Raw genomic sequence first — 72,089 nt, 5'->3', positions numbered from 1 at the left:
TTGTTTATGTTTCATTAGATTTCTTTTTTAAATGTTTATTCATATATAGGACAAGAGTACTGTATTATTTATTTGTGTTTTAAACTCTCATTATTTCATTATCAACACAGTCATACTTCTTTCAGAATTTTAATTTAATCTCTTATTGTTAACAAAGTTTCTGATATACTGAGGTATAACTAAATGTTTATTAATTAGTCAAGGAACATAAGTTTACAAAGTCTAAAGATATAGAGAGGTAAGTTAGCATTTAAAAACATATTTTAAATTGAAAATATACAATAAACCTAATTTGTACAATATTAAAAAATTTAAAGTTTCTATTTTTTAAGTTTTTTAGAATTTTAAAGGCATAGGGGGGGGGGGCTAAACACCCCTTTTTGGTTTTTGATTTTATTTTATATAGTTTTTACTAAACTACAAGATGCTTTTTAAAGATTTAAAAAAATCAAAATAATTTTTTAAGATATAGCTGGTCAAAGTCAACAATAGGTTTAAAATTTTTATTTTTTAATTTTTTTAAATTCTGTTCTGACAAAATTTTCTAAATACTGCAAGGAACATTTCCTGAAAATTTGAGGTAGTTATCTCAAAAAACGTAGGAGGAGATAGATTTTTAGTAAAATAGTCTATTTTTGCTGTTTTAGTTTGCACCTCCCATAAGGAACCTATTGTTGGCTCCGACTTTGACCTGCTATATCTCAAAAATTATTTTGAATTTTTCAAATCTGTAAAAAGCATCTTGTAGCTTAATAAAAACTATATAAAATAAGATCAAAAACCAAAAAAGGGTGTTAACCACCCTATGCCCTGAAAATGCGTAACGTCACAAGTTTGTAAAGATGCGAGAGGTTACCGTAATATTTTTTCCTTTTAATATAAGGAACATTTCCTGAAAAGTTGAAGATGATTTCCATAGGGAACTTGAAAAATGAAGGAGGAGATAGATTTTTAGTGAAATTTAAAATTTCCAAGAAAATTAACCCTAAAAAATTTGTGGTCTATACGATTGTATCGGAAACTTTTTACAAAAAGTAAAATATCTCAAAAGTTAAATGATATTGTTGAATTCTATAAAAACAGGCTTGTAGTTTGTATTTAAAGCTTTCATATAAAAGCCAAAATTAATTTTTGTAACAGAAAATTTCGCACTTCCCCTATGGCCTTAATTATAAATATAGCATACTGATCAAATAAGAAATTATTTTCAATTAAAGAAGGATGATATACAGGTCAAGGTTTTAAATGCATCTAAATTTTCATCCATTTCAGAACATTTGGTTAATAACTCAACATGTGCAAACAGTTTTAATCTAAGTAGATTTAAAATTATTAAAACCTGTAGTAATGTTTTCGATTTGATTAAACTAGAAGCAATTTGTATTTTATTAAGGAAACCTGTTTGATGTAAGCAAGAACTTTGTTTATACTTTTTTTGTTTTGTAATATTTTATAATTGTTATCTTCATTGTATTGGTGTATAGTTCTACTTTATAATAGTTATAATGTAAGTAAACTTAAATGGTTCTAATTATTACTAATTGCTTTTGTCTTTTATTAATCTCTCAATTACTTTACGATTACTTGTTACTATGTAAGTTTGTAAGACTTTATTTATTGTTTGCTTTGCACTCTACTGATGAGAATTGCTTGACATATATTTAGATTTATTGAAAGTGTGTGCTTTGTATATCATATTGTAAAAATTTAATTAATATAATACATATTAATTTTATAGAAATTTCTACCCAATCCCTGGTGAGATGCTTTCTTCACATGGCCAAGGACAAAAAATTCAGTAAATCACAGAAAAACTCAACAAATACCCTGTTAGTTTTATTATTAATTATTTTTAGTTGGTTTTATTGTTAGTTATAAGGTGTATTTTACCTAACCTAAACAAACTTAAGGTTAGTTTTATTATTACAGTAATCTCTCGCTTATTTACGCACATTGTGTCTACAGAAAAAGTGCGTAAAGATATGAGAGATCGTAAAGATACGAGAGGTACCAAATATACTTACTATAATGACTGTTTTTTGATATTGCTTCTAGTTAAAAGCAGACTGGGCACTTTCCCACTTTTAACAATTTGTTTACTTAATTTAAATATATATGAAAACAAAAGATAGAATTATACATACAGTAAAAATAAAAGAATTTAAGTTTATACAAAAAAATATTACTTGTAGAAAAATTTTACTAATTTTAATAATAAGAAGGTTTTACTTTTATTTATATGTGACTTATTTGGTACATAACATTTATATTCTATTCTACTTAGCAAATTCAATTTACAATTAAGCATTTGTTTACAATTAATAAATGGTTTAGTGTCTATATTAAAATTTGTTTCTATAGCCTTTTAAAAAAATATGCATTTGGTGCTGTAATTGATTTCTTCTTTAGAACAAAAATATTTAAAGTATAACAAAAATGTTTATACTGAGGTATAACTAAATGTTTATCAATTAGTCAAGAAACATAAGTTTACAAATTTTGAAGATATAGAGAGGTGATTTAGTATTTAAAAACATATTTTAAATTGAAAATATACAATAGACTTAATTTTTGTAATACTAAAAAAAATAAAATTTTTATTTTTTTGAAATTTTTAGAATTCTAAAATGTGTAACTAAACGAGAGTGCGTAAAGATGCGAGAGGTTACTGTAATTATTTTTAGTTGGTTTTATTGTTAGTTATAAGGTATACTTTATCTAAGTTCAACAAACTTAAGGTTAATCCTATAAGTTTTTTTATTGATTATTAGTATTCATTTTGTTGTTAAATTGAAAGATATATATAAAATTAACAAATACTGAATTAGTTTTATTACTAACTATTATAATAAATTAAAGAAAGGGTTGCCACACACTCAGGATATTTTTTCAAAACTTAGGTTGACTCAAGATAGTTTTGTTTATATAAAACACACAGTATAGTTTTTTGGTTAAAGAAAATCTTGAGACAAATTTTAGTCTCGATTTAGAATAAGATGTGTTCTAATATTTTGTTCTTTTATGACCAGTTTTGTTGAAGAACTTAAGTTTTATTGTTTTTAAATATTAAACAAAACTTTATTAATAAGTATTTAAAAACTCTGTAGGACCAGTTTTTTCACTAAAAGAGTGGCAACACTTTCTGTAAAATATTAGTAATAAAGACAAACTATTTTATTGAATTTTGCGTCAATTTTTTTTTGCTTTCAGTTCCCTTAAACTTTTTTATGTAATTTTTCTAGATAAATACTATAAATAAATGGTAAAGCAAGCATCATTTACAATAATTGTTACATTATAACCTATATAACTCTATAAATGTAAACTTGCATCTGATCAACTTGCTATCTGGTTGACTGGTTTTATATTATTTATGTTCAAATAAGCATTAAAACTGATATTCCATTACAACAAAATTTATCCGGACAACTTTTAAAAGTTTCAGTTTGTATTTGAATACAACACATGTCAATTTATAAAAGGATAAAAAACAAATGTTTATTAATATTACAGAAAGTTTTGTCAAAATATTAATGAATGATGAAATTGAATATATTTCAAAGGTAATACACTAAAAACTTGGCATTATATTTTATTGAGTTATTTTACTTTACTTAATAAATCTCTGCCAAAAAATTACTGAAATGATGAAATATTTAATATTCAGTAGCTATCACACTAGAAATTAAAACATACATACTATTATAGTCTTACTTTTTTTTAAATTGATTAAAAATTTCAGCAAAAAAAAAACTTACACACAACAGGGCTGCCACAAAGTTTGGAAATACTAAACAAATGTCAGGAAAAAATGGGTGTTTTTGAAAAAAAGTCAGGAAATTTGACAAAATTTGAAAAATATCAGGTTTTTTCAGTTCAAACTTACAAAATTCCTTATTTTCAAAGCCTCCGAATAGTAAAAGATTAATTGAAAACCCTTTAAAACAGGCTAAAATTTTCTAAAAATTTACAAAATTACTTAATTTCCAATGCATTCATTCATCTGGTTGAAATTAATAAATTATCATTTATAAAACTGCAAAATTTTTCTTTTAACATATTGTACAACTACCCTTTACTTGAACAAGCAAATTTTGTATCCCTTTTTAATATTGATGATTTTAGTATTTGTGTTAGGAAAAGCTAAAATGTTGTTTCTTTTTTCTGACAAGTTGTGTTTATGAATTAGAAAATACAAGTGTTTTGCTGATAGAGCTGTTTATTGCAAATACATGAATCATACACAGATGGTTCATGTGATGTAATGAAAGTTAGATGATTGAATTCAGCAAAAAAACTGTTGTTTTAAGCTTTATAAGAATAAGATTCAAATCTTTATATAGTTCGAAGTTTTTGATTATGTATTTTAGAATAAGTTTAAATTAAGAGTTTGATTTAGAAAAATTAGGAAAATTTTAGTAAAAATTTAAGAAATTTTTCTCAGCTTGACTTGTGGCAACCCTGATTTAGGCAACATAAACAATTTTTATTATACAATATATTAATGCTTTCAGGAAAAGTGGGGAAATCACTATTTAACTACACAATTTTATTTTGTGGAGTTTTAACTAAACTAGAACTTGCTTTGCACACATTTTAGATATTCAAACTATTTCTTAAGATAAAGCTAAAGAATGCAAAAAGTTCCTTATGGAAGGAAAAACTGCAATATTGAATAAAAAAGAACACAATTATTTGATTATGGAAGGAAAAACAACAATATTGAATAAAAAGAGATCACTAAAAATCTATTTCATATGATAAAATCCTGAATTTTTCAAAAATATTTCTTTCAATGTTTTAAAATTATAAGAAGTTAATAAATTTTTGACTAATTTAAACTTCTAAAGTAAATTATTTGTAAAATAATATTAATATAGATCAGGGTTTCCCAAAGGGGGCCACGAGCAGCAAAGGGGGGGGGGGCATGAGGTCATAATTTGAAACTTACACTAGATATTTGAGTTGCAGATGAAATGCAAAAAAGCAAAAAAAAAGGTCTTAGGTGTTTTTTATGGTAGTTTATTTGTAATCTTGTTGAAGGGGGCCATGGCTATTTTAATTTTTTTAAAGGAGCCATTTGCAAAAAAGTTTAGGAAACCCTGTTATAAATTATTATAAGTATTGCAAGAGACCTTTCCTTATATTTTGAAGAATTTATTTCAAAAAACGTAGGAGGAGATAAATTTTATGATTTCTGTTCATTCACAGTTTAGTCTTATGCTTTCATAAGGAATTTACTCTCACATTTTAACTTGCTTTACTTGAAAAATTAGTTTGAATATAATAAATCTGAAATAAGCAACTTGTAGCTTTTTAAATAAATCTGTACAAAGTTTAGTAGAATTTGAAAAAAAAAATCATTTACTCCTGTCTTGATTACATAAACAAATATTCTTAGTTTGAAATTTAGCATACTGATTATATATATACCATATTAATCATACAAACAAATATTTTTAATTATAAATATAACATACTAATTATAAAAACAATTATGACATACTGAAAATTTTTATAGAAATTTGTGCTTAAATCCTGATGAAATTTTCTTCTCAAGTTGCATTGACAAAATAGTTCCAGTTTCCACAGGAAATCACAGATAAACTAAATAGTTAGTTTGGTTAGTTATTTAATTTGATTTCATTGTTAGTTATAAAGCTTTTTTTTAAATTTAGACGAACTTAAGATATACCGTGTTAAATTTATTATTAATTTAAAAAAAATTTTGTTGTTAAATTTCTAAAAAATAAATGAATGAATTTTAACAAAAGCCCAGCTAGTTTTACCATTAGTTATAAAAAGTTAAAGTAGGTAAAAGTTAATTAAAAATATAAAAGTTAATTAAAAATGTAATAGTTAATTAAAAATGAGTTTTACAATCATTTAAATATAAATAGTTGTCAAACATTTAGACAAACTTAACATATACCTTATTTGTTCAAATTTTATGAAATGTATAACTTTCTGATCAAGTTGCTAAAAATTTAAATTAACAAATACCTTTTTAGTTGAAATTTTGTTCAATAGATTGTAATTTAAGTTTTATTATTATTCAATTATTATTGTATTTTGTTTATTAGAAGAATAACTTTGACTAATATTCCATTAGTTTTATTAATTATTTAATTATTATGATAAACTGCAAAGATAATATGTATAAAAATCAGGTTTAGTATTAACAAAGATAGAAATATTTGCTAAGCATTTAGAAAAACTTAACAATTACCATAATAGTTAATTAATTATTATTTTCTATCATTTTAATTAATTCTATAACTAATTGCAAGAAAATTTTTATTTTATAGTTAAGTTCACTAAGAAATTTCTGTTAAGCATTTACAAAAATTAAAAAAAAACCTCTGTTAAGTAGTATATTATCAACACTGTTAATTTTAGATTAATTTTTATAACATTATTTCAATAATATATAATATTATTCATAAAGATTTTTGTAAATCTAAGATTAAGAGTATTATTAATTTTATTACTGTTTAATAAGTTTATAAATACTAACTTAACAAGTATTCCTTTGTTTAAAATGCAATTGTATTTTTATATAGATTTAATAATTTAAATATTAAAGAAAACTTATTTACGTAAACTTAAATCTTATAGGTTATCATTATTTAATTTATATTAAAATTTTTTATTTATTTAATTATCTTCTAGACGTTTACTTAATATTATCTTAAATAACAAGTATCTCAACGAATACTGTGTTCAATCAAATAGTAAACTAGGTTATTTGCAGTTGAAATTTTTATAGAAACAAATGAATTGTTAAATTAAAACCTATTCTTACTAGTTATAAGGCTATTCAAGTAAGAAAAATGGAAGTATTTATGTTTTACTACAGCCAGAGTTTTGCATTTATATATGTTCAAGTTTAAAAAGTTTGTTTACAAAGTATTTAACTTTCTTATTTATTACATTCATTTAATATTAGTTAAGTTCAGTATTTACTCCATTCAGCTTATTTATAATTCTGTTTAATATTCATTCATATTTAAATGTTTAGATAAGATAAATAAAATATGAACTTAATCTTACAAACTAAAGTCTTGAAACACTTAAATAAACCGGTTATAAATATATATTTAGATAATTGTTCGAAAGTTTAGCTGTTGTTTACTTTCTATTGTTATTTTGTGAATTTCCATGTTTTATTCAAGCCTTTGAAAACTGTTGAGTAGATTTTCACATTACTTTCTACCACCTGTTTAAATATCATAAGTAGTAATTATAGTAGTAAGGTGTTATCGGCCAGCTATCTTTAATTAGAAACTGTTTTCAAACATCAAAAATCGAAACTTACAAGTTTTTGTTACTTTTATCAAATTCAAAATGGTATTTATTTATTAACAAAGTAGTCTTTGGAACTGCACATTTGTTAGAACTTAATTTTGAGATAAAAAAAATATAAATTTATATTTTATGTAGATAATTTTTAATTTAATCTGCTTTGCGGTGAACAGGGTTGTCACTCGGTCAGGAAAAGTCAGGAAATCAGGAAAAATTTAAAAAACTGACAAAAGTCAGGAAAAATCAGGAAAAAATAAAGGGTTTTGAAAAAAGTCAGGAAAAGTCAAGAAATTTGATAAAATTAAAAAAAAAAGTCAGATTTTGACAATTTAAATTTACAAAATTCCTTGTTTTTCAAAGCCTTCAAATGGTAAAAATTAATCAAAAGTCCTTTAAAGTCAGAAAAAAATTCCAAAATTTTCCTATAAATTTACAAAAATATTTAATTTTATTTCCAATGCCTTCATCTGGTATAGATTAGTAAAATATTCTTTATAAAACTGCAAAAATTTTCTATTAACATATTGAACAACTACCCTACTTGAACAAGCAGATTTTGTATGCTTTTTAGTATTGATGATCTGTAGAAAGGACACTTCCATAGTGAAACTGTGGTATATACACAAAAGTTTATCTAGCATAATTTTAGAATCTAAGTGTTTTATCAAAGTACATACATTTAAAAAAAAACAGTATTTGATTAAGTTCTTTATTGTTTTAAGGTTATAATTGTAAAAGTCCATTATTGTTTTAAGGTTTTAGTTGTGAAAGTTCCTTATTGATTAAAGGTTTTAAATGTAAAAGTTCCATATATGTCGTTTTTTATTTCGATAAATTTATGCTAGGATTCTAAAAAATTGTGTTCTTTATTGTTTTAAAGTTTCAAATGTAAAAATTTGTTATTGTTTTAAGAGTTTAGTTGTAAAATTTCGTTATTTATTCAAGGTTTAATTGTAAAAGTTCCTTACATGTCGTTTGTTTATTTAGATACATTTATGCTAGGAAATGATAAAAAATTGTGAATTTTTTCAGACAAGCTCTGTTTATAAGGTAATTATACAAGTATGTTGCTGATATGTTTATTACAAAGATCAATCATACACAGATGGTTTAAGTGATGTACTGGAAGTTTGATGATAGAATTCAGCAAAAAACTGTTGTTTTAACATGTATTAAAATTAAATTGAAAGTTTTATATAGTTTGAAGTTTTTGATTATGTATTTTAGAATAAGTTTAATTTAAGAGTTTAGAAAAGTCAGGAAAATTTTGGTAAAAAGTCAGGAAATTTTTCTCAGCTTGATCAGTGGCAACCATGTCTTCAGTTGAATATAAAATTTAATTGAATAAGATCTCGTTTAAGTGAAGCATTGCTTTGTAATAAAATTTAATGATTTGAAGTTAAAAAATTAATTTGGCAAAGTAGGTTTTCGAAGTTTTATAATGAGTAGGGTGGCCTCTAATCCTGAAAACCTAAAATTTGACAATTTAGGATTAAAAAAATATTGAGTTCTGAACAAAAATCACTGAAAAACCTTGATATAACTGGAATTTTAAACAATTTCTACAACTTTAAGTAGTAAATTTTTGATTTGACACTAAAAATCTAACATGTAAATTAAAAATTTTGGTCATCATCAAATTATTTCTTTATTTAAACACAACTAAAGTAGCTTTACATTAATCATTTAATATTGATATAATATTTAACTCAGTTTTAACCTCGAGTTTAATTTCCAACTAAAAGTAGACCCAAAAACGCATATTTTCTAAAACCTGGAAGCAAATTTGCCAAAAACAAGTGGCCACCCTAAATATGGCTAAACAAGTAAAAATATTTGATTGTATACTTAGTATTAATTTGACTGGAGTTTGGTAATTTTGGCTATTTAAAAAATATATACTACACATTTTTTTAAGAGTTTTAAGAAATATTTCCTAAAAATTAGATAATTAACTCTAAAACTTAGGAAGAGATGGATTTTAAGTAATTTAGTTTATTTATATTTTTACTCCCATTAGCAGCCTATTGTACTTTCTGACTTTAACCTGCTATATTTTGATAAGTTTGTTGAATATTTAAATTGTGCAAATATTAAGCTTAATTAAAACTCGAAAAAATAAGACCAACTTGTATAAAAAGTAGTTTTACCCCTTATATGTCCTTAATAAAAACTAAATGGTTTCAGAAAACAATAATCAATTATCTTTTTTCTTTAAAATCAGTATGATTTCAATAAAGAGATGGATTTTTATTTTAACATTTAAATTTACTTAGAATTGTAAAACTTCAATACATATCAAAATTTATCTTTATGAAACTGACCTAAAAAATAAACTTTCTTTTATTTCTGTTTGATACATGTCAAAATATGTTTCCACATTCTTTTTCGGCTTGATGTACAACAATTATAATTTAAAATTTTTTACTTAAGAAGTTTTCAGAAGAACTTATTATAATAACAACATGAATAAAAAGTTCTAAGATCTTAAATAGTTATTTTGCTGTAATTTAAAAATTATTTCTTTTTTAACAACTAACACTGAAAAAAATTGTCATGTTTCCATAATTTTTATAATCTACACATTTGATTTAAACCTAAACACAAGTTACTTATTAATTGTTTACAAAATTAAAAAATTAAAAGTTTGTTTAAATTAAGTTAAAATAAGTTAAGATTTTTTATGTTTTTTACATTATACTTTATTAACTAATTTATGAAAAGTTACAATTATAAAATAATTCCAATCAAAAATTCATGTTCACAAATTATTTAAGTATAACATTAACAAAATGTCTCAAAAAATATTTAGTTGAAATTAAATACAGTTTTTAAGACACAATCAAATAACTAATTTTTTGTAAAGATTTTGTTAATTTTTTACTTGAATGTTCAATTACAGAAAAACTTGGACATCTGAGCTCACTGATGACTCAGTTATGACGTAATCATTTCGTTGGACGTCATAAAAAGGTTTATTTACTTTGCAATTACTAGGTTATTTATTTCACCTCAAAAATTAGATTATTTGTATAATTAATAGATACCCACTTAGTATTACTAATAAATATTATAATAAATTAAAATCAGGGTTGCCACATTTTCAGAATAACTCAGGAATTTTTTTTAACTCAAATTGACTCAGGATAGTTTTGTTTTTTATTAAACACTCAGTATAGTTTTTTTTTTTTGATTAAAGAAAATCTCCTGTCAGGTTTTTGTGATTTTTGGGGTTTAAGTCAGTTTTTTGAGAAGCAACTTTTTTTTTTTGGAAAACTAATTTTTTTTAAAGATTTTTTTTAACTAAGCAAAAACACATCCGAATCATATGTATTTAATGTATTTATTTGAATTTTACAATATGACCAAAAAATTGAGCTGTACTCCCTGCCACTACATTTTACATACAAATTTTGCACATTTAGGGTTATTATGTCGTCATAATACATCATAAGCAGTTAATATGTCATTGAATATATGCCAATAAGTATAAGCTTTCATTTAAGACATAAATTATAAATCTAGAACATGTATAAGTGATTTTATTACTGTTTAGGTCAAAAAATCTAAAAGTATGTGATTTTTGGGGGTGAAATTATTTTTTTGGGCGGAAAACTTTTTATTTTTAAGGTTTATTTTTCAGATTCATCTTAATGAAGCAAAAACACATCCAAATCATGTGTACTCATAAGTCCAGCAAACATCACCCAAGTACTCCTTACCCCTACTGTAAATTATACTTTTATTAAACAATTTACATACAAATTATTTTAAGTATTGCAAGGAACATTTCCTTAAAGTAGGGTTGCCACTTTACCTGGAAAAACCTGGAATTTGACAACTTAGGTAAAAAATACCTGGAAAATCGTGGATTTTGGGAAATTTTGAAAAAAAAACCTGGAATTTCGAACAAAAATCACTAAAAAAAAATTGGAAAACCTGGAAATTTCACATGTTCAGTAGTAAAATTTTGATTTGACTCAAAAAATCTATCAAATAAAAAAAGAAAATTGTTGTTATCAAAAAGTATTTTATTAAAAAACACATTCAAATTATTTTAACAGTATCTTTTTATACTACTTAACACAGTTGCTCACCTTAAACTAAACTTTAAACTAAAAACATGCCCAAAAGTCTGTACTTTTAAAAACCTAGAAAAGTTTTTGAAAAAACGAGTGGCAACCCTGTTAAAGTTTGAGGTTTTCATCTCAAAAAACGTAGAAGGAGATAGATTTTTAGTGGTTATACAATTTTTAGTCAAAAATTTAATAACTTAATTATATAGGCAAACAGATCTTAAAATTATAAACATAACATACTGATCAAATAAACAAATATTTTTAATTGAAATATTGTATGCTAATTATTTCAATAGATTTTAATTCCCTGGTGAGATGCTTTCATCACATGGCCAACGACAAAAATTCAGGAAATCACAGAAAAGCTCAACAAATAAACTGTTAGTTTTATTAATAATTATTTTTAGTTGGTTTTATTGTTATTTATAAAGTATATTTTATTTAAATTGAGACAAACTTAAGATATACCTTGTTAGTTTTATCATTAACAGGGTTGCCACACACTCAGGTAATTCAGGTAAACTCAGGGAGTTTTCAAGATATAGAAAATCTCAGGGAAACTCAGGGCATTTTGGTTCTTTTTTTTAAACTCAAGGCAGTTTTGGTTTTTTCTAAAAACTTCAAAGAAATTTTAAGATTTTTAAAAAAACTCAAGGAAAATTTTTTCTAGATCTAGAATAAGATTAATAGAATTAACCCAGTTTCAATATTTTGTTCAAAAAAAAATTGTTTTTTTGAAATGCTTATTTAAAAAATGTTTAGCCTTGCGGCTAGTTCTTTAATACATAACTAACATTGTATTTTTTTAATAAATAATAAAAAAATTAAGAATTTGAAAAAAACTCAGGGAAGTTTCTGGTCACTCAGAGAAGATTTTTTGACTCAAAGAGTGACAACCCTGTATTATTAAAAAAAAATTTTTGTTCAATTCAAAAAATATATATCTAATTAATGATACCTAATTAGTATTACTACTAAATATTATAATGAATTATAAACAGGGTTGCCACACTTTCAGGATAACTCAGGATATTTTTTTTAAGTCAGGTTGACTCAAGATAGTTTTGTAGTTTTATAAATCACTAAGTTAAAGTTTTGTTTAATTAAAGTAAATCTCAGGACAGATTTTGTCTACATTTTGAATGTAATTTATTCTCATTATTTTGTTCTTGTATGACAAATTTATTTGGTAAACTTAAATTTTGTTATTTTTTAAGTTAAAAAACTTTTTTTAAGGTTTTAAAAAACTCTAGCTTACTCAAGACAGTTTTTTTCACTAAAAGAGTGGCAACACATTCTGTTATTATTCGAAAATAAAATTATGTTACCAATTAAGGCAAACTCTTTTAATTAAATTTTGCATTATTTTTTCTTTTAGTTCCCTTGAACTTTTTAATGTAGTTTTTCTAAATAAATATTATAAATAAATGGCAACACACTAAAACAAGCATCATGTACAATAATTGTTACATTATAACCTATATAACTCTATAAATGTAAACTTGCATCAGATCAACTTGCGATGTGGTTGACTGGTTTTATATTATTTATGTTCAAATAAATGGAACAGCATTGAAACTGATATTCCATTACAACATAATTTATCTGGACAACTTTTAAAAGTTTCAGTTTGTATTTGAATACAACACATGTCAATTTATAAAAGAATAAAAAACAAATGTTTATAAATATTACAGAAAGTTTTGTCAAATATTAATGAATGATGAAATTAAATATATTTCAAAGATAATACACTAAAAACTTGGCATTATATTTTATTGAGTAATTTTACTTTACTTAACTCTGCCAAAAATTTACTGAAATGACGAAATATTTAATATTCAGTAGCTATCACACTAGAAATTAAAATCACACTAGAAATTAAAATAAACATACTATTATATGTCTTACTTTTTTTAAATTGATTAAAAATTTCAGCAAAAAAAAAACTTACACATAACAGGGCTGCCACAAAGTCAGGAAACACTAAACAAAAGACAAAAGTCAGGAAAAAATGGGTGTTTTTGAAAAAAAGTCAGGAAATTTGACAAAATTTGAAAAGTATCAGATTTTTTCAGTTCAAACTTACAAAATTCCTTATTTTCCTAAGCCTCCGAATAGTAAAAGATTAATTAAAAACCCTTTAAAACAGGCTAAAATTGTAAAGTTTACTAAAAATTTACAAAATTACTTAATTTCCAATGCATTCATGTAATAAATATTAATAAAATATCATTTATAAAACTGCAAAATTTTTCTTTTAACATATTGTACAACTATTCTTTACTTGAACAACCAATTTTTGTATCCCTTTTTAATATTGATGATTTTAGCATTTGTGTTAGGAAATGCTAAAATGTTGTTTCTTTTTTCAGACAAGTTGTGTTTATGAATTAGAAAATACAAGTGTTTTGCTGATAGAGCTGTTTATTGCAAATACATGAATTATACACAGATGGTTAATGTGATGTAATGAAAGTTAGATGATTGAATTCAGCAAAAAAACTGTTGTTTTAAGCTTTATAAAAATAAGATTCAGAGCTTTATATAGTTTGAAGTTTTTGATTATGTATTGTAGAGTAAGTTTAAATTAAGGTTTTAACTATTTAACTACATGATTTTATTTTGTGCAGTTTTAACTAAACTAGAACTTGCTTTGCACAGATTTTAGATATTCAAACTATTTTTTAAGATAAAGCTAAAGAATACAAAAAGTTCCTTATGGAAGGAAAAACTGCAATATTAAATAAAAAAGAACACACTTATTTGTTTATGGAAGTAAAAACAACAATATTGAATAAAAAGAAATCACTAAAATATATTTCATATGATAAAATCCTGAATTTTCCAAAAATATTCTTTCAATGTTTTAAAAAACCTCTCATAAGAAGTTAATAAATTTTTGACTAATTTAAACTTCGAAAGTAAATTATTTGTAAAATAATATTAATATAGATCAGTATTTCCCAAAGGGGGCCACGAGCAGCAAAGGGGTTAGAGGGGGGGGCATGAGGTCATAGTTTGAAACTTACACTAGATATTTGAGTTGCAGATGAAATGGAAAAAAGAAAAAAAAAGGTCTTAACTGTTTTTCATGGTAGTTTATTTGTAATCTTCTTGAAAGGGGCCATGTCTTTTTTAATTTCTTTAAAGGGGCCATTTGTAAAAAAGTTTGGGAAACCCTGTTATAAATTATCATTAGTATTGCAAGAAAAATTTCCTTATAGTTTGAAGTATTTATTTCAAAAAATGTAGGAGATAAATTTTATGATTTCTATTCATTCACAGTTTAACTTCCTTTACTTGAAAAATTATTTTGAATATAATAAATTTGAAATAAGCAACTTGTAGCTTTTTAAATAAATCTGTACAAAGTTTAGTAGAATTTGAAAAAAAAATTGAAGTTGGAAGTATTTATTCTTAGTTGGAAGTTCAGCATACTGATTATATATATAACATACTAATCATACAAACAAATATTTTTAATTATAAATATAACATACTTATTATAAAAACAATTATGATCTACTTATATTTTTTATAGAAATTTGTGCTTAAATCCTGATGAAATTTTCTTCTCAAGTTGCATTGACAAAATAGTTCCAATTTCCACAGGAAATAACAGATAAACTAAATAGTTAGTTTTGTTAATAATTTAATTTGATTTCATTGTTAGTTATAAGGTTTTTTATTTAAATTTAGACAAAATTAAGATATACCGTGTTAGTTTTATTATTGATTTAAAAATATTTTTTTGTTGTCAAATTGCTAAAAAATAAATAAATGAAATTTAACAAAAGCCCAGCTAGTTTTACCATAAGTTATAAAAAGATAAAGTAAATTAAAGTTAATTAAAAATATAAATGTTAATTAAACTAGATGAAAGTTAATTAAAAAAGTGATAGTTATTAAAAATGAATTTTACAATCAATTAAATATAAATAGTTGTCAAACATTTAAACAAAGTTAACATATACCTTATTTGTTCAAATTTTATGAAATGTATAACTTTCTGATGAAGTTTCTAAAAATTTAAATTAACAAATACCTTGTTAGTTGGAATTTTGTTTAAAAGATAGTAGTTTATGTATTATTATTAAATTTTTATTGTTTTTTTTATTATAACAATAATTTTGCGGCTAAATTGCTAATAAAATTTGACAAATATTCAATTAGTTTTATTAATTATTTGATTAATATTATAAACTGCAAAGATAATATATATAGCAGTTAGGTTTGATATTAATTAAATTGTAAATATTTGCTAAGCATTTAGAAAAACTTAACAATTGCCAAGCTAATTTGATTGCTACTTCCTATTCATTTTAATTAATTTTATAATCAATTTTTTTATTAAACTTATATTATTTTTTTTATTAATTATTAAAACTATTAAAATTATGTAAAAGTTGACAAATATTCCATTGGTTTTATTAATCAATTAATTATTATGATAAACTGCAAAGACAATTTATATAAAAGTTAGGTTTAATATTAATAAACTTGTAAATATTTCCTAAGCACTTGGAGAAACTTAACAATTGCCAAGCTAATTTGATTGCTACTTCCTATTCATTTTAATTAATTTTATAATTAACTTTTTTATTAGTTTTTTTTTTATTCACTATTACAACTATTAAAATTATGTAAAAATTGACAAAAATTCCATTGGTTTTATTAATTATTTAATTATTATCATATTTATAAATTGTTGCAATAAAATTTTATTTTAAAGTCAAGTTCAGTACGAAAGTATTTGTTAAGCATTTACAAAAAATTTAAAAAAAACTTCTGTTAAGTAGTATATTATCAACACTGTTGATTTTAGATTATTTTTATAATATTATTTCTTAAATTTGTAAGTTTAAAATTTAGAATTCTGAAGATAGTGAAGCATTGCTTTGTAATAAAATTTGATGATTTGAAGTTAAACGATTAATTTGGCAAAGTAGGTTTTCGAAGTTTTATAATGAGTAGGGTGGCCTCTAATCCTGAAAACCTAAAATTTGACAATTTAGGATTTAAAAAAAATCTTGAGTTCTGAACAAAAATTATTGAAAAACCTGGATATACCTGGAATTTTAAACAATCTCTACAACTTTAAGTAGTAAATTTTTGATTTGACACTAAAAATCTATCATATAAATAAAAAATTTTGGTCATCATCAAATTATTTCTTTATTAAAACACAACTAAAGTAGCTTTACATTAATCATTTAATATTGATATAATATTTAACACAGTTTTAACCTCAACTTTGATTTTAAACTAAATATAGACCCAAAAACGCGTACTTTCTAAAACCTGGAGAAAATTTGCCAAAAACAAGTGGCCACCCTAAATAAGGCTAAACAAGTAAAAATATTTGATTGTATACTTTGTTATTTTAATAATTAATAATAGAAACAATTAATTTAGGTGGAGTTCAGTAATTTTGTCTATTTGAAAAAAATATACTACAAATTTTTTTAAAGAGTTTTAAGAAACATTTCTTAAAAATTAAATAATTAGCTCTAAAACTTAGGAAGATATGGGTTTTAAGTAATTTAATTTATTTATATTTTTACTTCTACTCCCATTAGCAACCTATTGTACTCTCTAACTTTAACCTGCTATATTTTGATAAGTTTGTTGAATATTGAAAATGTGTAAATGGTAAGCTTGGTTAAAACTCGAAAAAATAAGACCAACTTGTATAAAAAATAGTTTTACCCCTTATATGCCCTTAATAAAAACTAAATGGTTTCAGAAAACAATAATCAATTATCTTTTTTCTTTAAAATTCAGTATGATTTCAATAAAGAGATGGATTTTTTATTTTAACATTTAAATTTACTTAGAATTGTAAAACTTCAATACATATCAAAATTCATCTTTATAGAACTGACCAAAAAAATAAACTTTCTTTTATTTCTGTTTGATACATGTCAAAGTATATTTCCACATTCTTTTTCGGCTTGATGTACAACAATTATAATTTAAAATTTTTTACTTAAGAAGTTTTTAGAAGAACTTATTGTAATAATATCCAGAAAAAAAAGTTCTAACATCTTAAATAGTTATTTTTGTGTAATTTAAAAATTATCTCTTTTCTAACAACTAACACTGAAAAAAATTGTCATGTTTCCATAATTTTTATAATCTATGCATTTAATTTAAACCTAAAAACAAGTTACTTATTAATTGTTTACAAAATTAAAAAATTTAAAGTTTGTTTAAATTAAGTTAAAAGAAGTTAAGATTTTTTATGTTTTTTACATTATACTTTATTAACTAAATTATGAAAAGTTACTTGAACAATTATAAAAATAATTCCAATCAAAAATTCATGTTCACAAATTATTTAAGTATAAAATTTACAAAATATATTAAAAAATATTAATAGTTAAAATAAAATACAGTTTTAAAGTAACAATCAAATAACTAATTTTATTTAGAACTTTGTTAATTTTTTTACTTGAATATTCAATTATAGAAAAACTTCGACATCTGAGCTCACTGATGACGCAGTTATGACGTAATCAATCTGTTGGACGTCATAAAAAGGTTTATTTAGTTTGTAATTGCTAGGTTGTTTATTTCACCTCTAAAACACTTTTATGTTGAAAATAAAATTTTTTTTTTACACTGGATTCAAATTTTGTTTAATTTTTCAGCACAGCTGCTTTTTTATTTAATAAAATAAAAATTAATTTTTGTACTTAAAAATAAATTAATATCAAATATAAAAAATTCACATTTTTACGGGCAAAGTATTTTAGTTTATAATCTGCCGAATATGTTATGGTGAACTTCTATTTTTTTAATTTTGTCTCGTTATTTCGTCTCAATTGTTTGTCATTATTTTTATTTTTTTTATTGAATGCGGTCAAATTTTTTCTGACTTTTTTCTGCTTAGAACAGGGTTGCCACACACTCAGGGAACTCAGGGAATCTCAGGGAATTTTCAAACTGTAGAAAATCTCAGGGAAACTCAGGGAATTTTGGCATTTTTCTTTTAACTCAGGGAAACTCAGGGAAGTTTTGATTTTTTCTCTAAATTTCAGGGAAGTTTTTGAAAATCTCAGGGAAATTTTTTTCTAGATCTAGAATGAGATTTAGTTAATCCAGTTTCAATATTTTGTTCAAAAGTAGTAATTTTTATTACTTAAGTGGTTATTTAGAATTTTTTTAGCCTTGCGGCTAGTTCTTCAATATTCTTAGTATTAACATTGTAGTTTTTTTAAGTTTTAAGTTTATATTTACTTAAGTAAAATCAAACAGTTTAGACACCTTTTATTTTGACACACTCAATATCCCAAGCAAGTATAAAAATTTAACAAGAGTCCTTGAGGCTGTTTTTGTGCTTCACAAGGGCCAGGCAAGTGTTGAACGGGGCTTTAGCTTAAATAAGGAAGTAATATCAACTAATATGGGAGAGATGACAATAAGGTCCCGAAGAATGATCAAAAATCATCTATATGCAAACAGTCTAGAACCAAGCACAGTTGAACTAAGTTCTGAACTGTTAACATTTGTAAAATCTTCTAGGGCCCAATATTTGGCATATCTTGAGCAACAGTGCTTTGCTAAAAATGTTCCAAATAAAGGTGATGCTTTGAGCAAGTTAGGAGAACAAAAAAGTAAACTTACAAAGCAACTCAAATGTTTGAATGAAGACTATGACAAATATACTGCAGATGCCAACAAACAGTCTGATTTAGAAGCAATGAAAGAATTATTAGCAAGAGGAATAGCTGCTAAGGACAACGCAAATAAACTTGAAAACAAAATTAAAGCTATTGATTTAGAAATTGCATACTTAAAAAAACAATATTATGATTTTTTTATTAGGTAATGTGAAATTGTTTTAAAATCAAAATTATGTTTTCAGTTATTTAAAATCGATTGTGTATGAACATCTAAAAGACATAAAAAAATTTTAATTTTAGATTATTTTGTATCAGTTGTTAGGTATTAAGTTGTACTTTGATATGAGATATTTCTTTAGCTATTTCTTTAAACTTTCTTTTTGCAGGTTTTTTTACAATAATGTTAAGCTTTAAAGTTTTATTTACTGCATTCAGAACAGTTGCTAGGAAAGACATACAAGTCATAATGAAGTTATTATGTATGCATTTAAGTGAGTTCTTCATGTGAAATTATTATTATATCATAATTAAATTTTGTCAATTAAAATGTCAAACAAATTAAACTTTATTCTTTTATGTAGAAAGTTAACTAACAAGTTTACACAAAGTTGTGCAAAAATTTAGTTTTTAATTTTTAATTGGTTTAAACCTTTTAAGATTGAGTTTTTGAAAACAGTTTTTTTCATAAATTTTATGCAGAAGCATACACATACAACCTTCCTTTTATTATTAAAGAAGAAAAATGAGAATGAGGTATTAATAATTTGTGTTAGAAGAGAAAATTTTTTTTTTTAAGGTTTGAAAAATACTAAGGGAAACTCAGGGAAATTTAAGGTTACTCAGGGAAATTTTTGGTCACTCAGGGAAGATTTTTTGGCTCAAAGAGTGGCAACCCTGTTAGAATAAAAATCCTGACTCTTTTAAAAGTTACATAAGTCTTTGATACCTGATTAAAAAAAATATTGAATTTTAAATCTAAAACAAATTAATATAAATTTATTTACAACCATTAATAATAATTTGATAGTCTCAGTGATTTTTTTTTTTAAATTTGTTACTTTATTTATAAATTTGATGTCACAAGTATACCATGTTGTCGTATAAAAATAAAAATTATTTCGTTAAACGTTCTTTTGTTAGATTATTAATTAGATAGCATACAATTTGATATTATAGTGTTTATTCAGCTTTCAAAAAGTGAGAATACTTTGATTTGTTGTAATACAAAAAGAAATCACTTTGAGTAGTAAATAAAAAACAAATAAAATTGACATCTTTATTATAAGAGGCAAATAACTTGGATTTAAAAAATATTTTTGTTTGTTGTAATAAAAGCAGATAAAAAACTAGATAAAATTTAAACTAACAAAATATTGCTTGTTTAATTTTAAAGAAATATAAAATATTTTGAACTATTATGTAACACAATAGGATAATAAAATTAACATCTTAAATTATAAGAGGCAAACAACTTTGATAAGAAAATATTACTGTTTGTTTTTGTAAGAAAAGAAAACTTGAAGCATTTGAAAATAGAATTTATTAATAAAATTTTTTTGATTAATTTATTTTAACGTAGTCTTCAATGTTTTGTAAAATTTTTAATTCATGTTTAATAAATGCTTGTTTGTGTTTGAAAAATGAAAAGTTCGGATCAAACAAAGTTAGTATTCACAAATAAAGTAACGTGAGTAATCAAGACCATTCCAAATGGTATTTTTGTTTGAGTCATTGATGAAGTCCCAGTACAAAAAATCATTACCATAGTTGCTATAAGGGTACCCATTAGAATGCCATCCCTCTAAACTAACCTGGACTCCGTCGCTGCTCCTCCTCCAAATGTTGGTGTTCACATCTCTCCTGATTCCCGTGTGGTAGTGATAATCAAGCGGCATATCTAGTTCTATGGCAATTTCACTAAAAATTTTAATTAATTAATTGAAATAAACTAATATAATTACACTTATTATTTTGTGTTATAATATAACTAAGTTGGCTGAAATTGTTTACTCATACTCTGTTTGGTTTACTAGCCGTACTAAAAAAGTTTATGCGAGATTTTTTTTATTAGACTGGATGTAAAAGTTAATAACTAATTTTAAAAAATAATAAAACTACTTAACTATTTTATGTTATGAAAGTTTTCAAATTATATTGACTATTTTTACAAACCTAAGCGTCTATCAAGACTTTAAATGTGAACATAATTGAATTAATTATAAATTTAAAGCAACTAACTTTCTTCCACTTCGAGTCAACAATCTTGGGTCGTGTTGTATGAGGACTCCAGATCTGTTCTGACAATAATTTCTCGCTGCCTCCCAATTCATTTCTTGTCTGACAACTTCGAATTTTTCTGTTGGTTATTTTTTATTTATTTAATTTTTCATACATGTATTTACTCCGTAGATTATTTATTTTTTAAATGGATTTTTTTTTTAGTATTAATTAAAACTTATTTACTGACAGACAACGAGTTTTAAAATTCTCTCAACTGAACACTTAACTTATAGTTTTAATAAGTCTGCTCAATTTGAAAGCCAAAACCTCATTTTTTGTTTAAACAGTTTGTTTGTAACGATTGTTATTTAAAGAAAAAACTGCATCAATGAAACTTTAAAATAATTTGAACCTTAGTTAGGTACTTAAATTTAAACATTAAGTTTTAGATATGTTTTAGTATGTATTTTAAAGACTTTTAATTACATTACACAGTAATGAGTAGTGATGTACCGGACCCACAATTTCTGGTCCGGCCGGACCCGGATCCGGACTTTTATTCAAATTAGAATCCGGCCGGAACCGGATCCGGACTTTTTTTACAAATTAGAATCCGGCCGGAACCGGGCCCGGACTTTTTTTTCAAATTAGAATTCGGCCGGAACCGGATCCGGACTTTTTTTTCAAACTAGAATCCGGCCGGATTCGGATAACAGACAAAAATGGCAATATCCGGCCGGACCCGGATAGTGAGTCCGGTACATCACTAGTATAAACTAGCCTGAGTCAGAATGAGGTTTTTAAAAACTGAAAAAAAGCACTTTAATCTAATAATAAGTAGAACAGCTAGCTACAAGGTTTACAAATTTAGGTGTTATTTACAATTAAAAATCTGAAATCAAGTTCTTGAACAAAATACACTAGAAAATAACAAAATATTGAAAACTGGATCAGCTCAAAATCATTCAAAATCTAAAAGAAAACTAGCCTGAGTTTTTATAAAAAACTAAACTAGCCTGAGTCATTCCAAAATTTTCTAAAAATCCCAAAAATTTTCAAACTAGCAGGGTTGCCACTGTTTAAGTCAATAAAACTAGCTAGAGTGATTTTGAATTTGGTAGTAAAGTTGTGGACTGATTGTGGTACACTTAACTTATTAGTACTACCCATCGAAGCGTAGCATGGGGAGGGACACTGGCGCATGCGTGCCACCCAAAAAAAGAAAAAATGTAAAAAAAAGAATGTGTTATCTTTATCCTTAATAGTTTATTTTTTCTGCTTAATTTGCCTTTTTTCAACTATGTTTATCTAGCATTCAAAAAGTTAAACGAAATTTTGAATACCAATTAGTGACAAGTTAGGAAAGTACATGTTATTACTCAATATACTGATTCGGTGCGTAATTGCAAATGCGCACCGATGCTGATGAAAAACTCGATAAGAAAAAAATTTATAAGTTCATTAACTTCATAAGAATTTAGACTCAAAAAGCACGCAATTAATATAGCGCACCGCTGTAGTATAATCTTATGGCAGATTATTTTTCTACAAAAAGTTAAAGAAAAATTTAACAATTTTATAAAAATTTTTTTATGTTACATTGTTAAGACTACTGCTAGTTTTCTGAACTTTATTTTTGTAAACATACAAGATAAGCGTGTCGGCCTATGAGAAATAAACTTTGTTTGTGATTTTTATTTTAAACAAATACAATCAAATGAATTAAGTTTAAAAAGTATACTTTTAACTATTTTACAAAGTTGTAATAAACTGTAATAACAGTTATAAAGTTGGTCTATTTTAACTTCTGTGTAACTTTATTAAAATTATGTGCAAAGAGGTGTTGTTATCACTGTTGTATTGTATATTAAAGAGATTGATATTTTTTTCGTAAATAAAACAGATACTTTCATTTTATTGAATATATTAATTTTTAAAGATATAAAGTTTACTATAAGCTATAAAAACAATTTTTATTTAGTAAGTTTACATTTTTGCAAGTATAAGTAATTCTAATGAAATTTATACTTTTATTTAATTGTTTAATTTTGTATTATATAAATATTTTTTAAAACAGTAAACGAACTTATATTACTTAAGAAATTTATTTCAATTATATTACTTATAAAATTTTTTTTTATAGTTAATTACAAAAGTTTTAATTTAGAGGATTTTTTGAGAAAAAAATTTGCGCACCCCCTGACCAAAATACCACGCTACGCCACTGCTACCCATCATAATTAAATCCTACCTTATTTAATTAATATCTAACAAATACCAAATTCTAACTGAGACTACTTTCTATAATCAGACACGACAGTTTTGAGTGATGAATCTTATATATAAAACACAACAAGAAATACTAGCACATACAAAATAATTAATTACTTTGGTAACACTTTAAAAACTGGAAGCTATTTAAATCTATATCAAAAGACTTAAAACAATAAACTAAAAATTAAATAAAACTTTTAGTAAACAAGAAACTGGGATATTTTTAATAAACTATTAAACTATAAACCTGGCTTAAATATTTAAACAATTAAACACCTGTTGAAATATTCACTTTTAAAACAAAACACTACTAACAACAAGCATTCATAAAAAAGTTCAAGATATTTTGTTGCTTCAAGCTGCACACCAAACTAACTAACTGCTTACATATAAACTGCCTGTCATGTTCTGATGTTTTGTTGCATCAGTATTTAGTTTGAAACATTTCGTCATATGATTCTCATTAGCTCGTACATTCAACCGTATTAACTCTAAATATTCTCTGAGCTCAACTTTAAACAATAAATAATGCAAGTATTCATTATAAAGTTTTCAACTTTACAACATATGTAAAGAGTTGCATTTCATGAAATATTTATTTCATAGTTTAAATGTAAAAAATTTTAAATTAGTCACGTGTACAAAATGAGCCAATCACGGTAGGTGTTTAATTTTAACTGACGAAAATGACTCTTATCAATTTACACAGGGTTTGTTTTTGAAATAATACTTTTCAGTATGCTCTTTTTTACTAACTAGATCCGGGTCCGGCCGGATTTCTGTTAGGATTCGGCCGGACCCGGATCCGGACTTTTTTTTTCAAATTAGAATCCGGCCGGAACCGGACCCGGACTTTTTTTTCAAATTAGAATCCGGCCGGAACCGGATCCGGACTTTTTTTTCAAATTAGAATCCGGCCGGATCCGGATATCAGACAAAAATGGCAATATCCGGCCGGACCCGGACAGTGAGTCCGGTACATCACTAGTAATGAGCTACTTTATTAAAGTTAAAGTAGTATATCTGATTAAAAGTATTTTTACTAGTTTTAATAAATTTCACTGGTAATCATTTCTTACAAAAGATTTAAAAAAGGTGAGCAATAATTTTCTCTATTTCATTAAAACACCGTCTGCTTCAAGTTAGTAGTTTTTCTTAACAATTTATTTTTTTAGTTGTAAATATTCACTTGTAATGACCGTTTTACGTAAATGTCTTTTATTTAAAAACCTCTACTCAGATATCAAGTTCTCAAAAACTTTCTTTTATGTTTTTAGATTAAAACTAGTGATGTACCGGACTCACTATCCGGGTCCGGCCGAATATTTCCATTTTTGTCTGATATCCGGATCCGGCCGGATTCTAATTTGAAAAAAAAGTCCGGATCGGGTTTCGGCCGGTTTCTAATTTAAAACAAAAGTCCGGTTCCGACCGGATTCTAATTTGAAAAAAAAGTCCGGACCCGTATCTAGTTAGTAAAAAAGAGCATACCGAAAAGTAGTTTTTCAAAATCAAACCCTGTGTAAATTAATAAGAGTCATTTTCGTCAGTTAAAACTAAACACCTACCGTGATTGGCTCATTTTGTACACGTGACTAATTTACATTTGTTTACATTTAAACTATAACATAAACATTTCAGAAATGCAACTTTTTACATATGTTGAACTTTGGAATGAATACTTGCATTATTTATTGTTTAAAGTTGAGCTTAGATAATATTTAGAGTTAATACGGTTGAGTGTACGAGCCAATGAGAATCATATGACGAAATGTTTCAAACTAAATACTGATGCAACAAAACATCAGAACATGACAGGCAGTTTATATGTAAGCAGTTAGTTAGTTTGGTGTGCAGCTTGATGCAACAAAATATCTTGAACTTTTTTGTGAATGCTTGTTGTAAGTAGTGTTTTGTTATAAAAGTGAATATTTCAACTGGTGTTTAATTGTTTAAATATTTATGCCAGGTTTATAGTTTTTTTTAAATTTTACAGTTTCCTGTTTACATGAAGTTTTATTTAATTTTTAGTTTATTGTTTTAAGTCTTTTGATATAGATTTAAATAGCTTCCAGTTTTTAAAGTGTTACCAAAGTAATTAATAATTTTGTATATGCTAGTATTTCTTGTTGTGTTTTATATAAAAGATTCATCACTCAAAACTGTCGTGTCTGATTATAGAAAGTAGACTCAGTTAGAATTTAGTATTTGTTAGATATTAATTAAGTAAGGTAGGATTTAAAGATGATGTGTAGTACTAATAAGTTAAGTGTACCACAATCAGTCCACAACTTTACTACCAAATTGTCAACCTTTGCTAGCTGTTCTACTGATTATTAGATCAAAGTAATTTTTTCAGTTTTTAAAAACCTCATTCTGACTCAGGCTTGTTTATACTCACTCTAGATAGTTTAAATGACGTAAACAGTGGCAACCCTGCTAGTTTGAAAATTTTTGGGAATTTTAGAAAATCTTGGACTGCCTCAGGCTAGTTTAGTTTTTTATAAAAACTCAGGCTAGTTTTCTTTTAGATTTTGAATGGGTTTGAGCTGATCCAGTTTTAAATATTTTGTTATTTTCTAGTGTATTTTGTTCAAGAACTTGATTTCAGATTTTAATTGTAAATAACACCTAAATTTGTAAACCTTGTGGCTAGCTGTTCTACTTATTATTAGATTAAAGTTCTTTTTTTTCAGTTTTTAAAAACCTCATTCTGACTCAGGCTAGTTTATACTAGTGATGTACCGGACTCACTATCCGGGTCCGGCCGGATATTGCCATTTTTGTCTTATATACGGATCCAGCCGGATTCTAATTTGAAAAAAAAGTCCGGATCCGGTTCCGGCCGGACTCTAATTTGAAAAAAAAGTCCGGATCCGGTTCCGGCCGGATTCTAATTTGAAAAAAAGTCCGGGTCCGGTACATCACTAATTAAAACCAAGATTTTAAGTTAATTTTATTTTATTTGTGTATTGGCTGACTGTAAGTACTATTTAACTATGTACAAACTTTGAAACATTTAAAAAGCTTACTAACTCGAAGTCTCTTCAGTCGTTGCTATTGTAGAAATCTCAGATGTTTCCATAGTAGTTGCTGATGTTTCTGCAGTAGTACTGTTAATTGAACGTACTGTTGTAGCTGCTTCTGTGTTGAGACGTGTCGAACGTTGAACATCACATCGAGTCTTTAATTCTGAAAAAATAAATTCTCAATGCATTGGAGTACAGTAAAGTGATTAAAAAAAGCGACCAATGAGCTTTCAACCGGAAAAAAATTACTGTTGGCAAATATCACAAAAACACTATGTGTAAAATTTAAGATTACTTAAAGAAATTTTATTAGTGCCAGAATCCATTTTCTGAAGCAACTTAATGAAAAAATGAAATTACACCCAAAAACTTAAAATAGATATAACAAAAATGTATAACTTTTCTCTTTTTATAGGCAGTTCTATATTTAAGTACATTTTGGAAAATTTGAAAGTCAAAAAAAATTGTATTTACATTTACTATATTTTGTCACATTTTTAAATAATTCTACTAAACAGTATTTTTTTAGTAACACAACATATATTAAAGTTTTTACTCTGTAGTTCTTCTTTGCGTTAAGATGTATTTAAGTTTGAGTTTAATACAATTAACCGCTTTATTTTTTTTTCTTATGCTCCGAATATATATGTACTAACCCCATAAAAGGTTATTTTAAAGCTATATTAAATATAAAAATCATTGAGGTAGTTTAAATTCAGTTGTTTAATGTGAACGCCTTAGCTTTAAAAGTTGTATAGTGTTTTGGGTTTAACTTTACTCTAGGTAGTTTCCGCTGTTATGACTTCATGATTGTACAAAAAGTTCTTGGGGTCTAAGCTTTACAAAATGCCCTTAACATAGATCTGCATACAAAAAGACAAAACTTTTTAATTTATTTTTTTTATACATTAAACTGAAATTTACAGTATAAACTTTTCTATAATTTTAAGTTGTTTTTAGGTTTTAAAAAGATTTATGCACAATAAAAAATTCTTTAAATCATTTTTTTGCGCACGGTATTTTTGTGATATTTGCTAACTGTAAAATTTTTCAAGTCAAAGGTCATTTTATTTTATTTTTTATAAACGCCCTAATGCACAAGCACGTTGTTAAAATAAAAAGTTTTTGTTTAGTTTTAATTTTTTTGTATAATAAAAAAACAATGAAAACCCCTAATTTTATTTTTAGTAAAATAAAAAGTTTGTATATACTTTCAATTTTTTTTCTATAAAACGTTTGTATTTACCTCTAATTTTCTTTAATCAAATTTTTTTATTTACCTTCAATTGTTTTCTCCTGCTCGTTAATTTTCTCCTGCATGACCTATCATAAAAAATATAATTAAATTTCGTCAAATAATGATATTAATTAAAAAAAAAACCCTTTTTGTTTCCTCGGTGATTGAAAAAGTACCTAAACCGATTGAAATGGCCAAAGTCAGAATCATCATTAATAGTATTAGATTTAAAACCAAACTAGTTTTTAATTTTTTATCCATTATCTAAAAAAAATATTTATAAAAAAAATAGAAAATCTAACCCTTACTTAAAGCTTTTGTAATAATTTAACTTGAAAATAAACAAGTTTTTGTTAGTACTGCATCAACTAAGTTAATCTAAAACGAAGTACCAGTAACAAAACTTGTGTTGGTTTAATCTGCTACTAAACAAATAAAAATTAAATTAAACTAATTGTGTATTAGAGCTTGTATAAACTGTAAATGGGTGATTCATAGCTAACACCTACACGGAAATTAAACGCGTTTAAAACAAGTAATATAAACATATAATATAATAACTTTAATTATCTTTTTTCTTTAAAATTCAGTATGATTTCAATAAAGAGATGGATTTTTATTTTAACATTTAAGTTTACTTAGAATTGGAAAACTTGAATACATATCAAAATTCATCTTTATGAAACTGACCGAAAAAATAAACTTTCTTTTATTTCTGTTTGATACATGTCAAAGTATATTTCCACATTCTTTTTCGGCTTGATGTACAACAATTATAATTTAAAGTTTTTTACTTTAGAAGTTTTTAGAAGAACTTATTATAATAACATCCATAAAAAAAAGTTCTAACATTTTAAATAGTTATTTTTGTGTAATTTAAAAATTATCTCTTTTCTAACAACAACACTGAAAAAATTGTCATGTTTCCATAATTTTTATAATCTTCACATTTAATTTAAACCTAAACACAAGTTACTTATTAATTGTTTAAAAAATTAAAAGTTTGTTTAAATTAAGTTAAAAGAAGTTATGATTTTTGGTGTTTTTTACATTATACTTTATTAACTAAAATATGAAAAGTTACTTGAACAATTATAAAAATAATTCCAATCAAAAATTCATAATTATTTAAGTATAACCATTTACAAAATATATCAAAAAATATTAATAATTAAAATTAAATACAGTTTTTAAGTAACAATCAAATAACTAATTTTTTGTAAAGATTTTGTTAATTTTTTTACTTTAATATTCAATTACAGAAAAACTTCGACATCTGAGCTCACTGATGACGCAGTTATGACGTAATTATTTCGTTGGACGTCATAAAAAAGTTTATTTAGTTTGTAATTGCTAGGTTGTTTATTTCACCTCTAAAAACACTTTTATGTTGAAATTAAATTTTTTTTTACACTGAATTCAAAATTTGTTCCACTTTTCAGCACAGCTGCTTTTTTATTTAATGAAATAATTATTATTTTCGGTACTTAAAAATAGAATAATATCATATATAAATAATTCACATTTTTACGGGCAAAATATTTTAGTTCATAATCTGCCAAATATGTTATGGTGAACTTTTTTTTTTGTTTCGTTATTTCGTCTCAATTATATGTCAATTTATTTTTTATTTTATATTTTTTCAATGCGCTCAAATCTTTTCTTACTTTTTTCTGCTTAGAATAAAAAACTGACTCTTTTAAAAGTTACACAAGTCTTTGATACCTGATTAAAAAAAATATTGAATTTTAAATCTAAAACAAATTAGTATAAATTTATTTACAACCCTTAATAATAATTTGATAGTCTCTGTGATTGTTTTTTTTTTTTTTTGCTTTTTTGTGACTTTATTTATAAATTTGATGTCACGAATATACCATGTTGTCTTAAAAAATAAAAATTATTTCGTTAAACGTTTTTTTTTTGTTAGATTATTAATAAGATAGCATACAATTTGATAATATAGTGTTTATTCAGCTTTCAAAAAGATAGAATACTTTGATTTGTTGTAATACAAAAAGAAATCACTTTGAGTAGTAAATAAAAAACAAATAAAATTGACATCTTATATTATAAGAGGCAAATAACTTGGATTTAAAAAATATTTTTGTTTGTTGAAATAAAAGCAGATAAAAAAATAGATAACACTAAAACTAACAAAATATTGCTTGTTTAACTTTAAAGAAATATAAAATATTTTGAATTACTATGCAACACAATAGAATAATAAAATTAACATCTTAAATTATAAGAGGCAAACAACTTTGATAAGAAAATATTACTGTTTGTTTTTGTAAGAAAATAAAACTTGAAACGTTTGAAAATAGAATTTATTAATAAAAATTTTTTTGATTAATTTCATTTAACGTAGTCTTTAATGTTTTGTAAAATTTTTAATTTATATTTAGTAAATGCTTTTTGTTTGAAAAATGAAAAGTTCGGATCAAACAAAGTTAGTATTCACAAATAAAGTAATCTGAGTAATCAGGGTTGTTTAAAATGGTATTTTTGTTTGAGCTATTGTAGAAGTACCAGAACAAAAAATCAAAACCATCGTTGCTATAAGGAAACCCACCAGATTTCCATCCCTCTAAACTAACCTGAACTCCGTCGCTGCTCCTCCTGAAGATGTTGGTGTTCTTCTCATCTCTTCTGATTCCCGTGTGGTAGTCATAATTAGGCGGCATATCTAGTTCTTCGGAAAGTTCACTAAAAATTTTAATTAATTAAAATAAGTTAATATAATTACACTTATTATTTTGTGTTATAATATAACTAAGTTGGTTGAAATTGTTTACTCATACTCTGTTTGGTTTTCTAACCGTACTAAAAAAGTTAATGCGAGATTTTTTTTTATTAGACTGGATGAAAAAGTTAATGACTAATTTTAAAAAATAAGAAAACTACTTAACTATTTTATGTTATGAAAGTTTTAGAATTATATTGACTATTTTTACAAACCAAAGCCTCTATCAAGACGTTAAATGTGAACATAATTGAATTAATTATAAATTTAAAGCAACTAACTTTCTTCCACTTCGAGTCAACAATCTTGGGTCGTGTTGTACTAAGTATCCAGATCTGTTCTGACAATAATTTCTCGCTTGATTCCAATACATATTTTGCTTGACTACTTCGAACTTTTCTGTTGGTTATTTTTTATTTAATTAATTTTTTATACATGTATTTACTCTGTAGATTATTTATTTTTTAAATGGATTTTTTTTTAGTATTAATTAAAACTTATTTACTGACAGACAACGAGTTTTAAAATTCTCTCAACTGAACACTTAACTTATAATTTTAATAAGTCTGCTCAATTTGAAAGCCAAAACCTCATTTTTTGTTTAAACAGTTTTTTGTAACGATTGTTATTTAAAGAAAAAACTGCATCAATGAAACTTTAAAATAATTTGAACCTTAGTTAGGTACTTAAATTTAAACATTAAGTTTTAGATATGTTTTAGTATGCATTTTAAAGACTTTTAATTACATTACACAGTAATGAGCTACTTTATTAAAGTTAAAGTAGTATATCTAATTAAAAGTATTTTTACTAGTTTTAATAAATTTCACTGGTAATCATCTCTTACAAAAGATTTAAAAAAGGTGAGCTATAATTTTCTCTATTTCATTAAAACACCGTCTGCTTCAAGTTAGTAGTTTTTCTTAACAATTTATTTTTTTTAGTTGTAAATATTCACTTGTAATGACCGTTTTACGTAAATGTCTTTTATTTAAAACCCTCTACTCAAATATCAAGTTCTCAAAAACTTTCTTTTAAGTTTTTAGATTAAAACTAGTGATGTACCGGACTCACTATCCGGGTCCGGCCGAATATTGCCATTTTTGTGTGATATCCGGATCCGGCCGGATTCTAATTTAAAACAAAAGTCCGGTTCCGACCGGATTCTAATTTGAAAAAAAAAGTCCGGACCCGGATCTAGTTAGTAAAAAAGAGCATACCGAAAAGTAGTTTTTCAAAATCAAACCCTGTGTAAATTATTAAGAGTCATTTTCGTCAGTTAAAACTAAACACCTACCGTGATTGGCTCATTTTGTACACGTGACTAATTTACATTTGTTTACATTTAAACTATAAAATAAACATTTCAGAAATGCAACTTTTTACATATGTTGAACTTTAGAATGAATACTTGCATTATTTATTGTTTAAAATTTAGCTTAGATAATATTTAATACGGTTGAGTGTACGAGCCAATGAGAATCATATGACGAAATGTTTCAAACTAAATACTGATGCAACAAAACATCAGAACATGACAGGCAGTTTATATGTAAGCAGTTAGTTAGTTTGGTGTGCAGCTTGATACAACAAAATATCTTGAACTTTTTTGTGAATGCTTGTTGTAAGTAGTGTTTTGTTTTAAAAGTGAATATTTCAAGTGGTGTTTAATTGTTTAAATATTTATGCCAGGTTTATAGTTTTTTTTTTAATTTTACAGTTTCCTGTTTACTAAAAGTTTTATTTAATTTTTAGTTTATTGTTTTAAGTCTTTTGATATAGATTTAAAGAGCTTCCAGTTTTTAAAGTGTTACCAAAGTAATTAATAATTTTGTATATGCTAGTATTTCTTGTTGTGTTTTATATAAAAGATTCATCACTCAAAACTGTCGTGTCTGATTATAGAAAGTAGACTCAGTTAGAATTTAGTATTTGTTAGATATTAATTAAATAAGGTAGGATTTAAATATGATGGGTAGTACTAATAAGTTAAGTGTACCACAATCAGTCCACAACTTTACTACCAAATTGTCAACCTTTGCTAGCTGTTCTACTGATTATTAGATTAAAGTAATTTTTTCAGTTTTTAAAAACCTCATTCTGACTCAGGCTTGTTTATACTCACTCTAGATAGTTTAAATGACGTAAACAGTGGCAACCGTGCTAGTATGAAAATTTTTGGGAATTTTAGAAAATCTTGGACTGCCTCAGGCTAGTTTAGTTTTTTATAAAAACTCAGGCTAGTTTTCTTTTAGATTTTGAATGGGTTTGAGCTGATCCAGTTTTCAATATTTTGTTATTTTCTAGTGTATTTTGTTCAAGAACTTGATTTCAGATTTTAATTGTAAATAACACCTAAATTTGTAAACCTTGTGGCTAGCTGTTCTACTTATATTAGATTAAAGTTCTTTTTTTTTCAGTTTTTAAAAACCTCATTTTGACTCAGGCTAGTTTATACTAGTGATGTACCGGACTCACTATCCGGGTCCGGCCGGATATTGCCATTTTTGTCTAATATCCGGATCCGGCCGGATTCTAATTTGAAAAAAAAAGTCCGGTTCCGGCCGGACTCTAATTTGAAAAAAAAGTCCGGATCCGGTTCCGGCCGGATTCTAATTTGAAAAAAAAGTCCGGGTCCGGTACATCACTTATTAAAACCAAGATTTTAAGTTAATTCCATTTTATTGGTGTATTGGCTGCTTAGAAGTACTACTTAACTTTGTACAAATTTTGAAACATTTAAAAACGTTAACTAACTTAAAGTCTCTTCAGTTGTTGCTGTTGTAGCACATCGAGCCTTTAATTCTGAAAAAATAAATTATCAATGCATTCGAGTACAGTAAAGTGCTTAAAAAAAGCGACCAATGAGCTTTCAACCGGAAAAAAATTACTGTTGGCAAATATCACAAAAACACTATGTGTAAAATTTAAGATTACTTAAAGAAATTTTATTAGTGCCAGAATCCATTTTCTGAAGCGACTTAATGAAAAAATGAAATTACACCCAAAAACTTAAAATAGATATAACAAAATATATAACTATTCTCTTTTTATAAGCAGGTCTATATTTAAGTACATTTTGGAAATTTTAAAAGTCAAAAAAAATTGTATATACATTTACTATATTTTGTCACATTTTTAAATAATTCTACTAAACAGTATTTTTTTTAGTAACACAACATATATTAAAGTTTTTACTCTGTAGTTCTTCTTTGCGTTAAGATGTACTTAAGTTTGAGTTTATACAATTAACCGCTTTAATTTTTTTTTTCTTATGCTCCGAATATATATGTACTAACCCCATAAAAGGTTATTTTAAAGCAATATTAAATTTAAAAATCATTGAGGTAGTTTAAATTCTGTTGTTTAATGTGAACGCCTTAGCTTTAAAAGTTGTATAGTGTTTTAGGTTTAACTTTACTTTAGGTAATTTTCGCTCTTATGACGTCATAATTGTACAAAAAGTTCTTTGGTCTAAGCTTTACAAAATACCCTTAAACATAGATCTGCCTACAAAAAGATAAAACTACAAATGCTTTTTTGTTATATATTAAACTAAAATTTACAGTATTAATTTTTCTATAATTTTAAGTTGTTTTTAGGTTTCAAAAAGATTTATGCACAATAAAAAGTTCTTGAAATCATATAATTTTTTTTGCACACGTTTTTTTTGTGATATTTGTTAAATGTAATATTTTTCAAATCAAAAAACCAAAGGTCGCTTTTTAATAACTTATTTAATTTTTTTAAAAACATCCTAATGCAAAAGCACGATGTTAAAATAAAATAAAAAGATTTTGTTTAATCTTAATTTTTTTTATAATAAAAAAACAATGTCAACCCGTAATTTTATTTTTAGTAAAATAAAAAGTTTGTATATACTTTCAATTTTTTTTCTATAAAAAGTTTGTATTTACCTCTAATTTTCTTTAATCAAATTTTTTTATTTACCTTCAATTGTTTTCTCCTGCTCGTTAATTTTCTCCTGCATGACCTATCATAAAAAATATAATTAAATTTCGTCAAATAATGATATTAATTAAAAAAAAAACCTTTTTTGTTTCCTCGGTGACAGAAAAAGTACCAACTTGAAATAGGGCACCCGTTGTGAAGATAATCACAATTGATATAAAATTTGAAATTAAAATAGCTTTAAAATATTTATCCATTTTCTAACAAAAAAATGTTGTTGAAATTTTTTTTTAACTTTTAATTTTTAGTATAATTTTGCTCAATATTTGCAACTATTTTTTAAATTGTTTCATAAGTTTTAACAAAAAACGTAGTATTTTATACAATTTTCGCTTTTTATTAGTTTTCAACTTTTTTCTTTTAATACAAAATTTACACAAAACAAAAAGTTATTTGATTAATTTAATACAAAAAGTTCAATGATGATTCATTTAACATGTTCGTCATATAACATTATATTAAGCGTATCTTAAATCTCATGATTTTTTATGTAAAACTTTTATACAGGTATTTGCCGTAACTAAAAAAGAATGTCAATTTACTGGGATGTAAAGAGCTTACTTAAATAGAGTAGTTAGTTTCTAAATAGAGCAGTTTAATGTTTTATTTTTGCTTGAAAAGGTCGCAATCTCTTGCCACCGAAACCGGTCGCGAGTAAAATATTCAATTTGCATAACTCTATTTATGTAAACCTTTTAAAAATAGTTTTTTATAATAACTTTTCATAATGTTCAAACTAGTTTCTTAGTAGTTTAGTGATTCAATTTATTAAAGTTAAGCCTAACTATTTGTAACATACTCTTGTAACTATAGCTTCAAATTAAACTATTTTGTTTTTATAAACCAAAAATTTGAGCTTTTTTGGTTTGGTAAAAAGGCTATAACTAGAAGTTTTTGTACAAAAATTTTAATGACCTAAACTCTTACTTTAAGCTATTGTTTAAAAAACAATGAAAGTTTAACAATTTAACTTGAAAATAAAAAAGTTTTTGTAAGTACTGCATCAACTAAGTTAATCTAAAACGAAGTACCAGTAACAAAATTTATGTTGGTTTAATCTGCTAATGAACAAATAAAAGTTAAATTAAACTGATTGTGTTTTAGAGCTTGTATAAACTGTAGATGGGTGATTCATAGCTAACACGTACACGGAAATTAAACGCGTTTAAAACAAGTAAAACTTAAACATTTATATAATAACTTTAATTTAAAAAATATTAATTTGGTCAGTAAATACATAAGATTTCGTAAACTTATAAGTTGTAAGGTTATAAAGAAAAGAATACAAATGTTCGATTGAAAGTTAATAAGCTTTAAATTTTATGTTCTAAAGTTTAAATTAAACATATGTTTAAAAGATATTAAGCAAAGTAACCAATTTAAATGAATGTTATTATATTGAAAAATATTTATTACGAATTCAGACAGTTACTAAGTCTCACCGCTAAACTGAATATCAAACTGCAATTCTGTTATAAATTACTATCAGAATATATTGCACAAATTAAAAAAAACTTTTGTTAATTACATGAAGTATAGACTAATAATAGTCAAATGCATGAAGTATGGACTGGACACAATTACTTTTTATATATAATTCAACATCGTAGTTTTACTATAAACTTTTAGTCAATAGTGCTCGATACTAATTGAAGCTAAATATTAAAGTGGTTAAATAATAAAAAGCGGTTTGTACATATGTTTTGTCTTTCAAATTTTTTATTTAATCCTCACAATACAAACAAAAAAGATGTTTGTATATTGTATATTAAACATAAGTAAAAACTGTGCTTTTATTTAACTACATAAATAAAAATACATACATGATGACAAAAGTTTAGTATAAATTTTGAATACAATAAAATGGTTAATAAGACTATTTCACCAAACTAAAAATAAGACAGATAAAGTTTGAGTTTTTTTGAAGTCGTATAAATAATGTAAAATTTATTATACAGCGTTTACGAATTGAATCAAATTTTTTTGTACAATATAATACTGAAGAGAAAAGCATTAAACATATTTGTAAAAAGCTGATTTATAAAAAATCTTTTAATTAATGCGGGCATCGAGTGATGAGTTCTTTTTATTTTTATTATTTGATAATGTAGTATGAAGCTTTTCCAGGCTGCATAAGACACACATACTAATATAGTTGGTTTTATTTTTCACAGACTCAATGTTTCTTCATTCAATTGTTACTTATTTTATTATCCTTTAAGTTCCTTTAATACTTCTTTAACAGTTTTCTAGTTTATTTATACCAAAATTAAAAAAAGAAACTTTGTGCTCATAAATCTTGATTTGAACTTTCGTTCGGTTGATCCTATATATGGTTTACAGCCGGTTTCAAACGTATAAACTTTTCCTTTGTAGATTACGTTGGATAAACAACACTTGTTGTTGACAGGAACAAGATCTTAAAAGGTACCCGTGGTATGCGGCTTGATAACCGAAAGGTGCTTCGTGGACCAGCTCCTAGGACCAAATATTTCGAGTATTTATGTTTTGTCGTTCAATAAGCTAATATTATTAATGACCTAGTTTCTTGCTATCACAATTTTTTTTGTCATTATTTTTTCGTGAGTTTTTTGTTGTGTCTACTAATGAGCGACACAGTATACAGGGTTGCCACTCGTTTTTTAAAAATTTTTCCAGGTTTTTAAAGGTACACATTTTTGGGTCTATGTTTAGTTTAAAGTTAAATTTAAGGTAAGAAACTGTGTTAAATAGTTTAAAACATTGAAAAGATACTTAAAATGTGTTTTTCAAAAAAACAATTTTTGGTGATGACAAAGTTTTTTTATTTATATGATAAATTTTTTGAGTCAAACCAAATTTTTACTACTAAACATTTTTAAATTCTTAAAAATTCCCGGTTTTTTGTTCAAACTTCCAGTTTTTTTTTTCAAAATTTCTTAAATTCCAGGTTTTTCCAAGTAAAGTGGCACCCTGAGTGTATGGTATGCAACAGCATGAATTATTTACACCAATTTTTAATAACTCTTTGGTTTATGTTTTCTTTTTTAAATGTTCGTCTAATAATTCCATAAAGGGTTCCCAACTTTAGTTTGAAGCGATTTGCAAAATGTGAGACTACAGTATGTAGAAAAAAATACTGTTCTGGTATGATATAAGTATAATTACATTTCAAGTTGCCTTTTGTTCGTTGCACGTATAAACTCCTTATGTTTTTAAATCCATCCTCATTTTTTGATAGTATTTTTCAAATCGAAAACATTATTACGTATGTTTTCAGACTCTGGATCTACTGATGATGAAGTTTTAGAATTGGGATTTCGGTATGAGCTGATTAACGTTAAGTCTGGTGAGACATCCAAGAAAGTGCTTTGGTCAATAATTAAAAAATTTTTAAAAGAGTTTTCAAGGTCCGTAAGATTGCTTCACCATACCAAGGCCATCGTCTCTGTATGGACCTTTATTAGGTGGACCTACGACATTTCATTAAGGGTATATTGACCAACTAAACACTTCCGCGTCAAAATTGTAATTGTTTTAGTAACAACATGTATTTTTGTCATGCGTTGGCATTTATCACTTTTTACTTCCGTTTGTTGCATTTGATATGACCTCTGTATTAATGACAATTTGAATTTTCACCAAGGAAATTTTTTACATTCTGCATCCAAATACTTATTTAAAAAACAATAATTACCTACTCTGATTAAAATGGGACCTTAAGAAATGCTTCAAATGCTAGCCACTGGTTTTTGGCAAATTTTTTTTAGTTTTAAAAATGCAAATTTTTTGGTCTATTTTTAGTTTGAAATTAACTTCAAGGTAATGTGTCAAATAGTATGAAAACATTGAAAAGATACTCAAAATGTGTTTTTTAATAAAAAATGTTTATCTATATAATATATTTTCGTGTCGAATAAAATTATAGTAATTGACATGTAAAAATTGTTTAAAATTCCAGGTTTTGTAGCTGAGAGAGTTTCAAAGATTTGCCATTATTTTAACAAAATCAAGGCTACAACAGTCAAACCTTTTGATAAAAATTCACAACTCAACAATCTACTAAAAAAACTGAATCTTAAATCTCTTTTAATAGAAGACAAAGCTTAAAGCATTTGAACTTTTTAAAAACTTCTGTTTTGCCAAAAAAAAAACGATTTATCCTGACAAACAACAGAAATATTATTTTAATGCTAAAATTTATCTTGAGCAATTTATAAAACATGTACATCGATTATTCGGAAAGTTTTAAGTATTAAATTAAAATTTATCTCTTTAATTTTAAAAATCAATTTATAAATGTTTATTTATTTAAACAGTTAATATTTCACTACGGTTAATATTTACACAAATAATTTTATTTAATGTTCTTGTTTCAACATTTCACAAAATAAATATATAAACGTCCATACACAAATAAAAAATTAAATAAAAAATCATTGCAATCCTTCTACGCCCTTTTGTAAACGAAATTTTAAAATAATTAAAAATTATTATCAGTTAAAACAATCGATGACTCCTTAAAGGCACTAAAAACCGTTTCTGTTTAAACGTAATTTTTTTATTCGTTATACAAACTTAGTTTACAAATAATTCCTAGTAAAACCCTTTTGATAAACTTTTGAGGTTTAGATGCTGTGAGAACAATTTTTTTTTTCATTTCGGTATTCAAAACACAAAAATTTAAAAAAAGAGCGAAAAAACAATCATTCAGTAGATTGACACCAAAAAAGGTGAAGTAGTTATTTGATATATGCCCGGTACAAAAGTTCAGATTTTTTATAATTTTCATCTTTCCCCAACACAAACAACAGGTCCCTGGTTATTGCTCGTTTTATTCTCGGCTGAAAAATTAATTTTATATTAACTAGTTTCAATACTATAAATAAAAAGTTTTAATTTTATGACACGCTTCGTAATTATTTCCCTTTTTTTTCTTGGCGGTTGAAAAAATTGTGTGATCTGTTACAAAATAATTTTATAACAGACTTGACAAATTTTTGTATATTCTTATTCTTCAACTATAAATTTTAAATTTCATTAACAATACAATGTTTCACTCGCTTGAAACTAGTCAAACGAGATCATTAGTTAAATAAATTCTGTAAAAAATTTTATAATAACATGCAGAAAGACAATAGGCTAAACTTGAAATAAAAGAAACTAAAAAAATTAAAACAAAACACTTATTAAAATCTAAAAAAAAACTTATAGTTTAAGTTACTAATATATGAAAATCATAATGTTATTAGCTTAGTTTGTGTTAAATTTTGAAAAATGTAAGCTACTTAATAATATTATAATCTTAAAACTCAAACAAATAAATGAATAAGTAAGTATACTAACATTTAGCAGCCTTGCGAAATTTGTGAATAACTAACAAAGAAAACAACTCTTCAACTAAAGCATTAGCTTAAATTTACTTGTTTAAAAAAGTTTGACTACTGTATTGTGATGTAATTATATATTGGTTTAAATATTTGCTTGTACAAGTTAAAATAGTGATATACTTATTAAAATGTTCTTAAGTTTTAAAATAAAGCTTCTTAAAATGCACACAAGAACATATTAATTCGTTTCTTTTAATTAAAGAAGTTCCCCATCAGTATCGCTATTTCCATCTTTTCATAGGTGCAGGTCCTGCAGATTCTCTGCGGTTTCCTTATATGCCCAATGTGGTGTAAAATTTCCCATTTGATGTTGTAGTTGGTATTGTTGCGTTTTAGCTTCCGAATATATTTGGACAATTCGGTTCCGTTTTCCTTGTAAACATTCATATCACTATTATGGCTATACCACCTTGTTAAAAGTTCCTCCCGTGCTCCCTACATATTGCTTTATTTCTCTTTTTGTCGTAACCGTAGCTTTATAGATAACGTTCTTGGTTAGGCGTTTGTTTTTAACGGGCATAAGTTCTTGTTTCTACATTTACATAGTGGCTCTTCTGTGTCAGTATTTTTAGTTTTTTCTATATTATATAAAGTTTTTTTATTGTGTCCTTGAATTAACATTTTTATGTTGCTCATACAACTATATGCCAACTAACAATTGTTTTTATTTATCAACTTGTTTACACTGTTGTTTTGATTAAAATGCTTGTTAATTAATTCAAAAAAACCTTTTTTCTATATTTGTTTTTACTGATTCGCAAAATGGTAGGTTTAAATAAATTATTTTTCTTGTTCTGTTTCTTTTTCTGTTTGTTAAAATCTTCCTTATAAGTCAGTTTATCTTTAATATGTTCATGTGTGCATTTTGATAAGTAAATCACTATTTTAACTTGTACAAGCAAATATTTAAACCAATATATAATTACGTCACAATACAATAGTCAAATTTTTTTAAACAAGTAAATTTAACACAATGCTTTAGTTGAAGAGTTGTTTTCTTTGATAGTTATTCACAAATTTCGCAAGGCTGCTATATGTTAGTATACTTACTTACTCATTTAGTTGTTTGTAAGATTATAATATTATCAAGTAGCTTACATTTTTCAAAATTTAAGATAAACTAACCTAATAACATTATGATTTTCATATATTAGTAACTTAAACTATAAGTTTTTTTTAGATTTTAATTAGTGTTTTCAGGGTTCGTGCGCGAATTTTTTTTCATTTAGCCTGACTGAGACCAATTTAGCCTGACATTTTTTCAAAGTAAGGAAAATCCCCTTTAGAAGTCATTTTAGGTATTGGGGGGTCTTGATTAGTACTATTGTAGTCTTCGACTTCAACCAGCTTTATCTCAAAAATATTTTGAGCTTTAAAAATCTGCAAAAAGCAACTCATAGCTTAGTTACAACTCAATAAAATAAGACTAAATTGTAAAAAAGATAATTGACCCCCTCCCCCCCCTATGCCCTTAAAATAACAAATTAAGTGATAAGTTTTAAAATAAGTGTTATATCTAATCTATTACTAATGTAAAAACTTAATATATATTACTGACCACAATTGTTCAATTTAATTAAGCACTAATTAAAAACATTATAACTAGAAGATTTATATTAAAACAACGTGCATTGTCGTGTTTTATTAAAATTTAAAATGAAACGTTTACACAAGTATTAAAATTCAAACAAACAGCTAAGTTGTTGAACTAAACTGTAATGTTTAAACTGTAGTTTTTTAATGAATTTTCATAATTATGACGTATATAATCTACTCAATACAAAATAATGCAGATTCTTAAAAAGTTCAAGAGATTCAACAAAAAGTTTTAAGCATTTATTTCTACAAATACTGACTGATTTTGTTTTTAATAACTAAATCTTTATTTAGAAATAAACTTACATCTCAATTTCATCTTTAAAAAATTTCTCAATTTTTTTTAATCAAAAATGTTCAAGCACTTGAACTGAAAAAAACTGAGATTCTGAAATTTTTAAATAAAAAACTGATTTAGCCCGACGTTTTTCAACTTATTTCAAAATAAAACTAATTTAGCCTGACGCGCACGAACCCTGTTTCTTTTAATTTTTTTAGTTTATTTCATTTCAAGTTTAACCTATTGTCTTTCTGCATGTTATTGTAAAATTTTATAGATTTTAATAAACTGATGATCACGTTTGACTAGTTTCAAGCGAGTGAAACATTGTATTGTTAATAAAATTTTAAATTCATAACTGATCATTTTTATATTTAAGTTGAGAACTTTGATTGTCATCTTTAAAGTAAAAAGTACACTATTTTTATTCTTGACAGTAGAAAAAAAATTTATTGTTAAATTAAATAAAAGGTCTTAACTTAAGTCAATCTTATACAAGTCTGAAAATTTTTTACAAAAAACAAAACAAAAAAATTACTCAAATAGTTTTAAATTAATGTTTTTATGGTACTCTTAGCGATTTCATAATTATGAAGAAATAAATAATATTAAAGTATCAAACACTTTAATGATATACTTTTATTTTGTTAAATATTAGCAAAACTATTATTGAAGTAAACACATTTTTAACGAATATTTATACAGGGTTGCTAAAACTTTATGTAAATTTCTTCCAGGTCTTTTAAAAGCAAGTTTTTTGACAACTTTAGGTATAAAATTAAACGTGTGTTAAAAAAACTGTCTTCAATATTATAACGACATTAAATAGAAACTGTATTGCTATTAAAAATCTGTTTTTTAATTAAAATAAATTTAATGATATAAAAAAAACTTAATCCTTATGATAGATTTTTTGTATCTAATCGAAATTTCGTTACATTACATGTAAAAATAATTTTAAAATCCAAGTTTTTAGTGATTTTGTTCAAAATTTCAGCTTTTTTACATAACATGTAAAATTTAAGGTTTTTTCCAGGTTTTTTGGCAACCCTGTTTATACCTTCTACAATAAAAAATAATACTTTCTCAATTATATTTGAGTCTATTATTTATCAAGAATTAAAATTTAAATTATTTAATTAAAACCAATACTTACTGTTTTGTTCGATTTCTGGATTCCCTGTTTGAAATTATTTATTTTATTTTTTTATTCACCACTTTTCCAAACTTAAATTAACATTACTTATTGAACTTATGTCAAACAATGAATTTTAGTTATATATTTATTCATTTAAAAAAAGCTCAAATGTTTTTTACTATTTATAATTGCAAATTTGCAATTAAATAACTATTTTATATCTTTATGTAATCGAAAACTTTAAATTCAAACTACAAGTAAACTAAGATAAATAAAAATCAATTACTGTGCTACAAATATTAATTGTAAGTTGCACATAATAAAAATTATGAAATCTTTTAGAAAAAAAAAATCAAGTCAAAAAACTAGCTTGAGATTTAGGAAAAACTTCAACAATTTCAATTAATTATTTATTGATTGTAGTCAAAACATAACAACTTTAAAAAAATAGCTGAGTTATCCGGAGTAATCGGAGTATTTTTCTCATATATTTTATAATTTTTATACCCAACCAACTTGGTAATTCTGATTATGTTGTACATTTCTTACACATTTTATAATTTTTAATCCAACTTGGTAATTCTGATTATATTGTACATTTCTTACATACTTTATAATTTTTAATATAACTTGGTTATTCTGATAATATTGTGTATTTCTTACATATTTTATAATTTTTAATATAACTTGGTAATTCTGATAATATTGTGTATTTCTTACATATTTTACAATTTTCAACACTGACCCCGCCAACGTAGTTACTCTGACCGGACTGAATTTTTCTCCTCTTGTTTCCAATGGCGTACAAAGCCGTCTGGTCTGCATTTTTGCGCTGGTCGATCTCCATCTGCTTCTGGTGCAGAATCTTCGCTTTTTCGCGCATCTTCGCTTGCTCGGGATTGTCATTCTTCGAACGCGACTGTTGATAATTTGCGTAAATTGATCACTCGCATGTTTCATTGTTTATACTATTTTATTTGAAAATTTTATTACAAATGATCTTGGCTAGCTCCAGATTTTCGATCTTTGAACAAGACTGTTGATATTTAATTATTTATTTTATTATGAATGATCTTGGTATGCTCAGAATTTTATTGTTCGAGCAAAACTTTTTTTTTTTACAATGACCTTCGCTTGGTCACCATTGTCGTTTTGAGACTTGACAATATTTAATTTTAGTTTTAATTTGTTCTTAAAACGTAACAACAATCAAGTTTACGGACAGCAGTCTTCTATCAGTCGCCACTACAAAAGTTGATCGTGTTTAAAAAATAAATTTAATTGGTTAATTTATTTAGTTACCAAAAACTTTAAAGTCATAAAATTAAAAATTAAAATAACTTCAACTTGTAAGACAAAAAAGAAATATATTTAATAAAAACATTAAATACAGCTTGTTTTGATTTAAATAACTGTTATCAACTAAATTAAGTTTTACATATTATTATTACTAAAACTAAAATTAATTTTATTAATTTGCACAAAAATAAAATTTATCAATATATTTTACTTATTTTCATGTTAACTTCTGAATAACTTATTCTACGTAAAACAAATGTAAATATTTTTGGAAATTTTGTTTAGGTTTTTTGAACATCTTCCAGATTTAAAAAAAACAATTTTCTTGTCTTAAATTAAACTTAAGGTAAAAAATCATTTAAACAGTATAAAACTATTGAAAAGATAATGTAAAAACACTTTAAATTCGTTTTCTAATATATAGAACCTCCCGGTTTTTTGCCAATCCTTGTAAAAAATATAGAATTCAATTAAAAAGTTTGTAAAGAAAATGTTTTTGTATTGTCAAACGTATACAAAAATTTTAAAATACAGGGTTGCCAAAGGTTTTTTGTAAATTTCTTCAAGGTTATTAAAAAAACAAGTTTTTCGGTCCACCTTTAGTATAAAATTAAGCTTTACTCATACAAAACAAATTTAATGATACAAAAACTTTTTTATGCTTGATAGATATTTCGTGTCTGATCGAAATTTTGTATCTATACATGCAAAAATAGTTTTAAATTCGGGTTTTTCCCTGATTTTTTTTAAACCTAAATTGTCAAATTCCAAGTTTTTCAAGAATTCCATGTTTTTTGGCAACCTTGTAAAATAGGTTTATTTTATTTTTTTTTTTAATTTATTGTTTCTACTAATTTACATCATTTATAGACCAGTGATCTGTTATAACAATAAAAAGGACTCAATACAAAATTAAAAATTTTAATATGAATGAAAAAAAATTAAATAACTTATATAACATTTGTTTTATTCAAACAATATTTAATGCAGAATTGTATTACAGATAATATTAAATAAGAAAATAATAAAACAGTTAAAAAATTTCAACTTACACAAAAAAACAATGTTGTTTTTGATTTAAACTTGTTTTACTTTAAAAAAATACACTTGGTAGAATATAACATTTTAATGAAACTCAACTATAAGTTAAGTTTAACTTTTTAATTAAATCAGACTGAATTTAATAACAAAACTTTGTCAGCAAAAAAAAATAGTTTCAAAAACTCTTAATTTTAGAGAAAAAATTAATTAGAAGAGAAAAGTGTCGGTGACAGGTTTCTATTTTAATTTAAAAATCAACATATTTCAAAAATCTTTTACTGATTTCAACAAAAATTTTTCTTAATTTTTGTGTTTGTAAAATTTTAAATGTGTTATTATAATAATATTTATTGTAATATTTCGTTTACATTTTAAAACAAAAGATACTTTTACTGCAAAATCAGCATCAAACTTATTAAACTAATAAATGAGTAATTAAACTTTAACATTTACTAAAAAAGTATTGTTTATATTCAAATCAAATTTATAATTTCTATCATATTTAAAAACACAACCAAAAATCTTACAAACTTGTTTAAACCTTTTTTTACATCAAACACTTTTGATGCTGTACTTGATATTTTTTTTTTGCATATTATCAAAATGTTTCGATGCTAATATCATCTGGTGTTTCTGACAAAAACAAATTTCGAACTTTTAATAGTATTACAAGTCATTTTCACGGTTTCTTTTGCTTTTATTTTTAGTTTGTCTTGGTTTCGAACGAAGTATTAACGAATATTAAATTTAGATATTTCATTTTATATAATTGCAAAATTTGCATGATCACATTTTCATAAAAATTAACCTTCTTTCTGATTAACATTTTTTAAAATTAAAGGTTATTAAACAGACTTATAAGTTTAATATTTCTACAAAAGTTGAATGTTTTGGATTGTTTGAATTATTTTTCTTTAAATATTTTTGATGAATCTTTTAGTGCTTATACTTTAAAAAAAACAACTGTATTAGAATGACCTTAATAGAACTTTTAATTTTTTTTTGTGTAAAAACTCAAGAAATATTTAAAAATCATTTGAAACCTTCATGGCTTTCGTGAGCTGATTTTTTTTTTCTTTGTTTTTAAAAGTTTTTAATTCGTCTATTTTTTGTGTTTATTTAAGAAATATTTTTAAGTTATACCTTCATGGCTTTCATGAGCTGATTTTTTTTATTTTCTTCGTTTCTAAAAGTTTCTAACTCGTCTAATTTTTGTAAAAATTTAAGTTGTGACTTCACGTCGGAAGTTGGCTCATGGTTCGGGTCCTCCTGTAAGAAAAAAATACATTAAAAAAATTAATAAAAAAATATAAAACAAGTAGAAATAAATAAAAAATAACATACTAACTATAAAATACAAAAAATAAATAAATACACTTAACTTTTTTGTTTAAATTAAAAAAAAAAGTAAAAAATAGTTCAGTATATAAAAACAAAACAGTTTAATGAAATAAAAAATGAAACAATAATGAAAATGATATAAATACAAAATTATACAATAAGTAAAAAACTTTTTTTTGTGCAAAAAATACTCAAACAAACACTTAAACTTTTTAATTTGAGTTTTAAAGACATTAATAAAAATAAAATCGTTGTTTTATTACTAAAAACTTCATGTTTTTTAAATAAAAAGATTTTTAAGATAGATATAAACATATAATATTTTTTTTGGAGATACAAGCTATTTTTTGTACAAAAATGTGTAAGTTTAAAAAAAAAAGTGCAATAAATAAACTTTTAGCTTACTATTTTATAAAAATATAATTTAAAAGAGATCCATATACTAATAACATGCTTAAATATTTAAGTTATCTAAAACAAATCAAGTATACTTAAAAGTTATTTAAGTTTGTAACAATTTTAGGTTAAAAATATATGTATTTGCTAAAATTCAATTTCATTTTAATTTCAATCCAATTATGTTTGGGTTTATTGACTACATAATTTTACTCTACTTTACTATGATACTTTATGATAAAATCTTTGCTAATTTTGTTTTAATTATATTTTTAGTTCAACTTTTTTAGGTATCCTTATTATTTGTTTAAAACTTTTTTAGGTGTCCTTATTATTAGTTAAAGTAAAATTTTTTTATGTGTATGTGTATAAATAAAAATTATTTGTAAAATATTATTCAAAGATAAGTGCAATTTAAATTTTCCCCAAATTAAAACTTAAAACAAATAAAAAAAAACTAAATTTCAACTTATATGCCGTTTAAAAGAAAAATAGAATAAACAAAATAAATTATTAATCGTAAGGCAGTTTTTAAAATTTGTAAATAATTTATTACAACGACAATACTAATCATATATGGCAGAAAATTGTATAAATTTCAAAAAAGTATATTTTGTACTACTAAATTTTTTTTTGTCAAAAAAACACAACAGTAACAATTAGTCATTATGATTAAATATTGAGAATGAATTACTTTAATTTATACAGTTATTTAGTAGTTTTACATTATCTTAAAATTTTCATAATTTTTAACCTATATTTTTTTTACAATTGAAACTTCAACTACTTGACTGGTTGTTCAAAAATAAAAACAATTAGAAATCTTTAAAATAAACATTAAACTTGAAATATATCAAAAAATGAGCGAATAAATTGAACACGCATAAACCCGTTCAACCAAATCGAATTTTCAAAAAATAAATTTCAAAAACTGTTTGAGCGCCCAGCTTACAAAATAAAGTTGAAAAATTGCAATGATAAATATAGGCAAAAAATGAGATAATAGGAAAAATGAATTTTGAAAATGAGAGAATATAGTTGCGCGCCGAAGACGAAATCTTAATAAATTTATTTCTTGTTGTTTTTTTCAAAATTAATTCATCTTGTTTTTCTTTTTTCGCGGGACCTTTTTGTTTGTAATTTTGTTATATTTTTAATAATTTGCTTTTGTGAATTTATTCCAAAAATAAACAAAATCCAGTGATGCGACTATGAGTGTACATTTTTCAATCTTACAACTGTAAAACGATACTTTTAAAATTACATAGTTCGAACAACTTAAAACATTTAAGTAATTTTTTATTACAATTTATTTTTAGATCATACAATTTAATTAATTTTAAATTTAGTTGCATATTTTTATTCTTGAACACTTTATTTATAACTTATGACTTAATTTCTTTTGATAAAAAATATTTGGTTTAAAACCTTTAATCTAAAAAAAGAAGAAAAATATTTAAAGGGTCAAATCAAATAAAAATGTTTTCAATAATTTAAATTTTAGTTGAACTAAAATTACATATTCTTTTAAATTTTTCAAAGCTTACACAATTTTTAATATTTAAAACTTGAACTCTTTTTTTTTTTGTGTTAACTACTGTTAAAATATGAAATACTTTCAAAATAAACTTAACGTGATTTATTATGTTTGCGGTTTTCAAACAAATTTCATGTAGTAAATAACTTTCTCAATATATACTAAAAAAAGTTAATTCATTTAATTTACATGTTTACTAATTAAAGTGGATTATGAAAATTTGTTATATAAATATATTAATTGTGATTTTAATTTGATAATTAACAATATTTCAAAAAGTTCATTAACAAATTATTTAATTTTACCTAATAATTGTGGTGTTTAGGTTTTTAGTCCAATAAAGGTATTAAACTTTTTTAAAATTTATATTTTGCACAAATTAATAACTATTTATATTTTTTAACCATTACAATGTCTTAATAATCAAAATAACTTTTTTCAGGTTAAGTGTCATTATAAAATATAAAAATAATTACTATACACATGAAAGTGCCATTTAATTTTTTATTTAATAATTGTTTATATTTTTAAGCTTTCAACATTTTAAAAATATCGTATCAAATACCATTTTGAACTATCAAGTTATTTAATGCTTTTTTAACCTTTAATTTTGAGATTGAAACATTAAAAACAAGTGTTTTGTTTTAACAATAAAGTTCAAAAGCATTAAAATATTAGATTTAATCTTTAAAACATTAAATATTTATTTTATTATTAAAAACAATTAGTTTCAACAGTATAAGTTGTTTAACACATAAATATATAAAACCATCTTAAATTAAACACTTAAGATTTATTTTAATCAATACAAACATAGAAAATATTGATTATTTAACTTACATAATCTTTTAATATATTTACTTTAGTTCTCTTATATAAACAGCGTTAAAAAACTAATATATTTATTTGTTTAAAAAGTTTTTCATACCATTAAGATGTGCATACTAATCTATTTATATTTCCAACTTATTGTAAATTTTCTTTGTTTGAAACCTAATGCTTCTTAACTTTTCAAGTTCAAGTTAAAAATATACGAATTAATTAATAACGCTTAATTGACTTTTTATTTTAATATCAATCTTGATTACAGCTGGGAAATAAATCGGGTTCACTGACAAAAAATATATTTTAATAAATATTTCATTAAGTGATAATATTTACAACATTGTTATGAGTTCTTAATAAATAATTTTTAAAAACTTGAAACATAATTGACAATTAACAATTAAGTGAAATTATTCATTTTGTGTAACTTTTTCAATAATTTGAATTAAATTGCTACAAAAAATAATCAATAATTACAAAATTTTAAGTAATTATTCAGTGACTTTTTAACTATCCCGATTTACTTTTAATGTTACTTGTATTTACGCGCAATGCTTGTTATTATCTGACTCCGTGCGCGTTATAAGTATTTATCGGTGATGTTATTTAAATGTTTAGATATGACTTAGCTAAGCTATTTAGCTAAGTCGACTTAATGAATTGCGAACTAAACTTAGACTATCTTTTAAGCTTAGTTTAATTAAATAGTTAGATTGTTAGAATGCTTAACTAATTGTATATAAGAAATCGAGTCTAGAAATTGTATTGAAATGAATATAAACTGCGATACATGATAACAAAATATACAAACAAGCTATTCCAATTTACAAGTTAATATAAAAAACAGTCGCCTTCGTACAAGAAGTACGAGGCGACCACAATCTTTTCAAACAATATACTATCAGTACAAAGGTAAAACTCGACTGCCACCATGCTAAAGCAGTTCGATAAGTAAACAAAGAGATAAAAAGTCCCTAATTTGAGAAAACTCTCTAGCGCCCTTTTTTATTTAAACGCAAAGTCGTTACAACTTGTAACTTTAACAATAACTTCAATTAAATAAACAAAATAATCAACAAAATTTCAAACTGGTCATTCTGTGACTTGTAACTTTAACAATAATTTCAATTAAATAAACAAAATAATCAACAAAATTTTAAATTGGTCATTTTGTGACTTGTAATTTAACAATAACTTCAATTAAATAAACAAAATAATCAACAAAATTTCAAACTGGTCATTCTGTGACTTGTAACTTTAACAATAATTTCAATTAAATATATATAATAACCAACAAACTTTCAAATTGGTCATTTTGTGACTTGTAATTTTAACAATAATTTTAATTAAATAAATATAATAATCAACAAACTTTCAAATTGGTCATTCTGTGAGTTGTAGCAACTACGACTTTTTCAATTATTCCCTTCAAATACTCTTGAACAGCCTGACTCAAATACTTGACAGCGTCTGCGTGTATGTGTTTGATTCCTGGTTTTTGACCGGCTGAAATATGTATTTGTTTATTTATAATGTTTTTTATTTTTCATTTTAATATTAATTCATGGTTTTTGACCGGTTGAAATATGTATACGAATTTATCTATTATATTTATTACACTTTACATTAATATTGCATGTGTTTAACTCCTGGTTTCTGATCCGCTAAAACTTATATTTATTTTTTTTGTTAATTTATTATTATTTTTATTTATATTGCATGTGTTATGATTTCTGGCTCTTGACCAGCTGAAATATTATACTTTTATTTGCACTATTAGTTAAAAAAAATTATACATTTACATCCTTGTTATATTACTACAAATTGATATTAACAAACAGACTTTTATTAAACCCATATTTATATGTTTCTGTTAAATTAACAAAACAAATTAATCGATCAAAAAAATGTCTGCTATAGTTATAACTTTATCAATTGTATTTAATAATTCATTAACAATTTCTGAACAGCAGAAAACTTTGTTAATACTTTTTTCAAAATCAATTAAAACTGAAAAATTATGTATGTACTCTAAATACATTCTATTTTTTAATCAGCTTTCGTTTTATAATTCTTAAAAAAAATTATTTTCACTTGAAATATTTTATATAGGAAAAACACAATATTTTTTAGATCTTTTATAACACTTGTTTTTGGAATAAGTTACAGCTTTCATTATTGAAATTGTGCAAGTTAGAAACTTAATTAACATTTTGATGTCTGAAATATACGTGTAAATTTTTAAGGTGGGCAGCTTTTAATAATTAAATGAGTAATTGTGAACTTGCCTGAACTCAATTCATCATGCTTATTTAATCCCATTATCATAATTGATTTGTGTATATTGCGGATTAAACATTTTGTTTAATTTACAAAATAATCACAAATCTTATAGCTTTTATATAAATACATCTAGTTTGTTTTATTTAGTTGTATTAATATCAATTAAATTTAAAACTTATAAAAACTTATTAATATTCTCATTAACTAAACAAAATTTTAGCTGAAGGTTGATCTTGATTTATTAGAATCTGTTGAGTCTAAACACGAAGTAACATAAAAAACCTTTTTTAGTCATTCTGTTTTAAATAATTTTTAATAGTACTTTAAATAAATGAACTAATAATCAATTCACCCTTTTTAGTCATTCTGGTTTGGAGAACTTGGTTGTTAATTTTACTTTCATCCTTGCAACTTCGCATTTGGACTCCTACCTGTTTACGTATTATATTTATCAAATTAAATTAATAAACTTATTTACTAACGATGAAACTGTTATGTGCATATTATTGAAAATAATAAATTTTTTTATTAAAACCTGAAAGCCATGAATATTTCACGTTGTTAAAAATAATTAACAAATAACCACGTAATTATCATGACGTCATTATTACCTCATTGTTGGTGTGTGACGACATCATGTGCGTTTCCGCCGTCATGTCGACTCCCGCCATTGACGTCACGTCGTTTATGTCGTCATCGTCCCTGTATGACGTCACAATCAGTTAGCAGTTGTTATCAGATTAGATAAACTAAATAACTTTCCACAGAGCCTTTTTTGTACAGTTTATTGTAAATGTATATATAATTAAAATACTGGAAATAAACATATACAATATACAAGATAAATATACAATTTGTAAATATAGTTGACTAATACAAACTACTTGACTAATTTCTAATAAAATCTGAATCTTTATCTGATACCATTAAAATTGATATCTTGAAAGCCATTTTAGCCATCTAGAAAAGTCAGAAACCTCCTTTAAGAAACTTTAAAAAAAGAATGGCCCTCCTTAAAATTACATTTCTCAAAGATGTACTGTGCGCAAGATACTTTTCCGCAAGATCCAGTGTAAGTTTCTAAACCACCCTTAAATACGCCTAATATTTTGCTCTTCACCGTCAACTTCAGAATATCCAGTGTAAGTTTCTAAACCACCCTTAAATACGCCTAATATTTTGCTCTTCACCGTCAACTTCAGAATATCCAGTGTAAGTTTCTAAATCACCCTTAAATACGCCTAATATTTTGCTCTTCACCGTCAACTTCAGAATATCCAGTGTAAGTTTCTAAACCACCCTTAAACACGCCTAATATTTTGCTCTTCACCGTCAACTTCAGAATATCCAGTGTAAGTTTCTAAATCACCCTTAAATACGCCTAATATTTTGCTCTTCACCGTCAACTTCAGAATATCCAGTGTGAGTTTCTAGATCACCCTTAAATACGCCTAATATTTTGCTCTTCACCGTCAACTTCAGAATATCCAGTGTGAGTTTCTAGATCACCCTTAAAAACGCCTAATATTTTGCTCTTCACCGTCAACTTCAGAATATCCAGTGTGAGTTTCTAGATCACCCTTAAATACGCCTAATATTTTGCTCTTCACCGTCAACTTCAGAATATCCAGTGTAAGTTTCTAAACCACCCTTAAAAACGCCTAATATTTTGCTCTTCACCATCAACTTCAGAATATCCAGCGTAAGTTTCTAAACCACCCTTAAATACGCCTAATATTTTGCTCTTCACCGTCGACTTAAGAATATCCAGTGTAAGTTTCTAAATCACCCTTAAACACGCCTAATATTTTGCTCTTCAACGTCAACTTCAGAATAGCCAGTGTAAGTTTCTAAACCACCCTTAAACACGCCTAATATTTTGCTCTTCACCGTCAACTTCAGAATATCCAGTGTGAGTTTCTAGATCACCCTTAAATACGCCTAATATTTTGCTCTTCACCGTCAACTTCAGAATATCCAGTGTAAGTTTCTAAACCACTTTTAAATACGCCTAATATTTTGCTCTTCACCGTCAACTTCAGAATATCTAGTGTGAGTTTCTAAACCACTCTTAAATACGCCTAATATTTTGCTCTTCACCGTCAACTTCAGAATATCCAGCGTAAGTTTCTAAACCACCCTTAAATACGCCTAATATTTTGCTCTTCACCGTCAACTTCAGAATATCCAGTGTAAGTTTCTAAATCACCCTTAAACACGCCTAATATTTTACTCTTCACCGTCAACTTCAGAATATCCAGTGTAAGTTTCTAAACCACCCTTAAATACGCCTAATATTTTGCTCTTCACCGTCAACTTCAGAATATCCAGTGTAAGTTTCTAAATCACCCTTAAACACGCCTAATATTTTACTCTTCACCGTCAACTTCAGAATATCCAGTGTAAGTTTCTAAACCACTTTTAAATACGCCTAATATTTTGCTCTTCACCGTCAACTTCAGAATATCCAGCGTAAGTTTCTAAACCACCCTTAAATACGCCTAATATTTTGCTCTTCACCGTCAACTTCAGAATATCCAGTGTAAGTTTCTAAATCACCCTTAAACACGCCTAATATTTTGCTCTTCACCGTCAACTTCAGAATATCCAGTGTAAGTTTCTAAACCAACCTTAAACACGCCTAATATTTTGCTCTTCACCGTCAACTTCAGAATATCCAGTGTGAGTTTCTAGATCACCCTTAAAAACGCCTAATATTTTGCTCTTCACCGTCAATTTCAGAATAGCCTGTGTAAGTTTCTAAACCACCCTTAAATACGCCTAATATTTTGCTCTTCACCGTCAACTTCAGAATATCCAGTGTAAGTTTCTAAACCACTCTTAAACACGCCTAATATTTTGCTCTTCACCGTCAACTTCAGAATATCTAGTGTGAGTTTCTAAATGACCCTTAAACACGCCTAATATTTTGCTCTTCACCGTCAACTTCAGAATATCCAGTATAAGCTTTTAAATCACCCTTAAATACGCCTAATATTTTGCTCTTCACCGTCAACTTCAGAATATCCAGTGTTAGTTTCTAAACCACCCTTAAACACGCCTAATATTTTGCTCTTCACCGTCAACTTCAGAATATCCAGCGTAAGTTTCTAAACCACTCTTAAACACGCCTAATATTTTGCTCTTCACCGTCAACTTCAGAATAGCCAGTGTAAGTTTCTAAATCACCCTAAAATACGCCTAATATTTTGCTCTTTACCGTCAGCTTCAGAATATTTAGTTTTAAATTATGGCGTAATGACCCCCTGTAGCCCTTTTACTACTCATGGAATTTAGTTAAAGTTTTTATTTAAAACGAATAAAGCTATAAAATTAAATTTACAAGTTCATGGTTGCCACTGATCAAGCTGAGTAAAAATTCCTGACTTTTCCTGACTTTTTCCTGACTTTTTACCAAAATTTTCCTGACTTTTCTAAATCAAACTCTTAAATTAAACTTATTCTAAAATACATAATCTAAGACCTGAAACTATATAAAGCTTTCAATCTAATTTTAATACAGGTTAAAAACAACAGTTTTTTGCTGAATTCTATCATCAAACTTCCAGTACATCACTTAAACCATCTGTGTATGATTGATGTTTGTAATAAACAGCTTTATTAGCAAAAAACTTGTATTTTTACCTTATTAACACAGCTTGTCTGAAAAAAGACACAATTTTTTAGCATTTCCTAGCATAAATGTATCTAGGTAAACAAACGACATATAAGGAACTTTTACAATTAAAACCTTGATTCTAAAATTATGCTAGATAAACTTTTGTGTATATATCACAGTTTTACTGTGGAAGTGTCCTTGCTACAGATCATCAATACTAAAAAGCTTACAAAATCTGCTTGTTCAAGTAGGGTACTTGTTCAATATGTTAATAGAAAAATTTTGCAGTTTTATAAAGGATATTTTACTAACTTATACCAGATGAAGGCATTGGAAATAAAATTAAATATTTTTGTAAATTTCTAGGAAAATTTTTGAATTTTTTTCTGACTTTAATGGACTTTTAATTAATTTTTACCATTTGAAGGCTTTGGAAAAGAAGGAATTTCGTAAATTTAAACTGAAAAAATCTGACTTTTTTTTTTAATTTTATCAAATTTCCTGACTTTTCCTGACTTTTTTTCAAAACCCCCCATTTTTTCCTGAATTTTCCTGAATTTTGTCATTTTTAAAAAAATTTCCTGACTTTTCCTGATTTCCTGACTTTTCCTGACCGAGTGGCAACCCTGCAAGTTAGTATTGTATTTTGCTTACAAAGTTTTGGTTTATAGCTTTTTATAAAAATAGATTATAACACAATTAAATAATAATTGTAAATTTGATATCATTACGATGTTTGGAGGATTTCGGAAAGTATGGAGATCATTTAATAAAATCACTGTAATTCTCAAAACATTACAATGATTACATAGGACGTAATATATCATTGTACAAAACAAACACAAACTTTTAGCAAACAATAAACAAACTTATAATAAATAAAATACAAACTTTTAGTAATAAAAAAAATTAGAAACAGATAAACAAATACAGACTTGTAATAAATAATATAAAAAGATACAAATATATTACAAATCAAACAAAACAGTTGTATAAATTAATATGTACAATTACATAACCTTGTAATATAAAACATAAAAACATGTAATAAATTATATAAATATTTACAAACTTGCAATAACAACAAAATAACTTAAAATAAAAATTACTTTATATACAAACATGTAATAAATAATATAAATATTTATAAACTTGCAATAAATAACAAACTAACTTATAACAAAAAATACACAATATACAAACATGTAATAAATAATATAAATATTAACAAACTTGCAATAAATAACAAACTAACTTATAATAAAAATTACTTAAAATACAAACTTGTATTAATCAAAATAAATATTTACAAAACAATATGATAATCGTGAAAACTTCTAGTATTCGTACAAATGGCTACAACAAATATTTAAAAAAATTATATATATATATATATATATATAAAATAAGGTTAATGTTTAAACATAAACACTTTCAACTGAGCCCACTTGAAGGGCTTTTAAATAATTTATTCAAATGGCGATTTTAAAAATTCTGGAACATATGTTTCACAAAGCTTTAATTTTTCATAAAGCTCTGATCATCAGCCAGTTAAATTCAAAATACAAAGTGTTTTGTATTTTGAATTTAACTGGCTGATGATCAGAGCTTTATGAAAAATTAAAGCTTTGTGAAACATATGTTCCAGAATTTTTAAAATCGCCATTTGAATAAATTATATATATATATATATATATATTTATATATATATATATATATATATTTATATATATATATATTTATATATATATATATATATATATATATATATATATATATATATATATTATATACAAACTTGTGACAAATATAACATTTACAACCTAAATCAAACTTGTAATAAAAATACCAAATAACATCTTACTTGTAAAAAATGATTATATATATATATACAAACTTTTATAATTTGTAACAATATCTTACTTGTAAAAAATGATTATATATATATATACAAACTTTTATAACTTGTAGCAATATCTTACTTGTAAAAAATGATTATATATATATATACAAACTTATAACTTGTAGCAATATCTTACTTGTAAAAAATATTAATATATAAATATACAAACTTTTATAATTTGTAACAATATCTTACTTGTTAAAAATGATAATAATAATAATATATATACAAACTTTTATAACTTGCAGCAATATCTTACTTGTACTGCCCGCTCTGCTGCTGCTGCTGCATGGCGAACCTGTTCTGCTGAATCTTCTGCTGCGCGCCCGCCACGTTCCTGTTCATCATCATAACCGGGGTGGTGAGCACTCGCGGGGAAGCCCCTTGCACCGTGTTGGGGTGCGGCGGGTTCAGGGGAAATCCCCCTCCCTGAGAGTGTTTGAATGTGGAGCGAGGCAACCTGATCTCTGGCACGCTGTTGCCCTGAAGAATGTTTGTTTGTTTGTTATTTAAAATATCTAATGTTTGTTTGTTTATTATTTAAAATATCTAATGTTTGTTTATTATTTAAAATATCTAATGTTTGTTTGTTTATTATTTAAAATGTCTAATGTTTGTTTGTTTATTATTTAAAATATCTAATGTTTGTTTGTTTATTATTTAAAATATCTAATGTTTGTTTGTTTATTATTTAAAATGTCTAATGTTTGTTTGTTTATTATTTAAAATATCTAATGTTTGTTTGTTTATTATTTAAAATATCTAATGATTGTTTGTTTATTATTTAAAATATCTAATCTTTGTTTGTTTATTATTTAAAATATCTAATATTTGTTTATTAGTTTATTATTTAAAATATCTAATGTTTGTTTATTATTTAAAATATCTAATGTTTGTTTGTTTATTATTTAAAATATCTAATGTTTGTTTATTATTTAAAATATCTAATGTTTGTATGTTTATTATTTAAAATATCTAATGTTTGTTTATTATTTAAAATATCTAATGTTTGCTTGTTAATTATTTAAAATATCTAATGTTTGTTTATTATTTAAAATATCTAATGTTTGTTTATTATTTAAAATATCTAATGTTTGTTTGTTTATTATTTAAAATATCTAATGTTTGTTTGTTTATTATTTAAAATATCTAATGTTTGTTTGTTTATTATTTAAAATATCTAATGTTTGTTTGTTTGTTATTTAAAATATCTAATGTTTGTTTGTTTAACATTTAAAATATCTAATGTTTGTTTGTTTATTATTTAATATATCTAATGATTGTTTGTTTATTATTTAAAATATCTAATGTTTGTTTGTTTATTATTTAAAATATCTAATGTTTGTTTGTTTGTTATTTAAAATATCTAATGTTTGTTTGTTTAACATTTAAAATATCTAATGTTTGTTTATTATTTAATATATCTAATGTTTGTTTGTTTATTATTTAAAATATCTAATGTTTGTTTGTTTATTATTTAAAATATCTAATGCTTGTTTGTTTGTTATTTAAAATATCTAATGTTTGTTTGTTTATTATTTAAAATATCTAACGTTTGTTTGTTTATTATTTGTTTGTTTATTATTTAAAATGTTTAATGTTTGTTTGTTTATTATTTAAAATATCTATCGTTTGTTTGTTTATTATTTAAAATATCTAATGTTTGTTTGTTTATTATTTAAAATATCTAATGTTTGTTTGTTTTTAATTTAAAATACCTAATGATTGTTTGTTTATTATTTAAAATATCTAATGTTTGTTTGTTTATTATTTGAAATATTTAATGTTTGTTTGTTTATTATTTAAAATATCTAATGTTTGTTTGTTTATTATTTGAAATATTTAATGTTTGTTTGTTTATTATTTAAAATATCTAATGATTGTTTGTTTATTATTTAAAATATCTAATGTTTGTATGTTTATTTTACATGTATATTTATCTAATGTTTGTATGTTTATTTTATATATTTATTTATCTAATGTTAGTTTTCTATTATATATATATATGTTAAATGTTTGTTTATTTATTTTATAAACTATTAAATTTTTGTTTGCTAGATAATTCTTATTTAATCTGCAAATTATTCAATGATTGTTATTATATTAATTCTTATTTAATACATACAGTTTTAAAACAATGTTTCCTAATTGTAGTTTGGTTATTTTTTGTTTTTTAATAAAGTTGTAACTTTATTATGAAACATTATTAGTATTTTATTCCACCCTACTGCTTGTTCATTTTTACATTTTTTTATATTTAATTATTTTTAAAGACTGTATTTAAAACATTTTTAATTTCCTATCTATCCGCAGCAACCATCTGTACAAATTTATTTGATTTTGTATACTAACCTGTACTTGACAGTGATTTAATTAGTCATTTTAATGTTTAAAAACATAACAACGACGTAAAAAAGCAAAAATGAAAAATTAAATGGTTGCATGCTGGTTTTGCTGGTTGCTTTTCAGATCACTGACACAAGTCTAATTTAAACGGGGAGTTACCAGAACTATTTGTTTGGTTATTTGTTTTAAAATTTGTTTTAATTTTTGAAGAAATATTTGTTTTAAGTACTTAAATCGGTGTACCAATAACAGAATAATTTTCTTCAAGCTTATCTTTATATATTTTAATTATCTTTGAATTAACTTGATTTGTTTCAGCCTGTTATTTTGAACAAAAAAAAACAAATATCAGTACAAATAGAAAAGAACTTGGATTTGAATAATTTATAGATATTTTTTGATAAACCTGCCATTTCAATTAAAATTCTTAGCAATCTATTTTTAAGTTTCTTAGGTAGTTGGTCTTAGTTCACAATGGGAAGGGAAAACTAATACAGCGAAAAAATACTATTTTGTTTAAAATATATCTCCTCCTACATTTTTCAATCAATCTTCTTTAAATTTTCAGTCTAATCTTTATAAATAACAAAAAAATCTTACTTAGTCTTAACAATTTTTAGTAAAAATGCTCCTTTTTTAAAGAACTTTTTTTTAATATTTGTCATAAATTTTTTATTTTTCAAAACTAATAAAATTTATAAGTAATGTCTTTTTTCCTTATAAAGTAAAGAGCATTTCCTGAAAATTTCAATAAGATTGCTTGAAAAATGAATGAGGAGATAGGTTTTTAGTGATTTTTGAAATTTCCAAGAAGATTGACCCCAAAAAAATTGCGGTCCATACGTTTGTATCGGAAATTTTTCATAAAAAATAAGATATCTCAAAACTTATTTCTTTAATTTAAGACTATAATAATTTACTATTAGTATGGCTTAATACTAATTTACTATTAGTATGGTTTAATTCAAATTTATGGTTTTTAGTGTGGCTGTAGACCACATTATAACCTAACAGCAAGGTAAGAAAAATTGTCTTTTTATCTTTGGTTAAAGTATTTTTGCAACTTTTAAACAGTAACTACAATTAAAAATAAAAAATTTAATCAAGTTGTTTTGATATTCTTACAGTCAATATATCAGCTACAATGGTAGAGGATTACAAATTAAAATCTTATACACATCAAACATTCAATAATAACGGAGTTGTTGCTTATTTTCCCTTAAAAACCTGTAAAAAAGATTCTACTCGAGAAACATATAAAAATTTAAGCCGAATGAAACTACTTTTATTCAAATATATATTTATTTACGGGGTTATTTTAGAATTATTTTTCCACGTTTTCTTAACTTCTTCCAACTTTTTTAAAGAACAAGTTTTTTGTCCATTTTTGTTTAAAATTAAATTTAAAATAAAGTCTGTTTTTTACAGCATAAAAACATTTTAAGGATACTGTAATGCCGCTTTAAAAGTTCTTAGAATTAAATTATTGACACAAAAAATTATGTATAGATTTTGAATAACTTTTAAAAAATTTCATTATTTTTAGGTAAGTTTTTTAGTGATTTTGTCAAAAATTTCGATTAATCCGAAATTTCTCAAACTTTAAGTTCTTCAGGTCATTTTTGCCCAAACTATCAAATTCTAGGTTTTTAGCATCCATGTAAATAATACTGGGTTGCCACTCTTTGAGTAAAAAAATCTTCCATGAGTGACCTTAAACTTCTCTGATTTTTTTCAAATCCTTGAAAATTTTATTATTTATTAAAAAACTACAATGTTAATTCTAAGAATATTAAAGAACTAGCCGCAAGGCTAAAAACTTTCTAAATATGCACTTAAAAATAAATTATATAAACTTTTTAGAACAAAATATCGAAACAGGATTAACTAAATCTCATTCTAGATCTAGAAAAATTTTCCCTGAAATTTTTATGAAATCTTAAAATTTCCCTGAAATGTTTAGAAAAAACCAAAACCTGAGTTTCCCTGAGCTAAAGAAAAAGAATAAAAATTCCCTGAGTTTCCCTGAGATTTTCTATAACTTGAAAATTCCCGAAGTTTCCTGAATTCCCTGAGCTCCCTGAGTGTGTGGCAACCCTGATAATATAACAAGAAAATATTTAAAATATTCTATATGATAGATTTCCTGTACCTAACAAAAATTTCAATATTTCTGTGTAAAAATTGTTTAAATGCCAGGTTTTTCCAGGTTATTTTTTCCTAAAAAAAACAAAACGCAACCGAGGACGTTTTAAGCACGAAGGAGAAGTTTAAACTTAATTATGATAAAGGTATTTGTTTAATTAAAAATTATTTTTCGTGGCTTTTCGTTTGCGCTTTCCATAAGATTTCCATTGACCGCACTGTCCATAATCGAAAATATTTCAATTTACATTAATTTTTTTAATCGGTTAAAAATATATGGTAGCTCATATAAAACTCTACAAACTAAGATCAACTCGTAAAAAAATCAACAACCCCCTTATACCCTTAAATACAACAAATATACATTTATTTCAAGTTCTAACTAAATATTTCAAATTATTTAATCAACTAAATTTATTCTTTAACATATATTAACCTTGGGATTACTTTGGCTGTAGTTACATCTGACTTAATATTTATTTAACACTAGGACAATTAAATTATTTTACAAACCTTGGGCTTGTTATTGGGCTGAAGTTTTATCTGATTGTTCAAAATTAATTTTAAATGAATATTATAATAAACAATTAAAGTACCTTGGGCTTGTTATTGGGCTCAAGTTTTATCTGTTTGTTCAAAATTAATTTAAATTAAAATTATAATAAACAATCCAAGTACCTTGGGCTTGTTATTGGGCTGAAGTTTTATCTGTCCCCCCTGCAAACCCGAAATCATCTGCAGCTTGTTCAGCGGCTTCACGATCTTCTGGTTCGTCTGCCGGGCTATCAGGTCCGGGTTGTGGCTGACCCGGATGGCCGACTCGGCTATCGTCGTGGGGACTTCCCCCGTTTTGTTGTTCTGGTGGACCATGGAGAGGCGGAGAAGGGGAAGGGATTTCTGTGGAAATAATATACATATATATACAATAAAAATAATAATAAAAATAAATAGTAGTGGAATTTCTGTGGAAATAAAAAATTGATAAATTAATATTAATATAAATATAATAAAAATAAATAAGTTTGTAAAGGGATTTCTGCGGAAACGAATGTTAGTGATGGGATTTCTAAATATAAAATAACAAATATTAACAAATTAACGCAGCACTCTTTCTTTGTTAAACTAAATATACATAACAAACAATGAACTTCACGACCAACAACAACAGCATCCGAGTCAACCTGCGACCGCCTTCGTCCTTACTAGGACTCGTCAGGCAGGCAAAGTTGCGAGAAACCGCTGTTGTGATCTTAACAAGTTTGTGGGTAAAGTTGGAAAATAACACATGTTTCTTGTTAACACACTTCAACGTAGTTATGAAAGTTAGAGAGATCATCTCTAAACAGAAACATGTGTTAGTTTAATTAAGAGTACTGTGTAATTTTGTTATTACATGTTCCAGTGAACTTATTTCACTAGGATCTCGATTGCCAAACGATTAAATATTAAGTTTGAATAGTTAAAGTAAATAAACATATTTATGTGAATATTTTCATAAAATTACAGTATAACTATTAATTATTTTCAATATTCAAATAAACTAACAGTAAGAAAAGGTACGAGGTAGGGTTGGGGATTGGACTGAAGTAGCTCCTGGAGTTTTTGTGTGAAGACCTGGGGCGTGACTTTGTCATCCACGAGTTTCTGAACCAAACATTTAACTCCTTTCTGAGTATCCTGTGATAGCGCTGACTATTCGTACAATACATATGTTTATTATAAGATGTAACGTTGAAAGGCGTTAAATCCTGAAGATATATACCACAGATGTTATTGTGTCAAAACTTTATTCCGACTAACAACGTTTCACTGTTCTCAAATAAATTTAAGAACAGGTCTACGGAGTCTATAAAATATTAACACACTTTAGAAAAAAAGCATGTATAATTATGTATAGTATTAATGTGAGTAGTAACTATAAACGAACTTTATGGTTTTAAAACATAGTAAAAACATAAAAATATAAAATTGTCTACAAAAACTGCTAATTTAATAAAAGCATATACTCACCTCAAAAAGCTATAAGAATAGGCAAGTTTTTAAAATTTATTATGACGTAACATTTCTGCACAACTTATTTAACTTTCATTTTAAAAAACTTGCCTATTCTTAAAGCTTTTTTGAGATTAGTACATGCTTTTATTAAATTTGCAGTTTTTGTAGGCAACTTTATATTTTTATGTTTTTACTTTGTTTTTAAACCATAAAGTTTGTTTATAGTTACTAATCACATAAAAACTATACATATTTATTCATGCTTTTTTTTCTAAAGTGTGTTAATATTTTATAGACTCTGTAGATCTGTTCTTAAATTTATTTGAGAACAGTGAAACGTCGTTAGTCGGAATAAAGTTTTGACACAAAAACATCTGTGGTATGTTTATTACACGTTATTTTGAATTTTTCATACTAATATGACTTATACTTTTAAATTATCATCTGTTTAAGTTTTGACTAGTGGTACAATATATATGCTTATTTTGAAAATTACTCTAAATTTTTTATCTTAATATGACTTAAAGTTTTAAATTAAATTCTATGTAAGTTTTGACTAATTGTACAATATTAAACATTATAACATTACAAAAAAATATTGTGTTATGGTGTAGTATTTAAAATTTATTAAACTGTTATTTTATTAAAATAATTCAACAAAATACTACTAACATGTTGACCGTCTTTGGCAGCCAGTTTGATGAGAGTTGTGAGAAAATTTCTGCATTTTGAAACGTTGGTTTGGTCCTCCTTGCTCAAAGTTATCTGTCTTGAAGCGGTTCTGACCTGCAAAGAAAAATTATTTGAACTAAAATGTCTTTAAACTTGAAAGTTGTAAAACAATTTTTTAAACAACTTAAGGTTAAAAGTTCATCATGTCTCGGATTTATCTGCCTCGAGTTATTTATAAACTGCAAAAATGTGATTTTTATTTTTAACTCAAAAATATAAAGTTCTAGTTTTTAAATTCGATTAAAAAACATGCTTGAAAAAAGCTACAAATATCTTTTCTCACGTTGCAAGTTTTTTCTAAAATTTCTCAATAAATCTTTAAAAATCCTATCTTCGTCGTTTATATATTTTTTCTCGCATAAAACGAAGCTGATATCTATTTTGAAAATTTATCAAACTTGTAATTTCTCTGCTTTAAATTATGAATATTGTACAAAATAATCTGACTTGTGTGTGGGCCACGGTGGCCACCTTGAAGTTTTCAACTTTGACGCCTTGCTGTTGCTGCTGTGGTTCGGTTTTTATTTGCTGAGACGAGGAAGCCATCTGTTGCGGGTTGCTCGCTTGCACTGCCGTCACGTACTTCTTCAGCCCTTGACCCTGCAGTGTCGGTTGTTTAATTAAGTTGATTGCTTTATTAGAAACTTTTATTCATTTGGAAATTTTTGTATTTGTATTTGTGTTTAATATAAATCAAAACGTGCTTGAATTATATACATTGATTATAAAACTAAAGGAGCTTTCATAACAACAGTTACACTCCATTCATGACAGTAAAAAAATTACTTAGTTTATTGTTTATAATATGGAAGTAAACAATCTTAACCAAATATTTTTAATAATAAAAACACATAAACAAGTTCACTTGGTTAGTACAAACTGTAAATTATTATAAAAACATTTCAATTTTGTCATTAATTGAGTTAATTTGGTTAGTACAAACTTTAAATTTTTATATAAAACATTAAAATATTATCATTAACCTGTTGATTAGGCTGGTACATTAATGACTAATTCAGGAATTATTTTTTTTAACTGTTGATTGTTTCAACTAATTATTGATAAATTTATAAAATACAAGTATTAATTCAAAAGACAAATATAGCTCGTTAACACACAGAAACACATGTGTTAGTTAATAATGAAAGAGTACTGTTTAAATTGTTTATTACAAACATTAATATTATTATATTAAATTACCTGCTGGTTGGGCTGGTACATAACTGGACCGTTTCCATTATTTTGTAGGAAAATTACAGGTCGACCTGAAGTTTGCACTCGGCTTATTACACCTAACAATATTTACTTGATTTAATATATTAATAATGTAAATATTGTTAATTATTTATGGAAAAATACTTTTTAATTAAATAATTGCCTAAATACACTTAAGAGCATTTATTAGAGTTTATGATTTATAAACGTAAAATTTTGTTTATTATTTATGAAATTTTTAATAAATAAATTCATGCCCCTTATTATACCTGAGAATATATATATTTATATTTTGATTTGGCTATTTTTATAAATATTCTTTAAATGAATAGTTATAAAAAAGAGAATATATGAATTTTTATTAGTTTAAAACATACATTTTATCCGAAAACTAATATTACAATTTTATCATTTTTATAATAAAAACTTAAACATAAATATATGCCTTATTATACCTGAGAATATTTCTTTTAATTATTCTGATTATTTGTTTTAAAATTCGAAAAAAATAGAGCTTATACATCAAAAAATGGAAAATATTTTAAAAACAAACAAGAAGAGTTGTTACAACCCATAAAATTAAATACTATTATTATAACATTACAAACAAAAAGTTAGAGAAAACTTGAATCAGTAAATTAGCAAGAAGAGTTGTTATTAACATATTTTAGTACTAAACTATATGGTAATTTTTATAAGCCAAAAGGAGGGTTCCAAAAATTTTTTGCAACTAAATTAATATTTGATTTATTTTATTGGCTTATAGTGTATTGTAAGGATACTTTCAACAAAAGATTAGAATAAAAATATTGGAAAACAACTGCTCAATAACTGTGATAGAAAACAGAATTTTATTTTGAAAAATGTTCTTTACTGTTTTAGTTTGTCTTATTAAGGGCATAGGAGGGGGGTCCATATTGATTTTTACAAGTTGATCTTATTTTATAGAGTTTTATCTGAGCTACAGTCCTTTTTAACCGCTTGAAAAAATTCATTGTATTTTTTGAGATATGAGCAAACAAAGTCGGTGACCATAATAGGTTCCTAATGGGAGGCGCAAACTAAAAACGCAAAAAAGACCATTTCACTAAAAATCTATCTCCTCTTTATACAAATATTCAGCCTAAATTCTAACTACCTTTTAAATATATTAAAACTTCTTTGTGGTTGATTATAGTTTTTTCAAACAGTAGTTTATATTTTATCATAAATAAAAAATATTATATCATGCAGTCACAACTCTTCAACTACTTGAGGTTACAACAAATTTACATGAAATTTTAATTGAACTACTTATTAAAATAACTTAAATAGAAAATGAATTTGTGTAAATTCTTTAACAAACCATTTCATGTAAATCGTTGCTCATATCTGAAAAACTACTTTGAATTTTTTCAAGCCCTTAAAAATATCTGAAAGCTCTGATAAAACTCTATAAAACAAAATCAACTTGTAAAAATCAATGTGGACCCCCTATGCCCTTAACTATTCTCCAATTCAAATAGTACAAAAAAATTAAAATTTACAAAATTCTTATAACTAATTATTCAGACTTGTTATCTAAAATTATCATTTAATAAAACTATTTATTAACTTTTTTTCTTTAATTTCATATGTTTATACACCAATTATTACCAATGACTATACACCAACATTGAACAACAATCCAGGGGCAGGTTATATGTGTTCCTATGATGTTATCTGAATTAATTCACTAATATTTATTTATTTTAGTAAAAAAAATATTTTAGAAAACTTGATTGCCAATATTATATTTTTAATAAAAATAAAAACTGTTTAATTTCTAAAAAATGAATATGTTTTGTTTATTTTGTCTAAAAAAATGTATGTCCCACCAAAGCCATGAAAACCAACTAAGATTGGGCTATGAATCAAGATTAAATACCAAAATATTTACAATAGGACTTAATGAATACAAAACTTGGAGATAAAAAATTAAGTCATAAAAACAAATCTGAGACTTATAGAAAATATCAAAACTAGCCTGAGTCAAGCTGATTTTTTCAAAAACTATCCTGAGTTATCCTTAGTAGCTTAAATAAATGGCATTCCAGGGTAAGATTAAAAATATTTTATAAAACAAATAAATTCAAACTATTTTAATTGTTAAAATTTAAAACAAGAACTCCTAAAGTGGGTCAAGTGGCTCCCTTAGGGGCCATAAGCAGCAAATGGGCCAAGGAAGGGGTCATGAGCAGCAAAGCGGTCAGAGGGGGCATGAGGTTAAAATTTGAAACTTACACTAGATATTCTGGAGTTGATGGTGGAAACATACAAAAAAAAGTATTGGGTGTATTTAAAGGAGATTATTTTTAACCTTGTTGGGGGGCCATAGCTTTTTTACTCCTTTAAAGGGGGCCTTACAAAAAAAAATTTGAGAAACATGATCTAAAATATATCATAATATTTAGTACATCTAACATACACTGTAAGATTGAGGTAACAGGAAAAAAATATACAGACTATTAACTTGAAAACAACTATGTTCAATAAAAGTTAATAAATTCAAACCAGTTCTGTTAATGTTCTGAACACCTTGCGGAGTTGTGACCATTTTAATTGGTTGCTTGACACCGCTTGTATTCACCGTTGGTTGCAACTGAATCAGTTTGGCTGGCGTCTGCTGGCCGCTGACTAACGGCTTCATTTGTTGCTGACCGTTTGACATTATTACTTAAATATTATCTGCTTTTTGTTATCTATAATAAATTATATCATCTATTTTATAAATACAGTAACCTCTTGCTTATTTACGCACATTGTGTCCACAGAATAAATTCGTAAAGATACAAGAGATCATAAAGATACAAGAGGTACCAAATATACTTATTATAATGGCTGTTTTTTGATATTACTTCTAGTTAAAAGCAGACTGTGGACTTTCCCACTTTTAACAATTTAATTACTATATTTATAAATATGAAAACAAAAGATAAAACTATACATATAGACAAAATAAAGGATGTAATTTTTTCTAAAATAGTAATACTTGTAGAAAAATTTTTGTAATTTTAATGATAAATAGATTTTGTCTTTATTTATATGTGACTTATTTGATACTTAACATTTATATTCTATTCCAATTAGCAAATTCAATTTATAAGTAAGCATTTGTTTACAATTAAGAAATGGTGTGGTGTCTATATTAAAACTTGTTTCTATAGCCTATACAAAATGTGCATTTGGTGCTGTAATAGATTTCTTTTTTTAAACAAAAATATATAAAAAAAAAGAGGAAAAATGTTTAATAAAAATTGTTTATGTTTCATTAGATTTCTTTTTAGGTGTTTATTCATATGTAGGACAAAAGTGCTGTATTATTAATTTATGTAAAAACTTTCATTATTTCATTATTCTTTCAAGATTTTAATTTAATCTCTTATTGTTAACACAATTTCTGATATACTGAGGTATAACTAAATGTTTATTAATTAGTCAAGGAACATAGGTTTACAAAGTTTAAAGATATAGAGAGGTGAGTTAGAATTTAAAAACATATTTTTAATTAAAAATATGCACTAAACCTAATTTGTGAAACATTAAAAAAATTTGAAGTTTCTTTTTTTTTTTTATTAGAATTCAAAAATGCGTAACTTCACAAGTGCGTAGAGATGCAAGAGGTTACTGCATGTGCTTCTTTTCACTTTTTAGCTTCATATATGCAGGGTTCACACTAGTTAATTTTAGTGTTACCACCATGACTGCTTGACAAGACTGACTGTGAGTAACTTGAATGGAACTATTTATATACTCAATTTTATGCATGGCTGATTTTTTAATTCTCACCAAAGCTTACTATACAAATGTTTACAAACAAACATCCACTAGTTCTAAAACTAGAAACTTTTTATTGAGCACGAATGATATTGACAAATGGATTTATACAAACTGACATAAATGTTTTGTTGATAAAATTGAGTAGATTTAAAAGAAAAACATATAACTCCATTTGTTCTATATGAAAAACTTTTTGATAATTTCAAACAGCATTATTTTTGCTAAATAAGGCAGTTAAACAAAGTAACTTAGAATAGTTTAAGTAAAAGTTATAAATTTTTGATTAGCACATAATTTTCATTCAACTATCTTCTTTTGTAAATGATGGAAACCACTAGTTAGATTTAACACTAATAAAATATTCATAATTACTGTGATGCTGTACTACAATTAAGCTTCTTTTACATTCATAACTTTTGATAAACACAATATAATAATTGTGGATTGCAGACATAAAGGACTTCAATAATAACTAAATTACTGAAAAAACTAAAAAATATATTCATAACCTAATGGAATTTTTTGATTAATGCAATTTTTATTGTGATATGGTTGCATATTGAACATGCTGTAAAAGGATAAAAACAACTTTTATAGCTTGCTGCAATCAAAATTTGTACAACTGCAACATTTTGAAACATAAATGCATAATAGAAGCATATTTAATTATTTAAATACAGAGAAACCTTAACTTTAAAAAAGTTTAAAACTATTTACATTTCTTGATAGTTCAAGTAATTTTGAGTAGGATAATAACATATGTATAACACTAAAGAAAACAACTACCTTGCTTTGATTATAGGATTAAAAGGTTAAGAGTTAACCATAAATGAACTTATTTGTTTGTTCAATATAACCATTTTAATAAGAATTTTTCAACTTACATTTTCAACATAAGAAATTAAAAGGGCATGGATACATAACTACAATAGAAAATTTAATTATAACAATTAACTAGGTATCTTTTCAACTCTTAATTACAAATGGTTTTTAATTTTATTCTTTTTAGATAAGCAATATTTTTTTGTTTGTATATTTTGAACACTTAGTTTTGATCTTGGAACGTTCAACTCAGAGGGTTTTCAAATCCATTGACCTCCATCATAAGGCAACATTATCATAATTACATTGGCAATCATAATTTGAACAGATTAAAAAAATAAGAAAGTTTTCTAACAAAAAATTTACACACATAAGTTAACTAAAACAAAATAAGTTCGTCAATTTTTTTAATATTAAGTTATGAACTACAAGATTGAAAAATTATTTTTGTTTTATTGGCATTGTTTAAATTAAAAAATATTCTATAATAATGAAATAATAAACAAGTTTTTGGCAACATCATATACAAGCAACATGAGAAATTTTATTTAAAATTTATAAGTGAGTTGTAAACATACAATAAAATGGTAAAATAAGCTGAGATAGAGAACACAAAAATAAATTATTACAAACTACAATAAAAAAATATTATTAGATTGAATCAGAGTTTAATGTAAAATACTATTTAAATCCAACAAATATTTAGATACTTATACATCAAGTTTTTTTTTAAAGCATCTCAAATATAATGTTTATTTAAATACACAAGTTAAAGTTCTTAAGATATGTGCAATTCAAAGAGTGTGATCTAACAAATTTTTGATGCTTTATTTCTGATTTCTAAATTCATTTTTATAAAGACAACAACTTAAAGTTCATAGATGTTTTTGGGAGTACATTTAAACTTTTGTAGTGTAATACTCTTATAAATGTTATTAATTTAGGTTGCAAATAGCTTAGAACAACTATTTAGTATGTGCAGAGTACTAAATTTTTCAAATTGATCTTTAGAAATTTACTTTTAGTTTCATTACTCCCCAGAAAACGTTTATCGTTGCAAGGGGTAGAGTTTGAGACTAATGCTTTTTTACCTTAAACAGTTTAGATAAAATAATTTAATAACTTTTTTATTTACACAAGTTCAAAATGAATCAAATTAAAAAAACCAAATAATACAAACAATTAAACCATTAGAAATCAATTTACAAGAAACATTGTCACTTCTTGATTATCTTATTTCCTTGGTCTGTTTGTTTTTATATTTAAGGTTAGCACCCAAACAACATATCACAAATGAGATGAAAAATTTATCTGTTCCTGTTCTGAGCATGCGCACAAACAATTGCCTTGTAAACAAGCCTAAATGCACAACCAGGGACAAAACTGTGCAAATCTGTTGCAACAGCGATTATTTTATAACAATAAAGAAAAAAAATACAGTTATACGTTTCGTTGTAATGAATTATATACACAAATAAATTTAATAAATAAGAACTAAATTATAAACATTTAACAATAATTATTAAAAAGTAATTAGAAGAAAGATTAAATGTTACAGTTTGTTTAAATGCACTTCTTTTATAAAAAGTAGACTAAAAGCTTAAAAACTTTTTCAAACTTCAAAAGATAGTTTTAAATTTTACAATTATTCTTTGTAACCGTAGGTTGTTCATAAAATTTATTTAAATTGCTTTATTAAGGGTTTCCAGAATGCTTTACTAACGATTTAAATATTTAAATGATATAAAAAATATTATGTGTAATAGCTCGTGAGAAATTTATAAGTATGTGGTGTACGAGTCGATAACCGAAAGGTTCCTTTGTACACCAGGTCTTTTTGAGCGCTTTTTTTGTATCGTTCAATGAACAGTTTACATATTGTTATTACATAAACTGAAACTGAACAGTGAGTACTT

At 25.0% G+C, this 72,089-nt stretch overlaps 1 protein-coding gene across 1 annotated transcript; it reads right to left on the bottom strand.

The window, feature by feature from the left end:
• Positions 1–38,863: 38,863 nt before the first annotated feature.
• Positions 38,864–68,255, bottom strand: LOC145829357 (transcription initiation factor TFIID subunit 4-like). Its single transcript, XM_082937124.1, has 14 exons — positions 68,086–68,255; positions 65,539–65,630; positions 64,786–64,938; positions 64,279–64,392; positions 63,157–63,288; positions 62,290–62,508; positions 57,380–57,603; positions 52,210–52,300; positions 51,951–52,029; positions 50,688–50,821; positions 46,360–46,485; positions 43,622–43,795; positions 42,895–42,918; positions 38,864–39,316 (listed from the first exon to the last, which is right to left on the bottom strand). The coding sequence occupies exons 1-14, from the start codon at positions 68,240–68,242 to the stop codon at positions 39,215–39,217; spliced, it is 1,821 nt and encodes a 606-aa protein (XP_082793250.1). The 5' UTR covers positions 68,243–68,255; the 3' UTR covers positions 38,864–39,214.
• Between the last annotated feature and the right edge of the window lie 3,834 nt (positions 68,256–72,089).

The sequence above is a fragment of the Thalia democratica genome, chromosome 2 (genome assembly GCF_965202585.1).
Source record: "Thalia democratica chromosome 2, ktThaDemo2.hap1.1, whole genome shotgun sequence".
NCBI lineage: Eukaryota > Metazoa > Chordata > Thaliacea > Salpida > Salpidae > Thalia > Thalia democratica.
This window is presented reverse-complemented; position numbering and strand designations above follow the sequence as displayed.

Bases quoted from the DNA above. Each gene is read 5' to 3' on its own strand.
- LOC145829357 (XM_082937124.1), bottom strand. From the start codon at position 68,242: ATGTCAAACGGTCAGCAACAAATGAAGCCGTTAGTCAGCGGCCAGCAG. The intron at 64,939-65,538 runs GTAATTTAATAT...CCGACACTGCAG, and splicing joins TGTACCAGCCCAACCAGCAG to GGTCAAGGGCTGAAGAAGTA. The intron at 52,030-52,209 runs GTAATAATGACG...ATACGTAAACAG, and splicing joins CGTCACACACCAACAATGAG to GTAGGAGTCCAAATGCGAAG.